At 45.0% G+C, this 72089-nt stretch overlaps 1 protein-coding gene across 1 annotated transcript; it reads left to right on the forward strand.

Moving 5' to 3' along the window:
* Window positions 1-1958: 1958 nt before the first annotated feature.
* hs3st3b1b (heparan sulfate (glucosamine) 3-O-sulfotransferase 3B1b) lies at window positions 1959-32553 on the forward strand. Its single transcript, XM_084079189.1, has 2 exons — window positions 1959-2848; window positions 30876-32553. The coding sequence occupies exons 1-2, from the start codon at window positions 2094-2096 to the stop codon at window positions 31495-31497; spliced, it is 1377 nt and encodes a 458-aa protein (XP_083935315.1). The 5' UTR covers window positions 1959-2093; the 3' UTR covers window positions 31498-32553.
* Window positions 32554-72089: the final 39536 nt, after the last annotated feature.

Consider the following 72089-nt stretch of genomic DNA (forward strand, 5'->3'; position numbering starts at 1 on the left):
CTTCTCTAGAGCAGTGTGTGTGGAGCACATGTCTAAAGTTACAATTTAATTACTTTTAAGATCTTTTTTAATACCAAATATTACGTAAGAAATAGGCACACATTGTGAAAGTATAGCCTCGCAGCGCGAGGCGTTGTGAGCTTGAATTGATTGGGCCTACAAAGGACCCCAGCGGACCCCAACGGCCATAGTGCTTTCTTGGGTTTAAAATCCTTAAGACCTGAGGCGATTCCTAAAAATGTTTTCTAAATCCTAAGTTTTTTTTTATCTAGATTTTTCAAAAACAGCCAAAGAAATCTAAAGTGACACAGATGCGTTCCAGGTCCTAACAGACCTTGTATTGAACTGTATAGCATATACTTCCCTGTGCTTGTCTTTGCAAACTGTTTATAAGGTCAATCAATCATTTTCACAATATTTATCAGTGGAACCGAGTCAAACTAAATGTAATGCCCCAACTACAATTCCAAGTGCTTTTCAGGGTTGGGGGGTCGCCAGTTCAAAATATGATATGATTATTTTTGGGGGTTTGGCTTGAAAGGTTTGGGAACTCTTCCTCTAAACTCGTAATAGATTTATTTAAATTGTTGATTCTGACTTGGTTTCATGTAGGTACTACTAGCCTTATCAATACTGTACGTTTTGGCCAATAATAGAATAGAAGAAGTAGCTATGGGCCTAAATAAGTCTCTAGTACACATGTGTGGAATAGATCTATCATCTATCCCAGGTTATTAAAGACAACTATTGATTTGACCTCCAAAAAACTTTCCCCAAATCTTTCCAACAATCTTCCAGCTCATTGGAGTGTGGTGTCCTCTACACAGAAAAACGCAGAGTTTTCCTGTACGGGTCCATTCGGTTCGCATTTTGTACACCCAGAGTTCAAATGAACACTGAGGATTTCACAAGTGCACACAGACACTGGTGGAAAGTAACTAAGTACTCCTACTTATACAATAGGTATTTTTTACTTTACTGGAGTATTTCCAATTTTCAGTACTTTTCACATCTCAGAGGAAAATATTATACTTTTACTCCACAACAATTATTAGAAAACTTTAGTTACTAGTTATTTTGTAGATTTAGATTATTATTACAAAACTTGCATTAACCACTTCAGTCCTATAGCCTGACTTCAGCTATTTGAAAATAGCCAATCTACAGGCTTGTAGATCTGCTATTTTCAACAGATTTGTATATGCATCTTAGACATATGATAACTTGTGAAACGGGACATTCTGCTTAATGAGTATACTTTTACTTTTGGTAGGCTACTTTATAAGTATATTTTGATGCCAATACTTTTGTAGCCTACTTTTATTCAAAGTAAATTTTGACTATACCGGACTTTTACTTGTAACAGAGCGTTTCTACAATGCAGTATTGATACTTTTACTCAAGTAAAAAAAATGTGAGTACACTTTTTCCACCGCTGCACACAGACACAGAGCCCAAAGCGCGTCTAATCTCAACCACGGAGTCTCCCACGGTCGACCCCTCCCACTCTCTCCTCTCATAGGTTGGCTCCTATAAACAAAGAGCCCCCTTATTTATCCGTCGCGGCGGGACATTGGCTGGCGCCCCCTGTCAGTCACGCGCGCGCGCGCACGCCCCGCCTCCCCGGTATAAGAAGCTCTGCTGAGCGGCGCTTTGGAGAAGCAGCGAGGAGACGCTTCTGTCTGGGAGCCGTTATAAATGTCTCTGTGCTGTTATAACTATGGTGCAAATCCCCGTCCAATGACTTCTTCTCATCCGTGGATTTATTACCAAACGACCTAATTCTTCAACAAGAGGTTTTATTATTTGATTTTTTTAAATAATAATAATTATTTTTATTTTTTTGTTTTGTGTTTTATTTTATTTATTTTGACATTTTTGAGCGGTGCGTAATGTGCGCAATTTGGAGCGTTGGTCCGTCGAGGTGTCATCGAAGAATTTAGTCTAAGAAGGGGGGAAAAACATTTTTTGTGGGGTGGGGGGGCATTAAATATTGTATTATATATATTTTTGGTGGGGTGGGCATTAGCCTATAAATATGCGTCGCTGGGACCTGGTTCAGCGCGACCACCTCGAGACCCAGAAGAAGGCTTATGGAATATAGCCTGGTTTGTCACAACCTGCACGCCTCCTCCTCCTCCTCCTGCTGCTCCTCCGGCGGCGGCGGCGGCGGCGGCTCCGCCAAGAGGAGAGTCCTGGTGCTCGGCACCATGCTGCTGCTGTGGGTCCTCATGCTCTACTCCTGCGTGGGACCCTGCTCCACGGTGCCCAGGAGCCTGGTGGGGGCCGGGGCGGGGACGGGGGGCTCCGTACACCGGGGCAAGGACAGCCTGGTGGCCGGGGGTATGGGGACCGTAGACCGGGGCCAGGAGACGGCCGCTGAGGACATCAGGCAGGTGGGCAAGAGGACCGAGAACAGCCGCGGGGGTTTGGACCTCATGTCCAGGCTGCTGCCGCCGGCCAGCAAGCCTCAGAGCTGGGTGGATATAGAGGGAGACTACGACGAAGCCCCGGTCCCGGTGCGGACCGCGGCCGGGTCCAGAGACTTGCTGGACAACGACGCGCTGGACACGGCGGACCGAGGGGGGGTCGTCACCGACGACGGTGCCTCGTGGGGGGACGAGGTTAGGGGTGTGAGGGGTCCCGCGGTGGAGCCCGGCGGCGCCATGTCGAGCTTCTCCAACGGCTCCGGGTCCAAGAAGCTGCCCCAGGCCATCATCATCGGGGTGAAGAAAGGAGGAACCCGGGCTCTGCTGGAGTTCCTGCGGGTTCACCCCGACATCAGGGCCGTGGGAGCGGAGCCGCACTTCTTCGATAGGAACCTGGACCTGGGACTGGAGTGGTATAGGTAAGAATATACATATTTATTATATATTCAAATAATAACATAACTGGAGTGGTAGAGGTACAAAATATAAAATAATAACAAATATTAGTTGTTCTTTTAACTCTGCGAGTGTACAAAATAACTCTCTCTGTTATTACACTCTCATGTAATAACTCTGTTATAACTCTGTTTGAGTTATTTTAATAACTCAAAAATAACTCTGAGAGTTTACAAAATGTAACAAAATGGGTCCATTTGGTTATGTTACACTCTCAGAATTTAGCAATTTTTTGGCTGTATTAATGTTTCACTTGCAATTGTGAAATTACAGTGTCAAAAACCTTAAATTATTTGGTGGGGGGAAAAAGTCTGTTTTGTGAACCTAATGGATTCGTTCGCATTGATATTCAACTCCACTAAGTGTTGACAATTATTCTTTATTTATTTATTTTCCACCATTCAAGTTTAATTCAGTAATTCATAATTTGGCTTTAAATGAACCATATCACTCGGCACTTTCAAGGAAAGCCACAAATCAATGAATGAATTAACTTTTTTGGCTACGATAGCCTATACTGTGGTCACAATGTATTATTGTGAAGTAACCCCCCTTTCAATTATTTGCACATGGACTTCATTAAAAAGCTGGACCCGAATGTCGACGTTTCGTCTGTTTAGTGTGTAAAGTTGACAAATTATCAGCAAATAAAAAAAACAGCCACGTTAAATACCATCCTTTGATGTATTTAGTTTAACAGGGCCATGCTTATTAGAGACAATATTTAATTATTTCTCTCCTGGAGTCCCAATTATAACGGCTTTTTAATTCACTGCGATGTTTCAACTTCTTTTTTAGAGTTGAGTATTGACTGTTGGGCTGAAAATCACACTCTCACTTACGGGCTAATGCTTTAATCTTTAGGCCTATAACTATGTTATTATTATCTGTTTGTGTATGTGTGTTATGGCTTTATTTGCACTGGGTTTTGCCTTTCAAGTTTGTCCATGGCGTGTGTGTTGTGCCTGGGGCTAAATCATTCACAGGTCCTGTAGACAGACATAGGCTGATAGACAGGCAGGCTGACAGACAGATAGACAGACAGGCAGGCAGGCAGGCAGGCAGGCAGGCAGATAGACAGGCTTGCTTTCACTTTTTAAATATACTTTATTTGAAATTATTCAGGGTTTACAATACATTGGCATTTACATGACATAAGCAATTACATACAAACATATAGCAAAAAGCATTTCAATTCAAAAATATATATACAGTATTATTGTTTTTTACAGTGTCAATAAGTGCCATGGCTTCAGCTTTTTATGTCTGCAGTCAAGTGTTCTTTGTGTTTTTAATTCAGTTAAAAAGTTGTTTAAAGTAAAGAGCACCTCTCCAGAGAGCCTGGTGTATGTGAGAGCTTGCTTTCAGCGACGTGTACTGATCTCTATTGGACACAGAGCAACACTGCACGTTAACGGCTTGCCTTCAGGAATCATCAACGACGTTATTTCTGTTTTAAACTAAGCCTTAAATTAAATTATATCAGATGCTATTTTGTGTTTTCATTTACACTCATTTCCCTAGATTATATCATTATCTAATCGCAGACCAAATAGGCATTTCTTTTTAATCAAGCACACGATCTAATTTTATAGGCTACACGCCATTCCACCATTAAACTACAGCTTTCAATTGTGTGGAGTGGACTCGTGCAGCCAGCAGATACTTTTAGAATTATATTAGGTCCTACTCAGTGGTGGAAAAAGTACTCAGATGTTTTACGTAAGTGAAAGTATCAATGTAGATTTGCTCTGTTACAAGTACAATTCCAATATTCAAAATGCACTTGAGTAAAAGTATAAATATATACTTAAAGTACCAAAAGTAAAAGCACTCGTTATGCAGAATGTCCCATTTCACAAGTTTTAAAATGTATAAAAATATTTTGAAAATAGCAGATCTACAAGCTCACAGTGGGTCACATCCTGATGCAGTGTGAGCTTGTAGATCGGCTAATTGTCAAATGGCCGAAATATATAGGGCTGAAAAAGTGGTTTATGTATGTTTTGTGATAATAATCTAAATTTGCTAAGTAATTGAGATGTAGAGTAGAAGTATAAAGTATATTGAACATTGGAAATCCAGTAAAGTAACTCAAAATGGTACTTAAATACAGCACTTGAGTAAATGTACTTTACACCACTGATTCTACTCCAGAGACCAGAGTTTATGAATAAAAGCTAGCGTTTTAACATAATTTGTTTAGCTCTAAACTGTTTAAAGTTTTAGACCCGACCTGTTAAGATTAAGAACCAGCTGCTTATGCTGCTCTAAAATGTTTGTCCTAATTATGTAGAAACTGCTGACAGTAATAGTAATGATTCCAACAACAATAAACAACCTATAGGGTTTTTTTTTTATGTCACAAAGGAAACTGTTGGAGGATTTGCCTTCTGTTTGTCACACTGGTCTATAAAAAGAGCTTAAGACCCACTCCAAGAATCAACAATGGTTGAAGAACAAAAACTCTTAGCAAAAGCATTTAACATCTTAAGAGGCCAGGTCAATTACCATCACCCTGGTCATTTACATCATCAAAAGAATGCTAATGTGATGAGTTGAAGGGCTAATGGTCTATAATGGCTACTGTATCCTCCTTTACAATCCACACAACTCAGTCACTCCTCCAGTTGCAAGGGAATAATCAGTGTATGGAAGAAGTACTCAGATGTTTTTACTTAAGTAAAAGTAGCAATACCGCAATGTAGAAATACTCTGTTACAAGTAAAAGGCCTGTGTTAAAATGTTACTTGAGTAAAAGTACAAAAGTATTGGTATCAAAATATACTTAAAGTGCCAAAAGTAAAAGTACTAAAATGTTTGAAAATAGCAGATCTACAAGCTCACAACGCGTCACGATGCGGTTTGTTTTGCTATTTATTATACATAAACAGCACATGGTTAATGCATGTTAACTGGTTGCCTATTTTATTTTTTAATTAGGGCTACTAGCTCTGGGGATTGTATGTATTGTACAAAACTTGCAGGCAAAGTGATCAAAGGAGTAGTTCACCCAAAACATTACTTGTTTTCTATCAATTACACACCCCATGAAGCCTTGAATTCATGGAGATTTGTTTGTTTTTGTGGCATTCCTAAAACAATATTTTGATGGCCGACAGAGTCTCCGGTACTGACCGATGACGCGGTCATCAAATGAATGGCTTAGGTATGCGTAAACAAAAAATCTCCCTGAATTCAAGGCTTCATGGGGTGTGTAACTGATAGAAAATAAGTCAGTTTTTTGGGTGAACTACTCCTTTAGTTGATAGCCTATAGTCGTTGTCTTGTTGAATTCACTACATTGGGGTTGATAAAGTTCCCTCTTGAAACGCGGGGCTGCAGACCTAATAGCTCATCTCATTCTGACAAGTTGATTTAAACAACTCCTTAGGACTGCGTGTCAGCCTGAATGAAGGGGATTTGGTGCAGTGTCTCTGAAGAGCCCTATAGGACCGTTAAATATGCAAGGCTCATGGAAGGGAAAGGGGGGCCCAGGCAGGAAAAAGTAGAGCAAAATGAAAGGAAAGAAAGAAGGCTGGAGCTGGCAGCATTGAAAATAAAGACACTGTGGCGCTTATTCAGAGGTTTCAAGCCATGAGAGTCCATGAGCTTCTTTACTTTGATACTTACCAGCACGGATTTACTTGAGGTTCTTTTCTAGTCGGGAGTTTAAAGGACTGACTATAGTGTTTATCTGAAAACCTGCGTGGTCAACTAATTCCATTCCAGTCTTATTGGAAACGATTGGGGGGAAAGTTGTGAGGGATTTAGGTCTATCTTCCACTTTGGCGCATGTGGCAGTCGGTCACCATTTGTGAGCCATGGAGAGAAACTCATGACTCACCGAATTACATTTATCTGAAGCAATGCGATTCAGTTTGACTTTTTTATGGCGTCCACTTCTGTTAATTCTGAAAAGCAAGGCTCCAAATTTGCAATAGGAGTGTGCATTTCGTAGTGCAGTCACACGCACACACATACACACACGCACGCACACATGCATGCATGCACACGCACGCATACGCGCGCACACGCGCGCCCACACACACACACACACACGTACATGCACACGCACACGCACACACCGAGGAGCCAGAATAATGCCACACAGCAAAATCCTGAGTGTTAATTTAAAGCTGAGAGCTTAAACATTTGACCCCGAAACGATCAAGTTTTAACCTCAGAAAACCTCTCTAAATTAACACTCAGTATTTCACCAGTGTAGTATGCATTTGAGTTACTATTCAGCCTAAGCTTAAGGATAATAGGCCCTATTTTCTTTTCTTATTGTTGAGCAATTTTCCAAATGATTTTTGTCAGATGTGTTCTGCTCTGCAACAGTATATCTAAACATGGGTGTTTATGCTGCACGCCAACAAAAAAAAGAAAATCTTTTGTTTGTTTGTTTGGAAGAGGTTTGAGGAATGAAAGTCCGTCCAGAATATACGTTCAGACAGTCCGTGGAAAACAGCGCTGAGAGAGGAATGTGTGCGTTTCAGTGGAACAGCTGGTGTAAGCACTCCCCACAGTGGAAGAAAGGACCTTCACAAAAAAAGTGTTGTTAAAGCGGCACTATGTAACTTTTTTCTAATGAATACAATGTAATTTTGTCCACTCTGTAGGGTAGAGTATGTTAATACAATATAACATATATAATTGGGGTGGTTGTATTTTGTCTCCCTGCTCTTCTATTGAGACATTTAGATCGTGTCAAAGGTCATGTCTCACCTAGACACAGGATCTGACCTGATGGTCAAATTTTGACCTGATGGTCAACATTCACTTTATCCCCTGAGCAAGCAGGCAGGCTCTATTAGCTCAATGGTAAAAAAAAAATCAGTACTTGCCCAGGAACCGGGTTCAAATCCGAGGCAGAGAAGTTACATAGTGCGGCTTTCAATTGAAACTTCTTTCGAATCTACAAACGCGTCTGTGAGCTTGTAGATCGGCTGTTTTTGTCCATCTGTTTTTTGCTTTTTGCTAGACACCATCGTACAACTTAGGCCTGGGAGAGGGTATAGAGAAAGATAGACAGAAACAGAGAGAGAGAGAGAGAGAGAGAGAGAGCAAGTTATGCCTAACTTATATGGCATGGTACAACAGTGTCCCGTGCCAAAAATATCCGATCTACTGTACAAAGCTTCACACTTGTAGATCAGCTATTTTTGGGGCTTTTACTGAGGGGTCTCAGCAGTTGGTTTTCGTCTATTTCTTTGCTAAGACACCATGGTACGACTTACTACACTCTCCGGTTGGTTAAGTGATTCTTCTCTTCGCTCCAGAGCTGGGAGGAGGAGGATGGACGGTCAGGGTAGAGAGAGATTGCTAATCGTTGCTTCATTCATTCGGGGTTGTTTATCTATCCAAAACTTTCCCAGTGGAGGGCTCTCTCTCTCTCTCTCTCTCTCTCTCTCTCTCTCTCTCTCTCTCTCTCTCTCTCTCTCTCTCTCTCTCTCTCTCTCTCTCTCTCTCTCTCCCCCTCCCCCCTCTAAAGATACTGGAGCCGGCTTGGGAGAGCCCTCTGGAATGTACCCGCTCCATCCAGACAGACTGTATTACATGGCAGGAGGAGAGAGATTACACTGTGCTAGCTATCCAGGGACCTGTGTTTAAAAGGCATTGACATTATATTTGGTGTGGTGGTGGGGGAGAGAATAAGAGCTTATTATGGTCGAGGGGGTCATTTATGGAGGTATTTGTTGGGAGCGCTGGAGTGTGTGTGTGTGTGTGTGTGTGTGTGTGTGTGTGTGTGTGTGTGTGTGTGTGTGTGTGTGTGTGTGTGTGTGTGTGTGTGTGTGTGTGTGTGTGTGTGTGTGTGTGTGTGTGTGTGTGTGTGTGTGTGTGCGTGCGTGCGTGCGTGCGTGCGTGCGTGCGTGCGTGCGTATGTGTTTTGCAACAACCCATCTCTCCCATGTTTCTTCATTTCCGTAAAGCCCACCTCCTCTTTCTCCTCCTCCTACTCCCCTCCCTATAGTATGCCCACCCAACCCACCCACCCACCCCTGCTCTGGCTAGCTTGCACTATCTTAACTGAGTTGGCCTAGGTTGGCCTGAGTTGGCCTGGGTTGGGGATCCGGAACCCGGAGGAATCGGGAGAAACCAGATCCAACATTTGGAACCATTTCAGGAACCCGGTTTTTATCACACTGTCAGAGCTGGCATTTTTGTGCCATTTGTACACTCTCAGAGTTACAGACCTGTTAGGGTCCATTTGGAACCCCTTTATAGAAATCGTTAAAGGGAACCGTTAAAGGAATAGTTCACCCAAAACATGACACAGCAATTACACAGCCCATGAAGCCTTGAATTCATGGAGATTATTTTGTGTGTGATGCATTCCTAAGCCAATAATTTGATGACCGGGTGTATTTCCGGTAGGAGACTCAAAGACACTCCTTTGAGTCTCCTACTGGATACGTTAGCATCTTTCAAATTGTTGGCTTATGAATGCGACAAAAACAAAAAAATTCAATGCTTCATGGGGTGTGTAATTGATATAAAATAAGTACTTTTTTGGGTGAACTACTCCTTTAAGAGGGAATCGCTAAGGAACCAGAATCGTTAAAATCCTATAGGATCCCAACCCTAGCCCCCCTTCCCTCCCTTCATATGGACACATAGCATTTAGCCTTGGAATCCCACCCCACCATGCTAAATGCATCCATAAAATCGGGGGGTATTAAGCATAAAAGGGGGAGAGATAGATAAACGAGATGGGAGACGGTGCTTCTATAACAAGACTTATTGTCCTTCCTACTCTGTTACACTTTTTGACGGCTTTTTCTTTTTATTTGCTGCCAAAGACGAACATGATTCATAGCAGCAGGGCTTCCACACCAAGAAGAGGGTCTTTTGTATAATCTGGACTAGAGGAGGTATAGACATTTCAGTGGTGAGGTCATGCATGCAACCAGGCAGAGAGTATGTAGAGAAAGATAGACAGAAACAGAGAGAGAGAGAGCAAGTTATGCCTAACTCAGGGGTCTTCAACAGGGGGTCCGGGACCCCCTCCCTGTAACTAGGGTCCGCCAAATCCTTTTTTGTGATAGGATCTTTTTTTTTTGTACAATAACATGAACCACTTCAACCCTAGCATCCCTTTTCTGAGGGAGAACATTAGCCGAAAATAGCAGATCTACAAGCTCACAACGCCTCGCGCTGCGAGGCGTTGTGAGCTTGTAGATCGGCTATTTTCGGCAAAGAGGTTTGGTGTATAGAGGGAGGAAAAAAGAGCACACCAAGTACACGTTTTGAGTGTTTTAAGTGGTTAACTGTGTGAAAATACACATTAACATGAATCCAACACAACGCTGCACAATGATGGTGTCTGTCAAACAACTCTATGAAGCTATCTATGAAATCTGTGAAAAAAGACCAAGAGGGTTTTTTGTATATCTGGACTAGAGGAGGTAGACATTTCAGTGGTGAGGTCATGCATGAACCGCGGAGAGAGAGAGAGAGAGAGAGAGAGAGAGAGAGAGAGAGAGAGAGAGAGCTATGTCATACCGAACTTATATGGCATCGTACAGCAGTGTCCCCTAGCCAAAAATATCCGATCGACAAAGCTCACAAGGTGTCACTCTTGTGACACCTTGTGAGCTTGTAGATTGCCTATTTTTGGGGGCTCTAAACTGAGGGGTCTCAGCAGTTGGTTACACAAGTGGTTCTCAACCTTTTCAGACCCCCCAGAATAATCATATTTGAGCTGGGGTCCCCCCCAAAATAATCATATTTGAGTTGAGGCATTACATTTAGTTTGACTCGGTTCCACTGATAAATATTGTGAAAATAGTCGATCTGCAAGCTCACAACCCCTTTGCGTTGCGAGGCGTTGTGAGCTTGTCGATCAGCTATTCTCAAAAAATGTAGCCTCTTTCTTATGTTATTTGACAATTTGACCAATGTTTGACCAGAAGACACCCTGCTGTGTGACTGTCTGATACGAAACAGAAATGGCGAGGTTCATTGCTCCTGGACTTTATATTGGCACCTGTTTTGCCGGTGCAGAGGCAGTGCGGCAGGCCAGCCAGGCCAGGCAGGCATATCTGGCAGCATCCAGTGACTGGGTTTAATTATCCACTCAGCACACTTTACTTTCCAAAACACTACACATCCATTTTTGAGAATAAAAGAAAAGACAAAAAAAAAAAAAAAACGTACCTGTGGTTCGTCCAGCATTCCTGTTACTGTCGGGCAGAGAAACCTCTTATCTAACTTTTTCTATGTTTCGTTCTTAAAGGGATAGTTAACCCAAAAACTTTTTTTTTTTCTATCCACCCCATGGAGACTTGAATGCATGGATTATTTTTTTTTGTCGCATTCCTAAGCCAATAATTTGATGACCAGTGGACCGGTTGGAGCAGTTCCGGTAGGAGACACAAAGGAGACTCTTTGTGTCTCCTACCGGAACCGCTGCCGGTCATGAAATTATTGGCTTAGGAATGCGACAAAAACTAATGGATAGAAATAAAGTCATTTTGTGGGTGAACTATCCCTTTTAAATGAAATGCCCTTCTTCGAATATGCTACAGTATCACACAAAAGTAGCAAAAAATATTGCGATGTGACGCGTTTTGAGCTTGTAGATCGGCTATTTTTGAATTTGAATCCTGAAAAGTAACAGTTTTGGACACATGAGGTTTTCAACCGACAGCAACGATTTCCAACATGGCTGTTTGCTTGAGCTTCTCACTGCTCTATTCAAATTGTTTTTTATCTTTGTGTTGAGCGAGCGCAAAATCGACAATGTTTCTGTCTTTTTGTAATAGTTTGCAGTGCCACGCTCTTTAAAGACGGCCAATATAATATCTCATGTCGGGAATTGAATTATTCATTTCGCGTCAACTTTTTTTTACTGGGAGTCTGAGACTCACTTAGTGGTCTCTAAGTAAACTTCAAACACGAGATGTAATTCTGTCGGAAGGGGAAGGGGAGCATTTTTATTTACTAGCAACAACTGCTTATTGGCTGCAGTTTCCGTGTCATTCTGTCATTTTGTGGTTGTGTGCCGTCACTCCGCTCAGGTCCCACATGACCCTATTGACTATGAAGGGTCTTTGATATGTAATTACTGTGCTGTGGTTTCGCTGTCGTGTCGTGGGCTCTCTGCTCTTTAAGTGTGCTGTCAAGAGGCTAGGCAGTGGGACGCTGTCATAGCACTCCTCCCCTCCCCTCCCAGAGAGTGGCTTTTTACACCAGTCAAATTCCGAGTGTCCATTTAACCTCCCTGAGACAGTGTTGCCATGTCTGCTTATTATGAGCGACTTTGATGGGGCTGTTTTTTCAAAGGATAACACAAAAAGCCATGAGGTCTTGTGTCCATTGTGGTCCTGTGTATTCAATTCATCAAGACATTTAAAGCTGCATACAATAACATACCAGAAATCATCAACGCTAGTAGCAATACACGTATATGTACGTTTATTGTTTGATGCGGGTTGCGGTTTCTTTGAGCTTGTTTGTAAAGTGTTAGTTGCTTATTTGGGCTTGTTTCCTATGTTGTTTAAACAAACTTTTTAATTAAGGACCCCCAAATGAATATGTATTTGTCCACCACGGACACCCATCTGAAAATATTTTGTGCCAGAGACTTCTGTACCAGATTTGTGTTAGAAAAATATTCAAAATGCTTTTTTTCAAGATTTGTTTGAAAATAGCCGATGCAGGTTTAAAGTTCTCATGTGGTCTATTAGTCGCTTCATTTGGGCTTGTTTTCATAGACCCAGTTGCTTATTTCTCTTTGCAAAATCTGGCAACACTGCTCCGAGAGTGTACAACTGGAACCAATTGGACCCGCAACTCACAGACTGTATACACTCTCTGAGATAAATTAACACTTTGTTTTCCAGTTGTAGACTGTGATTACATTAACACTCAGCATTTTAAAAGTGTAGGTTAACAAGTTAACTTGGAACACATCGGGGAGACCCAACTAAACGCCAGACAGTAAAAATCTGGAGTGTTCGTTCTAAATTAACACCCTGGCCCTGACTGAGCACAGATTATGACACTTTATTGGCAAGCAGAAATGTCTTCATTATGCAGCGCTGCTGCTACAGTGTGTCCTTCAAACATTAGACACTTTCAAATTGACATCTTACTACCAGCATTATCGTCTCTGTCAGGTGGAAACCTCATATGTCCTAAACTGTTACTTGTCAGGATTCAAATTCGAAAACAGCAAAAGTAGCAGATCTACAAGCTCGAAACGTGTCTCTTCGCGCCACGTTTCGAGCTTGTAGATCTGCTACTTTTGATGCTTTTGTGTGACGCTGTAGTATGATCAAGTAGGGCGTTAATTTACGAAAAAACACAAGAAGTTAGAAAATGGAGATAAAAGTTTTTTTGCCAGACAGCAACGATATACTGTACATGAACCTAGAGGACTCATGTGTCGGGGAGTGTATGGTCTTATGTTTGTGGACTACTAGATGCTTTGTCTCTCGTGCATTACTTATATTGCTCGATTGATTTACGATTTGCACATTTTTCAGTGAACATTCTATCAGCGCGTTGTTTTTCCAAGATTACGTCACCGACCAAAGTCCGTCACACAAGCGTCCTCTCCCTTGTTTATCTGTTGATTAAACGTGAACGATTGCACATGGGATATCAGTGCCTTTTACGACCAAACTATTTGCCACTGTGGATTTAAGTTAATTATTATGTAAACAATTATGTAACGTAATGGGTTTATTGGCTTTGCATTAGGCAGACTTTGTTTCTCAGCTAGGCTGGCTTTCTATTTAAGCATTCTGGTCCCTGTTTTTTTTGTGAGTGGTTTGATGATCAAAGGTGAGGCATCAGCTTCAACGCTAGGAGTACCGTCTGTCTGTGCGACTCAAAACGGCGCCATCCACCCTGAGCTGGGAGGGCTCTGCTGCCGTATCTAGCTTGTGATAAAGCGCCGTGGAGGTAAACAAACTTGAAAAGCGACATCAGCGAGAGAGAGAGAGAGAGAGAGAGGGGGCTGCGTATTAGGCCCGAGCCCCCCACATACATCACACAACAAAAGGACAAGCAGGTCATTGTTGGGGAAAAGGGGAGGCGGGAGGGCGGGGAGGGGTTGTTCTCTCCTCCTGGGAAAATCCCGTTCCGCTATCAGGCAAGAGTCGAGATGCTTCCGGAAGTGTGCTTGAAAAGTGGTTATCTATTGGCAGGGTCTGCTCCCACCCCGGTAACTCCCCCCCCCCTTCTTCCTCCCTGGTGCCAGGGCTTCAGCCATAGAGTCAGACCTGTGGCCTTGACAGGGACAGTTCTGGATGGACGCTCGTCCCTTTATCTCCTCGCCACAGGAATGCTCCCCATTTCCACTATAGGTGACCCGTCCTCTCTCTGTCGCCACTGACCTCGTCCCTCCTTCCTTCCTGCCTGCCCGCCCCCCCCCCCCCCCCCTCAAAGGGAAAAGAAAACACCTCTCTACACATTGCAGGAACCCAACTAGCATCATCCACATAGTATTGTTGGTACTGTTGACATTACATGGGCCTGATTTATAGCATGTTTTGCGCTCTGGTGTCGTGTGCCTGGTGTATCTTAAAACCTGACGTTCCCCTTTTATGAGCTTGTAGATCCGCTGTTTCCGTTCAATGGGATAATATGCAGAAACGTACAGTCTGTCGGGTAGAACAGTGGTTCTCGGTCCTTGAGGGGGTCCCCAGCTACATTTTAGATAGTTGACCAAATGGCACCGTAAAAGGTTTGTAACTCTGAGAGTGTACAAATTGTGCACTCTCAGACTTATGGGGGCCAATGCATGCCCAAATGCATACCAAATGGGGCTGCATGGGGTCCTTGAAATTAAAAGCTTTGAGAACCAACTGATGTTGAAATTGGGGAAGTAAAAGGAACACTCGATCCATAAGATGTTTTTGGGGAACGCACGGCGCGGTGCGCAGGGCTGTGACAGGCTCAGCTGCACGAGCACCAAATCACTTTCATCTCCAATCATCACGCCATGGATGAGATGGATCACATCAGACAGACAGCATACATACACAAACCAACGTCACCGGGGCCTGCGTGGGCCCCCTCTGGGGACGGGGGACGGCCCCGGGTATTGATCGGTCAGGGGCGGGGGAGGCCGGATTCGAAAGGTAATGCGTATAGAGAGATGGGTTGAAGGGGCCGGCTGGGGTCAGCCCTCGTGTCTGCTAACTGACAGGGAAGTGTGTGCTGACCATCTGCGAAGCGAGAGGAGAGAAAGCTGCTTCCAACCGACACGGGATCCCACGGGATTCATAGGTCTTTTCCTGCACAGGAAAAGGATCTCATGATGTTACAGCTTCATATACCCCGCTACTGACTTAAATATATATATATACCTGTGAGAGATGGCTTCCTTTCTTCAGGCTGTGGAATTTCGCCTTAGATATAACTCTGGATATTATTTCTAAGCAAAACACTGCAACATGTGGTAGCTGTTTTTCCCTCGTATTTATGCTACGGTTCCAGAGAGAGATGAATTATTCTGGGACTCGTTCGATCACATACATAACTTTGGGGGCCGGCTGTGTCTGTTTCCTGAGTCGCTCTTTGGCCTGGAACCTCCGCCTCTCCTCGGGGACGGAGCGCCCGACCGGCCAAGCGTACAGCTGACAGCAGGTTGACATCCTCTCCTCAAAGGCTCCTCGGCCGCAGTGGTCCACACCAGTATGACCACAAAAAAGAGAGAAAAACGTCCCCCCCCATGTTGGCTAAACTTCCACCCAGCTCCCAAATGAGCAGATTATTTTCTTTGTGGTTGGGGTCTTACTATACCCCATTGGCAACCCCCCTCACCCCCCCATTACTCCCCCAAAACCTCCGACCCTTCCCCAAAATACCTCCTTTCATGAACCTCCCCTATTTTCCATTCTCCAGCTGTGTTGCGCTTTCGGTCTGTTTTTGGTCGCCGTCGTAAGAATAGTGTCACACATGCCGTGCTCGGCTCGGCTCGCCCCCGGTCCCCTATAGGCGGGGCCCCCGCTGCAGGCCTCAGTGACCGCGAGTGGCCCCTCTTCTCAGAGGAGCCTTTGGTCAGCGGCACGAAAGGAAAGGAAGGAGAGAGAGAGAGAGAGAGGGGGCCCACGCTGCCTAAGCTGCATGGCATGGCCCCGGCCAAGAATAGGTGCAGAGGCCGGGGGTGGAGAGAGAGAGAGAGAAAGAGAGAGAGAGAAGCTTTCATCCCCCAAATTACCACCGGCTAATTGTGAAAGAGGTGACCTAGGGAGAGGGGCGTGGCCCGATAGTGTCCGCTGAGCGCTGGCGAATGAGGCAGGAACCCCCTGCTGGGTGTGATGGATGGAGGGCCACGAGGCCACGGGGCCATGACCAGGCCTCAATGTCTAACGTTCACACTCTCCTGCAGAAAAAAAAGGCTATTCGGGCGGGACAGACACAAGCACACGCACACAAGTGCACATTCGCGCGCACAATTTGTCAATTAAACCAGTGGTTCTCAACCTTTTCAGGCCGCAACCCTCCCCCCAAATAATCATAGCATAGTCAAAGATGCATTGAATGAGGGCTCCGGCAACAGTCCTGAGAGCACTTTTGTTGACAAAAGAGGAAATTCTGCCCAAACATCTTGTTATCTGATTAACTTTTTTGATCACCTTTGTTGCCATGCTTTCACCTGTCATCTGGGACCCCCCAAAATCATGTGGGGGGTCCCCCTGGGGGTCCCGACAGGTTGAAAACAGGTTGAGAACCACTGAATTAAACCACTGAAGCCTTGATTTGCAAGGGAGAATAGCCGATCTACACGCTCTACAGCTGACGTTGTGACGTGTTGTGAGCTTATAGAGCTGTTTTCAAAAAATGTCAGGCACACAAACACCCAAGCATGCACACATAAACACACATGCGCACGTACACACACACACACACACACACACACACACACACACACACACACACACACACACACACACACACACACACACACACACACACACGCGCGCACAAAGTTTAGAAACCTCAGACTTTATTGTTTGTGTTCATCTGCAGTCTGACAGGGTGAATCTCTATGTGTCTGCAACGCTGCTGTATTTCTTCATCTCCTCCTTTTGGAAAAATGGTTTATGTTTACCCACCGACCTCCCCGTCCCCCCCACCACCCCCCCCCTCGCCCCCGCCCCCAAGGATGAAGTCAGCACAGCGCAAAGCAAGGCAGACAACAAAGAAAATGGCTCACAAAGGAGTCTTATAGGAACAACTTTCAAGGGAGGAAAGGAAGGAAAGAGGCTGTGACTGCAGATAGCGAGTGTATCTCATCTCTCCTCACTATATGAAGCCCCCCTGTGTACATACCCTCCCCTCTGCGCTGCTTTTAAAACAATTAAAAACAATATTCTGGACATTTGGAATGTGCATCAGAACAGAATAAGGCGTATATACTCCCCTCCAGAATGAATGGTCATCCTTTGGCTGATTATATAAACACCTCTTTAGCACATTTTAAAACACAAAGAAAACAGCCCCTGAAGATGATGAAGCGAAGCAAACGCTCCTATAATGGTTTCATCATTAGTTGTGAATCTCGGGTCGTTCGGTTCCGTGGGGTTTCCCCGGCCACATTTCAAGGACCGGAGGGAGAGGCTGACTAATGGCTCGGTCGGTGCGGTGCATGGTGGAGAGCCTGAGCCGGGCATGGAAGGCAAGGCAGGAAAAGGTGGAGGAGAAAGTGATGACAGTAAACCTGTAAAGCCTTGACTTGTCCTTTAGGTATTAAGTCCCAGAGGTGGCCATTAGGGTGTCTGCCTCTGGGAGAGAGGGAGTGAAGGGTAAGGGAAAGAGACTAGAGAGAAGAAGTGGAAAAAGAGAGAGAAGATGGAGGGAAGAGAGAGAGAGAGAGAGAGAAATAGGAAGGTCTCGGGAGGTTTCCATTAGTCCTGGCAGTAAAAAGAGCAGAGAGCTCATTAGAAGCTGTGAGTGTGTCTCTGTGCAGTGTGCACCGTGGCTGTGAGACACTAGTCACTCACTCCACTAGAATCACTCCCACTGAGGAAGACTTCTCTCTCAGGAACACAGAGAGAGAGAGAGAGAGAGAGAGAGAGAGACTTCAGCTAACTCCTACACAACCCTGGCGAAAACCTGCCCACGAAAATCCCAATTATTGTCCACTGTCTGGGGTTGGATGATGTCTTTCTGTTGTTATATATAACTATAGCAAAGGCACAGCTGGAGAATAGACACGTCCCTTTCGGAGGCATCATTTCGAACCCCCAATGCGACTCGTCTTAACCTGTCATGTCTAGGAAAACACCAAGCTTATAGTTCAATAAGTGTGTGTATAACCCAGGGCCCTTGTTTCCCCGTTGTGAATTCGGTGGAATTGTTTGAAGCCAACATGATGAGAGAGAGGGAGAGGGAGAGAGATGGCCGGTGTGGTAGTGTTTGGAAGAGAAGGCATGTGGAAAAAAAGGTAGAGAAAGTCATGGAAAATTCCAGGTGGAAGCATATGCTGCTACTTTTGCCCCTGAAGCACCTCAATCACGGCTCCTCAATCGTATGTAAAAGATCATGTCCAAATAGTCTACGGCAGTGACACTTTGTTTATATTAGCTTGAGAACTAGCCTGCCCTGTTCTACAATGATAAACTTGTTCTCCCGCAGCAGCACTGGACACGGACAGAGAGAGAAAACACTTCCAGTCAGACATCTGCTGCTATGGGGGACAAGCCAGGGAGAGAGAGAGAAAACCTGACTTTTTACGTTGTTGAATAGTTGTACGAAAACAAACAGTCCCTGAAGTGTTCTGGCCCAGGGCTGACATATTTAGTTGGCAGGGCCCATTTCTCAAATCTCTTTTTCGAAAAGAAAAGAAAAGAAAAAAAAATCTGCTCCCTTCTTCTTTTCAATCATTTTTGTACTTTTGTACTTTTCTTTTTGCCTTGTTCCCCATCAACAGAATGACTTGTGTTCTTGGCAACAAAAGCTACAGTGGATCCTGTTTCTCTCTCCCAAACCGCGGAGCCCGCTGATAGAGAGAGAGACAGTGGAGGGTGAAAAGAGAAAACATTTGTCATCACGCTCTCCCTGGCTGTTCCATATAAAACCCTCCATCCCACCCCCCGCTCAAATGAAATAAAGAAACCCTAGAAACCGAGCTGCCTCTTCTCGCCGTCTACTACGCACGAGCGATAACTCACAGCAGGGATGGTTAACGGGCAATAACGGCAGGGGGCTCGTTTGTGCTTAGCGGTAATTATCTTGTCTTCGTGTGCGCTCGCCCCGATACCATCACAGACACTACCCAGGGCCAGCGTCTGCACGAAAGCACGGCGTACAGTATCGCTCAGGGAATCGCCGCGACCGTACCCCCGCCCCCCCCCCCCCCCCCCCCCCTCGTCCCGCACTGAAACGAGCGGTTTGATCGTCACTGCCGGCGCAATTTAGCTAATTATACGTTAAGCCGGCGAGACGGGGCTGTCTTCAGGAATTTGTAAACCATTAACCTGCACTGCTAGAGCAAGCTATAGGGGAATGATGGATAACGGGGGGAAAGTCGCACAGGAAGATGGATTCCTGCTCGTATATATAGGGCTGCATGGCACGGCGAGGAAATCCCCCTCCCTCCTTCATTCTCGCAGACACACTTTGTAGCTCACCTGCCTTCAAAAAAAGGTGCACAGGCAGTTACGGATGACAGCCAATTCAAACAGGATGCAAAGCAGCTCGCCGGCTGCCTTTGTGTGAGTGTGAGCGTGAGCGTGTTTGTGTGTGTGTGTTTGTGTGTGCGTGCGCACGTACCCACGTCTGGGGAGAGTGGGGGTGGTGACATGTATGTTCTTTCTCTAGTCTGTTTCATCTTTTATTCATCTCCGCTGTAGCTAGATCAAGGAGGCCAGGCGCCTCATGGCGCATGTCAAGTGTCAGTAAATCCGTCAGAATGGGCTGAGTCTGCCACACACGCGCACACACACACACACACACGCGCACACACACACACACGCACACATGCACACGCAAGCATGCACACACACAATGCACACACAGACACAAAGTTGAGTGAAATCCCACAGCGCGAAGCGCACGCGCACCGTTTTCATCATGTATGCGCCGACATTGTTTACAGTAGGCTGTTTTTGTTGTTGGTTCCTATTGCGGTTGGTTGCTCTGCTGCGTTGCAGCTGTCAGCCCGCGGGCCTCACAGGGGCTGCAATGCGTGTGAGGAGCCAGCCATGCACCACCGCAGCTCCATGCAGCGCTGTGATGAGTGCAGGAATGCCTGGCCGCGAGGTCAGTCACCAGCCCTATGGGCTAACACCTTCAACAAACAAACCCACAGCAAACATAGCCATTACTGGAGGATTACTAGCGCTAAACAAACGTTTGCACGATATCGCCAAGTGGCAGATTTAAGCAGGACTTCCTTTGTGTGCCGGGGGTGGTGCACGCGTTGCGTGTGTGCAAACACGCAACACATGCGTGTCTTTTGTGTGTTGGTGCCGTGTGGCATTGTGTGGCTGTCAGCGTTGCCAGATTTTGCGAGAGAAAATAGCAAACCAGGTCTATGGAAACGAGCCCAATTGAAGTGACTATAAGCCACTTGAGTGGTTTATGCAGCGGCTATTCGAGCTCATAATAATTTACAAGCTACTCTACAGAAAAGCAAGGCCAAAGTCATGGCATGACATGGCAACACTGGTGTGGTGTGGCAGCTTGCGAGCATGGCGAGAAGCTGGATCGCAAACAAAGGTGTCGGGTGATGGATCTGGGTGTCGCGTGTCAGACAAAGCGGTGAGTTGTTGTGTTAAGTGTTACCAGACAGCAGAGATAGAGAAAGAAAACCTCTCTTAACCGAAAACCCTGAAAGCCAGGGAGCCACAGAGGCACGTAGGGAGGAACAATGGAACAGGTACATTTCACCTACCCTGCTCTTTTATTTATAACTCTGTGGCATTGCTCCAGAGTTATCTGGCAACCAGTGATTCTCAAACCCTTATCATTTCAAAGCCCCCCAGTTTGATATGTGTTAATCCACGGACCCCCATTTGATACCAATTCAATTTCTGGGACCCCAGTCTACACTGTAAAATCCTCAGTGTAAATATGGACCCAAAGCGTCCACCTGGTTCCATGTATACACTTGATGAGTTACAGACCCATAAGGGTCTATTTGGTTCTATCAATCATTTAGCAGGGGACCCACTCAAGGACCCCTGGGGGGTTGTTCCGGGACCCCCACTCTGAGTACCAGGGATCTAGTGATCCAGTCCAGTCCTCGGCTGCACTCGACTCTCCCATCCTTCTCCATTCAAAGTGAGCTGTGGATGTCTTACATCTGGGACGCAGTCCCATCGCCACGCCGACAGACGGCTGCGGTGAAATGAAAGGAGAGAATGTTCCGTCAACACCCCCAGACCTCGGTGAAGTTGACCGGAGAGGTGGGGGTGGGGGGGGTATCTGGGGGTCTGTGGCCTAGCATGCAGCAGTAGCCTAAATAACGGTGTCGGTGTGTTGTTGCCGTTGTCTCGTGACACTCAGCAGGCGAGGCCGTGCGTGACATTGTGTGGAGGCGGTCGGGTTTCTAAGTTGTTTGTTCTTGTGTTACTTTCGTTGTATCTGATGTTCTCCTTGAAAACCACGCTGATGGGGCCCCGCGGGGCCCCTGAACCCAAAGGATGGAACCGTGACCACAACACCAAACCCCACTCTCTCTCTCTCTCTCTCTCTCTCTCTCTCTCTCTCTCCATTCTCTCTCTCCATTCTCTCTTTCCACTCGATTTCACTCTCCATGTCCGTGTTTCTCTCTTTCTCTCTCTGTCTCTCCGCTCTCTCTTCTTTCTGACTCTTTTTCGATCACCTCTCTCCTCTCACTCCCTCGCTCTCTCACGCACCCACACACACACACACACACACACACACACACACACACACACACACACACACACACACACACACACACACACACACACACACACACACACACACACACACACACACACACACACACACACACACACACACACACACACACACACACAGAGAGAGAGTGAATTGTAGGATAAAAATGCACTCTGCCGGGCTGGTTCCGGAGCTCCCAGTGTGTTTCCAGAGGGTATGATGGATGGATGCCTCCTGTCGGACGGCTCCCACAGTAATTGTATGTTTTATGGAGGGGTCACTTCTTTCCCAGACTGCCCTCCAGACTCCAGAGCTGATGCTCGCCGATTAAATCTAGGGTCCATGAAGTGACATTTATCAAACAAATCCACCGGTTCTATAACTCAACATTTTTTTGGATGTCCGCTCCCTCCCTATAACCATTTGCCTCCCCCGACTTTCTTATCATAATTGCGGTAGATGTAAGGCTTGGGGCATTTTATGTATTTATGTGTTTCCTAGTAAGACGGAAATCATGGGTTTGCGTTAAAATATTTGGACCTTCAGTCACAGTCCAGTAACTATGTGGTTTAAGTTTTTTTTTTCAAATGCTACTTTTATCCAGAGCACGGCTGAAAACAAAAGACGTTGTATATAAATCACTTTCCCCCATACTTTGTATAAGTTACTGTGGGATTTGTAGCAGCAATATAAAAAAGCCTTGTTTAGAAGTGATATGATATTGTTTAGCAATTGAGATATTTGGCATAGATATTGAGGTATGTCCATATCGCACAGTCCCAGAATTCACAAGTAAAGTAAAAAAAATAAGTGTTAAAATGAATGCTCATTCAAAATTTACCAACCACGATTTACTTTTCGGGCAAGTGCCTCTGATTTGTGACCTTGGTGTCAACCTCTGAGATCACCGTAGAGCTCAGATTGTCTCATGGCTATGCAAGACTATCCCCAATAATGTGTCAGGGAAAGGAACGATCCGTCCTTACTGAGAGCTCGGAAGATACATGATGATTTGTGTGCTGTCTGTCTCAAGCAGGACAGCATTGGGGTCAAAGTCTGTGATACTAGGCCAGACCTACATTATTAATCCCCCGCCCTGCCATGCAGCAGACAGACAGATAGACTCTTTAAAAAGGGGCTTCCACCCTTACAGTTTCCAGTGACACCAATAGTCGACGGTAGGCTGTTAATGTGAAACCTCAGGCCTTAAGAGGAACCCTTGGCGGACGGACAGGTGACTCCGACAGGGCTAATGGAGCTGTAGTATCATATAGGGTTCATCGCACTGCCAACATGAGTTATTTACTCACTTTGAGGCGCAAATGGTCGCAGGCGGACGCAAACAAAGCACGTAGGGTATAGGGAGACTTAACCACTTAAACCCTATATGTCCTTCTTGGACCGGGGTACGTCCCCCAGGGGTTTATACCTGACCCCCTCCTTTCTTACCTCCACACCACATGTTTTTTTGCCCAGAAAATAGCTGATCTACAAAGCGGCAAGTTGCGAATTGCAATTAATGTCTTATGTAGGCAGATGTATTCAGGACCGGATTTACCATTGGGCCCCCGACTGGGGGTTTAGTGTAGTTTATCATTTTGTGGTAGGGGGGGCCTCATCAATGACTCAAGCCCAGGGGTCTCCACAACCCTAAATCCAGCCCTGGATGTATTGACACGTGTAGCGGAACCTCTATTGTTAATCTTTTTCTACTGTATGTAGGCACATAGGTACAGTATATGCGTGTGCTGCTAGCACACACACGCTCACACACAAATATATGTGCACACATGAACGTGAACTGACTGCACACTCACACACAAACACACATATACCCTTTGACTTCTGCAGGATCTCACTTTTAAGCAGAGATCTCTGGATCTTCTCAGTGTCAGGAAGCTCTAAGTGGTTCACATACCAGCACCTAGCATCCACTCCAGAGATACTTGGGAGCTGAGCAGAGAGAGCGGATGAGAGGCCTCTAGACTGGAGTTAAATGACTGACTGACTGTGTGGCAGAGAGTCTGTCCTCCCTCTCTCTCTCCATATCAGCGGGGCTCAAGTGGCTTGTGTCATAAAGCATCCTTCTTTATTCTTTTTTTCTTAGTTTATAGCCCCAGCCATCGCTCTCTCTGTGCTTATATAGAACGTCACAGGCTCCAGGCTCGCTCCGTGGGGTGTATTTCAAAACGTCTGGCTTCTGTTCTGTGTGTGTCTCATCGCAGCTTAGAAATTACAACGTTGTAGATGTGTGCATGTGTGTGTGTGTGTGCGCGCGCCTGTCTGTCTGCGTGTGTATGTGTTTGTGTTCCATACCGTTGCTATGCAGTCTTCTCTCCCCTACTGTGAGTGGAGCAGCTTTAGAGCGCTGTACTACGGAAGCCTTGAGGATTTTTTATTCATCAAGAGATTTATTTCCCGCTGTTGAGAATTTTAAATGTGTTTCCCTTAAAAAACAATCACGCAGAGCATCCTCTCTTCTGGAGCATGTTTTGCATCATCCCTCCGGCCATAATGTGGTGCCTAGTATACGTGAAAAGAAAAACTAAAACATACCCTCCATCTGCTAGAGATAAAGAATTCAAAACGCATGCATTTTTTGGGGGTATTGACTTGACTAGAACGCCTTGATAACTTTAAACACTTAAAACTCTAGGGGTCTGTACTTGGTTCCCTCATTTCTTCCCTCTACACCAAATCTCTGCGACAAAAAGTTTATCTTTTTTTTTGCCGGATGACATGCCCAGAACAGGGAAAATAGGGTTCATGTGGTTAAAGGGTCATACCTCGGTATACTATGTCCTTATCTCTTCACAGCATATTGAACATAAACATAGACCATTTTTCTGCTTTGGAAAATGGTCGGCATTTGTCAATGGGCTATACATGGCATGCCATATATGGTCATGTAAGCCACATAAAGCATCACTTTTACACAATTACGCTTGCTTGTTGACCAGGGAGGGAATAGTTCACAACCAGCTCAACGTTTAACACTTAACGCCTCCGAGGGAAACAACCGGCTTTTAAGAGCCTTATCGGGCCAATAAGGAATAAAGATGTCCCTTTGTATTTCACTCAAATGTGAACGAAGGGCTCGGGGTAGAAGAGACGCCTTTGAAAAAAAAAGAAAGGGAGTCTTTCACAGTGTGGCCCTTCTCATTTCCTCCTCGTCTCACTTGTGAAGTGTCACTTGGCTATCAGACCTCAAGGCCCTTCTGATTGCCTCCGGGTCGTGGACCGCATTTTTTAAGATCAATAGCTACTTTAGGAATGGAAGAGATGACAGAGAGAGCGAGAGAGCATTTAGAGGCGGAAGTTTTTCACTTGAGAAAGTGTCCCTAATAGAGCACAGGCAAACTCAGCACTTTTCGCGAGTGGAAGTGAATCCCTGTTTGGCGCTCGCTCTCTCTTCATAGATTCTGAGGTCCGGAAGCAATTGCCCGGCGGTCGGTTGGCTTGTGGTTGGCTTTATACTCAGACAGCTCAACGTGCTTGCTGCTCGGTCTATAAGAGCTGTTTATGTCGGCCGGTGCCGCCTCCCCTGGGGGGGCCCCGACGTCACTACAATGTCCTCAAGTCATAGAAACCAAACAACCTGCCAAGCCACGCCCTGTCCTGTACTCTCCGATGGATACAAACTAACCCCACTCCATTTGCCTTGCACTCAAATGAGGCAACTTGAGGCACAACGTGTGCTTTGACATGCAAATGCTTTACACTAACAGGCAAGGGATCAAATCGCATTGAGGCTCTTATCCAAGAGAGAGAGAGAGACGTGCACTAAATGGCTTTTTCCTTTTTGTTCTTGGAAAAACCGACCAGTGTTTTTTTTTTGTGTGTTAGGAGCACAGAAACACAGCGGCGGCCTGTTATCATCACATCAAACGTGACAGGAGGGAGGTAGATGTGGCAGACAGAAATAACCCCCTTTCCTTCGGCTTGTGCCTTTATCTCCGATGGGGATGAGGGCCGTTTTAAAAAAAACGCCAGCCAAAGGGTCTCCCTCCTCTGTTTGATGCCGAACATGTGACGGAGGAGGAGGAAGGGTTCTGCTTCGTGTCTTATCGCCGTTTTTGGCATGCCTTTCAACTTGGCAAATATCGTCTACTGTACATGAGCAAAGCAGGGGGAGGGAGGGCAGGGGGGGGCGAGGGGTGGGAGGAGAAAACAACAGCAAAAAAGGTATCTGGGGTTTTTAATATGTTGTAAAAGCAGATCTAAAAACCAAACAGGCCAGCCTTTTCTGCTCCGCAAGGATAGAGTCAAAGACAACAACATGCTAATTAGGCCCCACGGCTGTAGGTAGGCTAGCACCGCGTGCGTCAGCCGCACTCACCCATCTCTGATTTGTTTTGGGTGGTATACAGGGCTATGGCGCGAGCGAGGCTAGTAGCGGTAGTTGTGTAAAGTAACAAAGTGCATTTACTCAAGTACTGTACTTTAGTACAATTTTGAGGTATTTTTACTCTACAGGAATATTTCCAATTTTTACTACTTTTACTTCTACTCCACTACATCTCAGAGGCAAATATTTAGTTCAAACTTTAGTAACTAGTTACTTTGTAGGTTTACAGTAACCACTTCAGCCCTATATACATTTCGGCCATTTGAAAATAGCCGATCTACAAGCTCACAATGCGTCGCGATGCGACGCATTGTGAGCTTGTAGATCTGCTATTTTCAAACGAGTTTTATACATTTGAAAACTTGTGAAATGGGACATTCTGCCTAATGAGCTCTTTCTACTTTTGGTACTTTAAGTACATTTTGATGCCAACACTTCTGTACTTTTGCTCAAGTCCTTTTTGAATCCCGGACTTTTACTTGTAACAGAGTATTTCTACACAGTGCAGTATTGATACTTTTACTTAACTAAGAAATGTGAGTACTTTTTCCACCTCTGGCTAGTAGTTTGCATGCGTCTCTCCCCTCGGTGCACGGCGAACAGTACGCAGAACAAGAGGAGGGCCTCCTCGCAAAGTCCCGCCGGCCAAAAATTCCCCGGCACACGTTCCACTTCAGAGCCCCCCCCCGCTCCCCCCACCAAAAGGGCTCCTCAACTCTGAGGATGTTAGAAGTGTTTCCACTCAGACCCCCTCGATAACAGAGCCCCCCCTGCACCCCCCACCCTCACCACTGTTGGCTCTCCACCCTGCCTCCCCCCCACCCTTTTCCTTGTGCCCCTGACCGCATGCCCTGTTCAACCCCTCAGCGCCTAAAAGGACAATGGCTCACTTTCAAAAGAATGGCGAGGGCCAAAAAGAGGAGCTCCACGGTGTCACACGGATTGGCCTGTTTGCTGACGGAACCTTTAAAAGCAGCACCTCATAAATCAAAAAAAGAGCATAATAGGCATTGTTCCTCCGAGAGCTACTTGTCCTCGCTGAAGGAGCTGAAAAAAAAACCTCACTCCTCCTCCTCCCTTCCCTTCTCTATTCTGTTTTCCCCTCTCATCCACCCCTCTCTGCCTCTATGGGACTCTTCACTGAGTGAAGGGGTGAAAGTCAAGAGGTTGAGGGTTCCTTTTTTATGAGCGTTTGTTCCACTTCCTCTTGTGAATTTGGCGCGTTTTTTAGGGGTCCATCTCTCTCTCTCTCTTTCCTCTCTCCACTCAACCATATGTTTTACGCTCCTCCAACCCCTACCCAACATTTTTTGATTTCCAAGAAGGATTCCCTGAGCTGGGATCAGCATAATCTATCTCCGTGCACATTGTAAACTCGGGCCTCCTCCTCCTCATGCATTGTGATGTTGAAATCGGATTAGATGGGACGCCATTGGCCTTGTTCTGTTTGTTGGCTCTGGACGCTTTTTTTGTGTGTGTCAGAGCGAGGAATAACGGCTTGTGGGCAGCGACACAAGAATGGCTAATAGTGAGTAGTTTTAAGGCCATGCAGCGCCTCTGGTTTATAAATATTCCCTGAAGACAGTCAAGAGCGCCTTATAAACTGGTTAACCACTTCAATCAGGCGTCCCCAATTTGGGGCCCATGTCATTATATAGGCGAACATTTTCAAAAATGGCTATTGAAAAATTACTAAATCGGCAAAAAAGAATTGGTGCTATTTTTGAAATAGGGCTTAAGGGCATAAAGACTGGATATAGAAGACATTTTGTTTGAAGATAACGTATTTTGCCGTCATATCTTCAGAAACGGTTTCGGCGGCTTTTGCGTAAAGATATGTCATGTGCGCCGAGCCTGCAAGACCTATCTCTTTTGATTTTCAATTGGCCGTTAATGAGCTCTCGGAAACCGCAGCCGCAGAAACCAACCCCCTCCCTTTCTCCGTCCCGTTTGCCTCATTCAACCCTTGCTGACGTGTCAGCAATCAAGTAGATATTATCATAATTAGATCACTGGCGCTACATTAGGAGCTACACACAAATCTGCCAACAACATTTCCATAATCCATCTCCAGCTATTACCTGAAATCACCCTCCATATTGTAAAACCCCCTTCCCCCCCTCCCTCCCTCCCTTGTCCCTCCCTCCCTCCTTCCTTCTCCATCCTCCACTCCGAAAATATACGTGTGCGCTGATGGAGAAGCCGCTGTGCTCCATGAATTAGCCATGAGTTGAGGGTGGACATGAACTAGATTTCAAACCCCAGCTTTTAGAGTTATTACTGGAGGAATGGCATGATGTGCCGGTGGACAGAACAGACAACGTGTTCTTTGCGCTCTTTTGCGGAAGCCGAAAGCAACCGCGTAACCGTGTGTCTATTCTGTCCATGTGGTCAAAGGTCTCTTAAAGGAGTAGTTCACCCAAAAGATTACTTATTTTCTATCATTTACACGCCCCATGAAGCCATGAATTCATGGATTTTGGTTTGTTTTTGTCGTTTTCCTAAGCCAATCATTAGTCTACTTTGTGTCTCCTACCAGATTCATTAGCATCTTTCCACCAGTAATCAAATTATTGGCTTAGGAATGAGAGAAAAAAAAACATGAATTCAAGACTTCATGGGGTGTACAATTGATAGAAAATAAGTATTTTTTTTGGGTGAACTACTCCTTTAACATTGTAGGATCGGTGTCTTTTTATCCTATTGTTTTATTTTGACCAATGTCAGCATGTAAACACTCTTCAGTGGGATTGCAGATGATGGGGGGAGTACTCCTTCCTCACAATGGTGCAGTAGCTTTGCTCCAGCATGAACAGAGGGGGGTACTCCAAGCAACAATGGGCTAACAGGGGTCTTATCTCTGCCAATGTGTTGTGCCCGATACACCGCTCTGCATGGGTTATCTCTACCCTGCCATTGTCCCGCTGCCTGCCTGCCACGCATTAGCCGGCATAGTCGTGTACGTTTCGACATGTATTGGCGAACGGCATCTGCGGGCGGGGTTACTGCAACCGCACGAATCCCTGTAATCCCCCCCACCAGGTCAGAGTCGGAGCCGCTCACCTTTTAACACGAGCAACACGCGTGATCCCGTTGCGTGTTGCTTGCATCAGAGCAGCTCGTTCCCCTTCAACCCTCGAAGCCTGGAGCCCGTCCAGGCTCGTAGCAGGAGGAGGGAAAGGGGATCACGGTGTCATGGTGTCGCTCAAAAAACCCGCTTATCTCCCGCGCCCGTAATCCACTCTCCTATGATTGTCCGCTGCCATATATACTCATGAAAGCCAAAACCCCGCTTTGGCAGCGGCGGTAGCGCTCGTTCGTTCTCTCTTCATTCAGAACGGGTTCCTCTCAAATGCCTCTTGATTATAGGGCTGTGTGTAAACGTATCTGTGTGACCCCACCGGCTGTACATCCCTGTCACTCCCCCCCCCTCCCCACCCCCATCTACTCCTGTCAGAAACAGATTGCATTTCCAAAAGGAAAAAAAAAAGAAAAGAAAAGTTCTTGGTCCCTGTTAAAGCTCTGCAGCTTGAACTTCTCCTTCCACTGGCAGAACGATAGCTGACTCAGTGAAACTCAGATTAGGCCGCCTGTCCGTCGCTCTGCTCCTGCTTGCCCGCCTGGCCCCCTAAGTGGTTACGGGCAAGAGCGAGAGCACAAACGGGTAGATTTCGGAGGGACTAAAGCCGCCCTGGCTAACCCGAGCCATTAGGGACCCAGACGAGTGCATCAGCGAAGTGAGGCCAGGCTCAGTGAGGTGGAAACCAGGGCATCAAGCCTGCGTTTTAGCTCATGGCCCCCTTATTCACAGGCAATGACAGAACAGAACTGCTGTTAGGTATTCTTAACCCTGGAGACCTGAGGCCGATTCTACAGATGCATTCTGAATCAGTAGTTCTCAAACTTTTTCGTAATTCTAAATTATTCAACACTTTCAAGATTTTTCAAAAATGTTCACAAATAGCAGATGTACAAGCTCACGGCATGAAGCGACGCGCTGTGAGTTGTATATCTGCTATTTTATAGCATATATATATATATAAAATAACCCAGTTTTAATGGGGTAAGCCCGACTCTTACTCTTAAGCTTCGGAAATAGCCTATCTACAAGCTCGCACAACGTGTCACAGACGGGACACATTGTGAGCTTGTACATCTGCTATTTTTGGCACGTAAACTAGGTATAATCTATAGGCATTCGTCTCTATGAATCGCATTGAAGAATAACAGAAGAATAACAGAGCAACACATCAGTGGACAGTTTAGAGAGAACCATGGTCCTGAATAAGACGTGGTAGAAATGGACCCTTTCATTTCTTAATACGGCTACATTCACCATAGATCATGTATAGAAATCCCCCAGTAAAGTGTCTTCCGCTCTGTGCAGATTATGGAATGAATAATGAAAATATCTATACGGGCCGAGCGTGGTGGGATAGGGAGTGCTTTCTGCCTGGAGTGTATGTTTTTGCTTGAGTTGAGCGTGTGTGTTTACGTTGGAGAACTGCCTGCACTAATAGGTTTTTGAGCCCTGTAATAAGGCCAAGTAGTCAGCCTCTCGATGAGTCATTGATTACGCTCCCCCGTCCGCTTGATTACATTATGCAAGGCGTACGCCAATGAGTAGAAGTAAAAGTACTGAAACTTGGAAATACTCCAGTAAAGTAAAAATGCCTCAAAATTGTGCTTAAGTACAGTACTTGAGTAAATGTGCTTTGTTACTTTCCACCTGTGTGTGTTTGTGTGTGTGTGTGTGTGTACATTTTATTGAACCGATTTCCCCCTCTTCTCCTTCTCTTTGTCTTCAGGGAGCTGATGCCCAAGACCCTGGAGGGCCAGATCACCATGGAAAAGACCCCCAGCTACTTCGTGACCCGGGAGGCTCCGGCCCGCATCTCGGCCATGTCCCGGGACACCAAGGTGATCGTGGTGGTGCGGGACCCGGTGACGCGGGCCATCTCCGACTACACGCAGACGCTGTCCAAGAAGCCCGACATCCCCTCCTTCGAGAGCCTGACCTTCAAGAACAGGACCACGGGCCTCATCGACACGTCGTGGAGCGCCATCCAGATCGGCATCTACGCCAAGCACCTGGACAACTGGCTGCAGTACTTCCCCATGGAGCAGATCCTGTTCGTGAGCGGCGAGCGGCTCATCAGCGACCCCGCTGGAGAGCTGGGCCGCGTGCAGGACTTCCTGGGGCTCAAGAGGATCATCACGGACAAACACTTCTACTTCAACCAGACCAAGGGCTTCCCCTGCCTCAAGAAGGCCGAGGGCAGCAGCAAGCCCCACTGCCTGGGCAAGACCAAAGGGCGGACCCACCCCAACATTGACCCCGAGGTGGTGCAGCGCCTACGGGACTTCTACAGGCCCTTCAACATGAAGTTCTACCAGATGACGGGGCATAACTTTGGTTGGGACGATTGATTGACACGGCGGGCGGGAGAGCCCCCCCGCGTAACGGACACGGTTCATTCGTTTTTGTCAACGTTTTTTTTTGTCGTCTTTCTGCAATTCAACGGCAAGATGTTGAGACATTGCTATATATATATATATATGTAAAATGTACAGAAATCTATTTTATAATAATTTATTTTTATTTCTAAGCAATTAATTCACTAAGCTGCCTAACCATATTTGTACATAACATCTGGCCCACATTTCTTTTGTTCTTCTTTTTTTTTTTTTACATTCCTCATTTTCATTTTGCATTGTCTCTCGCTCTCTCTCTCCTCTCCTCTCCGTCCTGTAATAGAAACTCCAGTGGAGTTTGTTGTTGGTGCTCCATAATGCAGATAATCTGTGACGACTGAAGCAAAAGGAGGAAGGTGAATAATGTAAAAGCAGCCGTTATTATTATACGGGTACAGAGCGTTCTCAGAGACTCAGAGGACACGTACACACCCCACAGCCAGGAGTACATACAGTACTTCAGCCTTCGGATTCCTACATTCATGATCACTGTGATCCGTCCTCTTCACGTCCGCCCCGCTCTGAGCTCCACGTCTCCTCCTCCGCGTAGGTTTTTTTTTAAGCTCGACGCAGTCTATTCTTCTTCCTCTTGCCCTGGAGTTGGCCCCTAAGCAGCTGATCTCATGTCCCTTTCCACTCAATAACAGGTAGATCAATAAGACCTAATTGATCCTCATTGTGTCACTCATGCTTAAAGTATACGGTGCCGCGGCCCCTTTCATTGGGCTGAGCTCCTGCTGCCCCGCTCTAATGAATAGCCCATCCATCAAAGGTTAAATCCTATTCTAGGACTAGCATAAGGTCCCATGTTAAGCATTATGCTAATGGAGTTAAGGTAACCGGAGCCATCGATCGGGGCGTATACGCTCTCTTTACTGCCCATTAAGAGGGGACCGTCGGCTCTCTGACTCGCCAGTCTCTGGTTCTGTGCTTGCGTGAGCATGTGGATCAGGGCGGGTCACCCAAAGTCGCAATCAAATTTCCGGGAGATGCCACTTGATTTGTTTGAGGAGGCACAGAGATTCTCATGCTTAATGTATATACCGAAAACAGACGATCAGCAAGCTCACAACGGGTCGCATGGCGACGCGTTGTGAGCTTGCAGATCGGCTGTTTTCAGTGAGTGTCACCATCGTACAACAAGTAAGTTGTACTGCCCTATTAAGCCAAAGTGCAGTAACTATATTTTTGGACACACCGACTTACTTGTGTATCCCAAAGGTCAGATTTCGGAGGATAAACAATTACCTCAAGAACAGACATACAATTAGTGTAAAATCACTTATAGTAACCCATTTGGCTGACCAATTGTAACACTTTTAAACCCTTTTATCAGTTCATAATGATGATTGGCGTAGTTACTGCACTTTGGCTTTGTAGGCCATTATAGACCATGGGCTTCGGCGTGTGGCTGCATGGGAGCTCAGAGGCCTATCTATCTGCATGATGTAGAGCATAAAAAAAAGAGAGATAAGATGGTAGTAAAGACAAGACAACCACGGCCCGCGCTTCACTGAAACAACACACCATCAAACAGGAGTCCGCTGTAGGCCCCCCTAGGTCTCAGATCGCAGACAGCAGATGAGATCAAAGCATGTAGGAGAGGGTTCTTTTGTGCGGAGCTCTCGGCTCTCACAGCAGGAAGGGCCTCGGGGCCCTCAGGAGGAGAACCTGCACCGGTGTGTCATATCATCTCAGACGACCTCCATTATCAGAGGTTTGAAATGAGAAATCCATACAGTTATCCTCCATATGGTCTCTATATATAGTTTGCCTTATTCACCCCCGCTGTGGTCCCAACCAACGTATCTCATCCTCTCCATCAACTGTATACAGTATACTTGTTGCCAAAAAAACAACAATTTTTGGGGGTCACTGATATCATCATGTTTCATATAGCTTGAGTCAGCTTTTTTTTTGTTTTCTTTTCCTCGTTGCTTTTGTTGTTTTGTTTTGTTTTGTTTGTTTGTCTTTGTACTTGAATTCTTGATATGCAAGAGGGAGAAAGAGAAGAGTGTAGTTATCATTCTTTGATGTACATCCCCCCCAATCTCTTTGCAGCTGGCGGCACGCTACATCAAAGGCAAAAAGGCAGGTGGCCACGCTATGCTACGCTACGCTATCTTATGCTACGCTAACGCTATAAAGCTATGCAGTGCACGCTCATCGTGGTATAGCCACTGTGCAGATGCAGGGATTCCTGGAAGGAGTTTTATTATTATGGGCTTCCAGTAGCAAGGGCTCACTGTGTTTGTGTACAGGCAGGGCCCAAAACGTGAATGTACACATCTTTATCCTTGCACGAGAAAAATAAAATAAAACAAAAATCCTTCAAATCAATTTTCAGAGGAAAAAGTATCGCTGGCTTTCAGTTATAAAGAGAGAGGTTACTTTGATGGTACTTTGCTTTTTGAATTGACAGAAATATGTTGTGCCTCTTTTCACTGTCCACTTCCATCGTTCAGTCACTTATGTCTGACTGCCTGGTTTTGCCTCAGACCAGTAAAGCCCAATACATACTCCTTTCCGACGTCTGAAGATCTTCCGGTTTCGGAAAGGCTTTACGAGCTATAGTTCAGAGAGTCAGGACTGAGGAAAAGCTCTAAGACTGCCTTTCCGAAGCTCGGAATGACGTCAATGTGTAGTTATATCGCCTCACCTTTCAGAATAAAAGTTTGGCGGTCGAAAAGGAGTATGAATTGCGCTTCACATCGCAGCAGGGGAGATGGAGGCTTGTTGTCGTACTGTACTTCTTCTCTTGACTTGTCACCTCACACAATAGCTATTATTCTGCTCGGGAGGGATGGGGACACTCCAGAATTTACGTGGGAACTAAAGCCTTGATCTCCCCTTCTCTCCTTAAAGTGCAATGTTTGATTAAAAAAAGCATTTATGATGGTCCCGAACCTCACTTACACGAGCTGTCACATTCTGTGGAAGGACAGCGGTTACAGTACATCTCTTGTGGTTTTCCCCCTGTAACTGCTAGAGTAATGCTTAATTTATGCTCCATCGCATGATGCTGTCACGCTACCGAAAATGTCCGACCTACAAGCTGACTACGCGTCGCATCTGCGTAGTCATTGTGAGCTTGTGAGTCGGCCATTTTTGACCCCCCGACACCGTCAAGCGACAAGGTATGAATCAGGCTTATAATGCAATGGAATTCTGGTCAAGTTCATGTATAAGTGAGGGGAAATACAACACTTGCACTCCATGGTTCCCATCCATCCATGCTGCTGCATCGGTTATGGTTGAGTTTTATTCAACCCCATTGTTTTGAGATCCACAAAACGTTAAGTGATGTTTGTCTTTACTTCCGCATATAATATGGTATTTAGACTTAGCAGATCTGTATGTATAAAGATGAAAACGAAAAAATTCACACGTGTAAAAATCAAGTATTTTGTGGTATGATGTACATCAAAGGAATTAATTTTACACAATGCAAAAAAACGGCAAAATGGAAACATGTTTCTAGAGGATTAAATACTGAATTCATTCATAATATTTCTTTGTATGAGGAAATAAATAAAAAAGTATATATTTTACCAAAAAAATTGTCTTGCCCCGTTGACTTTTATTCTTCCTGAGGTTGGCTGTGGTTTCTCATTCAGGTCACTCTTTAACGTCACTCTCATTTCCCAGGGTTTTACTAAAATGTGCTTCAAAGAATGAAAGCAGTTAACCCATTCAGACCGAGAACACATCTGTGTAACCACTTTACCCATTATTTTATACTTTGGCTCTTCAAAAATAGCAGATCTACAAGCTCATAGCGCGGCACCGAGTGCCGCACTATGAGCTTGTAGATCTGCTATTTTTGAAAAATCTTGACCATTTGTGCAAATATTTCAATAATTATTTTTTAAAGGGAACATTTGTAACTTTGCTTCTGGGGGTCCCTGGAACAAAACAATTTGAGATGGGGGTGCGCGGCCAAATACATATAATTTTGGGGGTCCTTGACATGAAAAAGTTTGAGAACCACTGATATTAAAGCAACATACGTTTTTCAGAAAACTGATTAGAAGACATTTGTAGAATACCCAGAAGCAAAGATTTGAGGTACAAATGTTTGCTTTAGAATATACATATGTATTCAAAGTTTTGCAAAAATGTTCAAGATTTTTCAAAAATAGCAGATCTACAAGCTCATAGTGCGGCACTCGGTGCCGCGCTATGAGCTTGTAGATCTGCTATTTTTGAATAGCCCAAATAAATCTAAATATGACACACAGATGCGTTCCCGGTCTTAATGGGTTAAAGTTATTTAGCACTGTAGACAGCCATAGCTCCGCTGTGGCGTTCTGACGTAATATATGATTTGAATCAATGTTTCTTTTCTTGAGGTGTATTTTTTAAGTATGAGAACCGTTCTGGGAAGTTAACTCATAAAAGCGAGGGTCCGAGCCCCCACTCGGCCCCCGTAAAGGGGGAGGGTCAGTGGTGGAAAAAGTACTACATTTTTGTTAATGTAAAAGTACCAATACTGCAATGTAGAAACACTCTGTTACAAGGGAAAGTCTGGTAATCAAAATTCACTTGAGTAAAAGTACAAAAGTATTGGCATCAAATACTTAAAGAACCAAAAGTTAAAGGAATCATTATGCAGACTGTCCCGTTTCACAAGGTATCGTACAGTATAAAATGTATTCAAATCATTTGAAAATAACAGATCTGCAAGCTCAAAACGCGTCGCATCGCGGCGTGCTGTGAGCTTGTAGATCTGATATTTTCAAATAGCCAAAGTTTAAATAGGGCTGAAGTGGTTCATGTATATTTTGTAATAATAATCAAAATCTGTGAAGTAAGTAAATACGTTTTCAAACAATTGTAGTGCAGCAAAAAGTAAATGTTTTGCCTCTGACATGTAGTGGAGTAGAAGTGTAAGTATTTAAATTGGAAATACTCCAGTAAAGTAAGAATAACTCGCAAGTGTAATTTTATTTTATGTAAAATTTAATGTACTTAGTTACTTTACACCTGGCAGTGTGAGGGTCTGAGCCCCACTCCTCTGTTCAGGGCCCCCGTAGGGGGAGGGGGGCCCGTCAATGATTTATAGGGCCCCCAGAGGTGGACAGACAGGGCCCCCAGAGCTGGACAGACAGGGTGCTGGAACTCCCCAGATATACCAGGCTAGAATTGACCTACTTATTTTTTTTTTTGTTCTTGAATGCCCGCCTTCAGTCAGTCCTTTGTGTCCATGTCACCGATTTCAGAATATTTAAAAAGTGCACTGAGTAGCATTTTGACGCTTGTCACTTATAAAAAAAACCTGGATTTACTTAAAAAGACCTGGATTGTGTCATTGTGACATTGTTCCCATAACGGGGTGATGGCTGCGTCTTTCTAAGGGACAATTGTTCCCATAACTTGGAGGGACATCTGTGTGTTTCAACACCATTTCCATAAATTGGAGGGACACATCATAGGTAATAGTATGGGTCCATTTGGTTCCTTTTGTACACTCTCAGAGTTACACACCCGTAAGGGGCCATTTGGAACCCCCTCAAGGAACCATGAGGGTCCATGGACCACGCTTTGAGACCCACTGGTGTAGCAGAGTGTTTCCAGTGAGCCAACATGCACAATATCAGCACCCTGACTCTGTTTGACCAGAATGGAACAGAGCCTTCATTAGTATCATTGGTAACAGCTGTGAAGGAAGTAGGAAGAGACCCAATTTCTTTCCAATATGGCTGCTGTGCATAGAGCCTACTGTTGGAAACTCACCCGTTGTACATGTTGTCACAATACTTTGTAATACGTTGTCAGAGTGCTTACAATATCCATTATCATAGTTGGAGGCCAGTCTATGACGTCAGTACTATATGACATCATGTTGATGACATCAGGGATCTCCATAAATGGGCATACAAATGCCACAGTATGGAGAAGTATACATCTCCAAACTCCATACATCTGGGAGTAAAAGGAACAGATTCAGATTTCTTTTGGATTTATCGATATTTCTGGACAACCGCTGATCTGACTGACTTCCCACTCGGCTCTGCATTCCCTCGGGTCTTCTGCGAAACACACGGCAAGTTCGAAGTCGATCTGTCAGAGGGTTCTCGAGATATGCATGGGACACACACACACATTTATTTTTTAAGCTAACATTTGTAAAATATTCTATTATATAAAAATATATTAATATTTATAAATATAAAAATATATATTCCATTTTTCAAAAATAGCAGACCTACAAGCTCGTAGCGCGGCACTCGGTGCCGCCCTATGAGTTTGTATATCTGCTATTTTTTAATAGCCAAAGTATAAAATAATGATTATAGCTCACACACACACACACACACACACACACACACACACACACACACACACACACACACACACACACACACACACACACACATTGCGTTCAGATGATTTTATGATACCTTTCATGCTACAAGGGGGAAAATCCTGCTCAGTATACCAATTAAGTTAAAATGCCAAGAAATGTTGCAATTGTTTCATTTTAAAAACTGCTATATTATTGAAAATATCCGTACTCAGTTTCGGTGAGTAGATTTATTTTAGTACTTTAAAATAAATCACTCGATCTTGGTCATTAAAACCCCCCAATTTTTTATGTGTCAGGTTAACTGAATGTTATTAGTGGGCCTGAGAGCCCAAGATTTCTAACCGCACCCTGCCTCTGTGTGTGTGTGTGTGTGTGTGTGTGTGTGTGTGTGTGTGTGTGTGTGTGTGTGTGTGTGCGCGCGCACTTGAGTGTATGTGCATTTATGTATGAGTGTGTGTGTGTGTGTGTGTGTGTGTGTGTGTGTGTGTGTGTGTGTGTGTGTGTGTGTGTGTGTGTGTGCGCGCACACGTGTGTGTACAATTACCCTGGTACATATTGGCCATCTGGAAATCCTGGAAAATGTTGGCAAACGTACGCTGGTCTACATTTTGTTCCACCGTCACTGACAAAATATCTCGTGTTGACAAATCATTTAAAAGCACTTGGTCCAGCGTGCTGCAGGTAGCATTAACCAGTGGCTGTTAATGATGCGTCTGGTTCTGAAGTGATGTATGGACCCACGCACGCTGCATGACGCCACGTCTCTCCGTTCAGGGTCACGTCAACAGACAAGCCATCAAAACCTGGACCCGTTCCTTCAGAAATAACTCAAGAAACTGAAAGGTAGCCTTGAGTTTTTGAAAAGAAAAATGACTCATTTCTGCCCTCGTTTAACTTTATTTAAAGCTTTTAAAACGTCAGTAATATGCACCTGAAACATGTGTTATGGTGAATGTCACAAGGTTACGTTGAAGGTCGACAGGATGTGCTCCCGCTGAGGTCTGAGGTCACTGTATAATCCACAGTGTTAATGTGACCGTTTAGTGTAAAAGTGGACTTATGAGGTAATATTAAAATATGATTTAACATTCACTAGAGATGAATGGATTGACTTCTAATTTAAAGGTATAGGGTAAGGGATTTTCCTTTGTTAACCTATTCAATCTGGGATCGCATCTCTGTCATTAGACATTTCATTTGTCACTTAGATTTCATTTAGATTTCTATGGCTATTCAAAAAAAAATAGCAGATCTACTTGTAGATCTGCTATAAAAATCGTAAAAATGTGTGCAAATCTTTTAATATATATATATTTTTAAAGCAAACATTTGTAAGTGAAAATTTTGCTTCCGAGGGTCCCTGGAACAAAATAAGTTTATAAATGTTCCCTTTTAGCATATCTAAGCTCATAGCGTGGCACTCGTGCCGCGCTATGAGCTTGTATATCTGCTATCTTTGAATAGCCAAAGAAATCTAAAATGACAGAGATGCATTCCCGGATTAAATGGGTTAAAATAAGTGTTAAATAGCAATACAATCCTCAGTGTTAATACTTAATGTATAACTTTGACAATGCAAAATGTCATTTGGTCACATTTGTACATTACTCAGAGTTAAATTAACACTGATGATTCACTGCAGTGTATGTACGTACACTCAAGGACGATAGGAAGCACTTCAAAACTGTAAGCCACTCTTAGGTGGTCTGTGTTTAGCTCCCACTGGCTCACAAAATGATACCACTTGATGTGGGCTGATCTCCAAGGCCGTAGAGCAAGCTACAGTCTCTCTCTCTCTCTCTATCTCTCTCTCTCTCTCTCTCTCTCTCTCTCTCTCTCTCTCTCTCTCTCTCTCTCTCTCTGCGGTTATGGAACTGGGGGGCCGTTTGTGGTCGTAGGTGACCCAGAGCTGCGTGGGAGGTTTGGTTTAGCTAGCTTACTGGTGATGGTGGTGGGTCTGTCTGACTGACTGACTGATCGGAAATGCACCCCCTTCCTTCTCCCCCTGCCTTCGCCCCCTCCATCCCTCGCCCCCCTCCCCTGTAAAAAGCGCCCATGTTGTTTTCCTCATTTGCTCTAATGAGATACACCTCCGTGGTTGGTGGTTTAAATACAGGGCGGGGGGGGGGGGCCTGTGAAACACCTCTGTGCATTAACATTAAACAGGGCCCCCCATTCACAACACATCCGAGGTGATGTGTTTACCAACCTGTCCGCTGGATGGAAACAGGGATGTTGTTGACGTTGAGTTATTATGGGTGACGTTTGTTTGTTTATTTGTTGGTTCCTGGGGAGGTTTTTTTCGGGTGGTGCTTGGTGCTCAGCACCAGCTGTGCACCTCGATCCCAGAGAATCCTCACACTGTGGTATATGGAATACCACAGTGTCAGGCACCTGGAACTAGAGGTAAACAAACTGACAGTAAGGGAGCCAACCCACCACACCACCACCTACGTAGATGCACTGCGGCACGACGGCTTAGCTAACAACGCTGTATAGCAGTGGTTCTCAACCAGTGGTCCGGGGACCACCAGTGGGCATTGAAGGGGGTTCCAGGTGGTCCCCAGCTAAATGATGGAGAGTTGGTAACCAAATGGATCCTTATTAGATCTTTAACTCTTGAGAGCGTAAAATGAAACCAAATGGACCCGTAAGGGTCCATTTGGTTTCATTTCACGCTCTCAAGAGTTAAATTATTGTTAAACATCTGCATTAATTACTTAAATACAAGAAGTCTACACAATAGAGAATGTAGAACAGTTATTCTAATCAACGTTTGCCTGTAATCTCTCCTATGGTACCAACATCAATACAGCATTGAATTGTGGACAAAATCTTAATCCAACGATAACATAATATTCCAGGATTTGGGTCTGAGAGGCTTAATCTCATCAAATGGTGGTCCGTGGCTCAAATGCCGAATAAATAATGGACCTCGATATGGAAAGGGTTGAAAACCACTGCTGTAGAGCTCAAGACCCTGATGTTAGACAGGAGAGTGTGAAGGGCAACGATTCAGGAGTCCCGAGTTGGTGTTGGCCTAGCCCTAGACCACACTCTCACATTTCACAACTGTCTGGATCTGTATTTCTGCATCTTATTTTGTAGTGTGTTCTTGTGTACCCTTCTTGTTGCTGTGGCCTGTCTTCATCATCCACCTTGTGATTATAGTTCATGTTGTTCACCTGTGTCCTGTAACTCCTGTTTGCTCCAGCCTACCCTGTGTTGTGAAGGTAATTTGCCTTCTTTTATACCAGTCTGTTTCTGTTGGTGTTTGTCATCAGTGCATGTTGCATGTGTTGTCCATGTTGCATGTGTTTGAGTACTGGACATTAAAGCCTTGTTTTCATTCTGAGATTTGGCCTGCATAGCTCTTCTTGCATTTGGGTCAAACTTACAAAAATCCTGACGATGACAACAACAGTGGTTCTCAAACTGCTTAATATTCCAGGAACCCCATAACTATGAGAGGGTATAAGGGTCTATTTAGTTCCATTGAGGGTCCCTGGATGCCACTTTGAGAACCACTGGAATGCAGAGTGCTGCAGTGCACAGGGCTGGTACACCAGTGTTAAGTTGTTTAACTCTGAGAGTATACAAATGGAACCAAATGAACCCTTACGGGTCCATCTCAGAGTTAAATTGGAGGGGGTGTATTTAAAAAATGGAAGCTCTATATTCCCATATACTGAATTTAAAAAAATTCAGGACAGTAAGTAGGCTAAATAAGTAGGGACAGAGAACTCCACAAAGATAATTTATCAGCTTCCAGTTCCAATTGTTTTGTTTCATCACTTTTAATTTCACTGTTTATGCTGTATCCTGTATGAGTTCTCTCTACTGATTGGAATCAATACAATTGATATCCTGACCTGTATTTTCTGTTTATTAAAGAGCTGGAGAGACCGGGAGTCCCCCTAACTTTTTTTGAATGAATAAAAATGTTGTCCAATCTGTATGGTAGAGTATGTTAATACAATATAGCTTATACAATTGTGGTGGTTGTATTTTGTCTCCCTGCTCTTCTATTGAGACATTTAGATCGTGTCAAAGCTCATGTCTCACCTAGACACAGGATCAGACACGAATTGTGACTTGATGGTCAAGATTCAATTTATGCCCTGAGCAAGCTGGCAGGCTCTATTAGCACTTGCGCAGGAAACCGGGTTCAAATCCGAGGTAAGAAGAGGAAAGTGACATAGTGCAGCTTTAACCCCCGAGAGTGTACAAATGGAACCAAATGTACACGCTGGATTGAACACGGTGTATTTTACTGTATAATTTGAAGGCACACAGCTTTAAATAGAAGTACCGAAGGTACAGTACTAGTACACCGGCTTTGTCTTGTATATTTCTTTGCTTTCTTCGATCTAGATTCCCAAAGTTAAAATTAACCCTGTTTTTGTTTTTCCTCTCTTTGTTTTTTTGTCCTCTGGGGTATAGATGCATCGACTCTGACACCAACTCCTGCTGGCTGTGAATGCGTGGGTTCTGGTAAGGAAAGTAAACATTATAAAAAAATAAGATAATATTTTATTGCCGGGTTATAAGTGGTAGATATCCAGTGCTGGAAAGTAAATAAGTGCATTTACTCAAGTACTGTACTCGAGTACAATTTTGAGGTATTTTTACTTTACTAATAATAATACAAATAATAATAATAATAGCCCAGATTTTGTATTTCCAATAATTATAATGCTTTTCAATAATTTTACTCTACTCCACTACATCTCAAAGGCAAATATCGTACTTTTACTCCACTATAATTATTTGAAAACTTTATTTACTAGTTAATTTGTAGATTTTGATTATTACTGCAAAACCACTTCAGACATATACATATATATATACTTTAGCAATTTGAAAATAGCCGATCTACAAGCTCAAAGGATTTGTATACATTTGAAAACTTGTGAAATGGGACCTTCTGCATAATGAGTACTTTTTATGCCAAATAGTTTGCTTTTACTCAAGTCAAATTTTGAATACCAAACTTGTAATTGTAACATACTATTTCTACAATAGGGTATTGATACTTTTACTTAAAGGTAGGGTAAGTGATATTTTTTGGTTAAACAAAAAGTGTTTTGATAAAAGATTAAAGCTCTATATTGTGATTGTAGTCATTGCTATAGAGTGTTTGTTCAGTAACAGGAGTCTCTCTGTCTCTCCAGATCTTTATTAAACAGAACAGAACATTTTCAGGTATGTAACAAAAATTCAGCCAATCAGGTGAGAGTACCCATTTATCAGCTTAATCTTTATAGTGTTCCGGTTCCAATTGTGTGTGCTCATTTCTTTGTGTCACCACTTCCAATTTCACTTGTTTAATCTGTATCCTGTCTGAGTTATCTTTCCTGATTGGATAACATTGGTATCTTGACCTGAAAATGCATTTTCTGTTTAATAAAGAGCTGGAGAGACATGGAGAATCCTGTTACCGAGCAAACACTCTAAAGTAATGAGTGTGCTATCAGAATATAGAGCTATTTATTTAACACTTATTTTAACCAAAGAAAATCTCTTACCCTAGCTTTGAGTAAAACGTGTGAGTACTTCTTCCATCACTGTAGATATGTTCCACCAACATAATCCTTGTGGCATATTCAGTCAGCAGGTTATTAACATTAAAACATTTTTGCACCTAATGTGCCGACTGAGATGGACTGAGATAATTAGCTCAGGTAATGTTTTTCCAAGCGGCGGGCCCTAGAGGGATGGTATGGTGGAATGAGTGGAAAACAGGCCACACATCTCCCAGGAGGCAGCTTTATGTATGCCAACATGCTGGCTGACTTTCCACAGGGAATGGTGAGTCACACGTCCCACAAGAAAACCATACAACAATGCCTGTCGAGCGCTGGACTTGTGTATAGCACACGCGTTATTATGAATTCTACCAACGTTATGGAATAGACCCGCCTTACCTGAGTCTGATTGGCTGGCAAAACTATGCCTGCCAGGGGCAGGCATAGTTTTACTGAGGTTAGGGTTAAGGTTAGGTTTAGGCATAGTTGCAAAAACAAGTACTGTCAATCACAGCGACTACTGGCCAATCACAGCGGGTCTCCCTACAAACGCGGTGGTATCCATAAGCACGCGTAGCACACTGGTCCGCAACTTATAGGGTCTGGTTACCACCAGGGGTCAAATGGACCCTTACAGGTCTGTAACTCTCAGAGCGTACGAATGGAACCGAACAGAGGATTTTACAGTTTAGATTGGTGTGCCAGAGATTTTAAATAGAGGTATCAATGGGGGTCTGTGGCCTAATAATGCATATCACACTGAGGGTCCTTGAAATTCAAAAGGTTGAAAATCACTGTGTGAAGCAGAGAGACCACGGCTGAAGATTTGGTAGAAACACAGTACAATTGCAACCACACAGCTGCAACCACACACTAAACTAATAGTGTACTAAAAGTGGTACTTTGGTGCATGATCATAGGACCTTGTTTTGTACTATAGCATCTTTGTGAAATGGTGCCATATAGAACCATTAGATGCCTAAATTAAGCTGACGAACCAGTACTCACATTAATTTATATTCTATTGCAGTGGTTCTCAAAGTGGGGTCCGGGGCCCACTGGTGGGCCGTGGGGATGTTGGGGTTGGGATTTTTCATACGATTGATGACAGGTTTCTGTACCTGACCCGTCCAAACAGCACGGGAGGCATGCAGTCCACGATGACAATAACACATCATCTGAAAAGCCTATAGCTCCGTGACCTTGTAGATCTGCTATTTTCAAAACAAATTGGATCATTTGGGGGAAAAAAATCATTATCTCGCCTAATATAATGACATGCCCCAAAAATAGTGCGCGCCAGGTTGAAAGTGGTTAATCACCACAAATCATTTCCTCCAAAAGATGGCCAACTTGGCTGGCGGCCACCCCGGCCCCCCCGAAAGTCTGTCAAGCCTCCCGTGTGTGTCTGCGTCTGTCTGCGGTGTCCATGAACAGGTTAATCAGGTTAGTCAGGAGTTAATGCAGGTGGCGAGGATTCAGGGAGAGAACCGGCTGGCTGGCGGCTCGCCAACACAACATACTCCACTTCAACCTGCCAAAGCGGGGCTTTTTTCCTCCCCCCCTCCATCTCTTTTTCCCCTCCTCCCTCCCTCCCTCCCTCCTACTCACCACATCCTGTTTGTCTTCCTCTGTGGTGTGTCTTTCACCGCGCTCCCCTCTCTCTCCAGCTGAGCAATTATCCAGATCCAGACTTGTAAGCGCTCAGTGATGGTTTTTGATGAGGCGCTGACTAGCAGCGTGTCCCTACCTGGGGGAGGGGGGTGTGGGGGGGGGACTGCCTGGAACCGCAGGGGGTTATTCCTCGCCCCAAGAGGGGAAAGACACGGCGCTCTGCTTCAGTGCATGTCGATAGCCCCAGCGTACGTCTGAGCCGCGTCATGCCGCCCTGCGATAAATAAACCTGCTTTGTTTGTTAGTGCAATACATTTTCCGAAGATGCTGAAGGGCATGACAGGTCGTGCGTCTGTATTGGCTTATGTTTCCTATTGGCATAAAGCATTGAACACACACACAAATTAAGAACGTGTTCAGCCCCAGTATGGTTCTGTAGAGATTCTCTACTGCAGTGGTTCTCAAAGTGGGGTCCAGGGACCCCTAGGGGTACTTGAAGGGGTTCCAGACGGCCCCCAGAAAAAAATAGGAACAATTTAAACACTTAAGCCCTGTTTTATCGTTTGGCTATTCGAAAATAGCCATTCAAAAAACTCACAACACGTCACATCACGACGGGCTGTGAGCTTGTAGATCGTCTATTTTCAAATGATATGCTTGCATATATTCAAGGCATATATTATGGGTAAGAATTGTTGAATTTATAGCTTTAGATGTGTGTGTCTGTGTGTGTTATGGTAGTGTTAGTGATCATGATACTGACCATGTCAGTATCATGATCACTCATTTGGGTGCGTTCGGAAATACAGCACTGAGCGCACTGGCCAATACAAACTAATGGGCGAGTGCGCTCCGGTGCGCAATTTCCGAACGCACCCATTATCATGTCAGTATCATGTCAGGTATAACGAGTAGTGTTCACAGTGTATGCCAGCCCATTCTTTGACTCATCTCTGCATGGTCTTGTGGACGTGAGATGTGAACTCTTTATATCATGCACACTATCCTCTGTCCCGTTCTCTGATGCCCACCCTCCCCCCAACCCTCAACCCCTCCCTTCCCAACAACACCCCCTCTTTCTTCAAGCATCTCTCTCTCTCTACCCCTCGACCCTACAATCGACGGCTCATGGCTGGTGGCTGACTGTGTCGTACGTTTGATCCTATTAGCTTCAAGCGGCTGCAGAGCAATCATGCAACGACCAAACAGGCTTGTCGCAACGGCTCGGAAACACGGCCGCGGGGCTCTCGGGTGGGTGGGCTGGTCGTCAATAATTTAGAGCCGCTGCCCCGCTCTCCGTTTACAGCAGGACTATGAAGCACTCTGCTGATGCAGAGGGACATGAGGGCTCGCTGAGAAGGCTTCATAGTTCACACGCAAGGATGTCCCCCTGCGGTTTGCCACTGTAACCTAATGTAAAATGCAATGAGTAGAATTTGAGAAGGTACATTTATCATATTCTAGCAATTAGTTAGAGTAGCCTAACGCTGCAGAATCACTTAGGATCGGCTGGTGTTCACCAAAAACCGAACAATGTGACAATTTAATTGACATGTTCAAATAACATAACGGGTGGAAACCTCATATGCTCAAAACACGTTGGTTCGTGTCGCGTTTCAAGCTTGGGGACTGCAGTCGTCACCTCACAGCTAAAAGGTCCTGGGTTCGATTCCCGCCGGGGACGCTGTGGGCGCTGGGGGCGTGTTCTCTCCTCCACGTCATCAGGCCCATACCCTAGGTGGGGTTGGCGAAAGGGCCTTTCTGTGTGGAGTTTGCATGTTCTCCCCGTGTCCCCTAGGGTAGGTACCCTCACAAAAAACATGCAGTAATCATGGTCTATACATTTTAATCATGACATATTTTGTAACTTACATCTCCTTGGCCCTGTACTGTAGTTTGGTTCTCAACTTATTCACACCTGGCCCAACAATGGATAAGTAAGTCCTCCCTCGTCTCCTCAGCCCTCGTCCTCCCATTAACTCTGGTCTCTGGCTGACAGAGACAGGACGTGCAGGGACACGCCGTGTCCCTCCAGACACATGGCCGGAGGAAACGCTCAGATTGGGAGGAAGTCTAATCATAGCTGCACAAGAAAACTGAGATTAGCTGACACACACCTGAAGAGAGAGAGAGAGAGAAAGAGAGAGAGAGAGAGAGAGAGAGAAAGAGAGAAAGGCCATCGTATCAAGTTTTTTTGCTCCGCTCGGAACAACAGTCGATCATTACACCTCACCTGTGTCGCCTTTATCCGACCGCAAGTCTCGACTCGTTCCTTTTCTAAAGCCCATATGAAGACAGGAAGGTATATACGGTACCTGATTCAGAATGTATAGAAAGGTTGATGGAAAGGTTGCAATGAGCCACTGATAAAAACATAATAGTACTCAAAACAATGAATTAGACCTACTGTATAATTTTGAAATGGTATGCTGTGCAATTATATCTTTTGCTGTATTGTGGATTCCCTGATTAGGCAGTTTCAACGTGGCATCCCTGTTTTGGCCATGTCATTATAGGTGAGAGGAAAAAAAAAGATGTATTTGAATAAAAAACAGGCCTTACGTAAAGTGGTGAAAGGTGCATGATAATTGTTTTGGCTCAGGCTTCTGTGCATAATTCTTATTTGACTTCATATATAGGCATTTACCTAATCATCAGTCCTATTATGTCATAAGCACTGCTGTTTGTATGTAATGCAGGCTCAGGTTTGCCCCGTAGCTGACATTACAGTATAGTGTGAGGGGGGATAAATAGTCTTATATATCAGGGTAAATCCTACCGTTCTGGTCGACTCCAGATGGATGGGTCTCTATTTACAAGCAAATCCAGGAAGCGAGGAACGAAACCGCCTCACACAGCTGCCTATCACATGGTGACCGAGGTGTGTGTGTGTGTGTGTGTGTGTGTGGGGGGGGGGGGGTTCTCAACCTTTTCAGGTGGCGGCCCCCGTAAATAGTCATATTTGAACTGGGGACCCCCCACCCTGACAAGCACTTGGAATTGTAGGAGTTGAGGCATTCAATTTAGTTTGATTCGATTCCACTAATAAACATTGTGAAAATAGCAGATCTAAAGTTCACAACACCTCGAGGCGTTGTGAGCTTGTAGATCTGCTATTTTCACAATGTTTGCCTTTTATTGAGAATTTGGCCAATGTTTGAGCAGTTTTTTTTTTTTTTAGGTATTAAAAAAGTCCATAAATTGTCAATTCACTGTCATCTGACGACCCCCCCACCCCCAAATCGCGTGCGGTCCCGAACCACATGTTGAGAACCCCATGCTGTACATAAGGACAGGGTAGATGGCAGGTGGGCTTCAGCCGAAATAAAGACAACACTTGACACGATCGGAAAAGGAAACCCGAGTTCGAGAGGCTAGACGGCCGAGGGGGGAAGTTGGCTCTCGAACACGCTGTGGGTGTGTATTAAGGCCTCCGGCTTTGGCCCTGGTGTTGATGCACCTGCACCAGAGAGCTGCCCCTCTGTTTGCCTGTGATCCGGGGAGGGATGTTGAGTGGTGTTTATTGTGTGCGCGGTTTGTATTTTGGGTTTGTGGGTTTGAGCGCTATAGCTGCTGTCCACATCCAGTCTGGTGGTTCAGGAGGAGGAAGTGCGTGTCGGTTATGTTTGCTGTGTGTCGTTTTTTATCCCATTAAGAACGGGAATGGGTCACTTTAGAATTGGCTATTCAAAAATAGTAGATATACAAGCTCATAGCACGGCACCGAGTGCCGCGCTTTGAGCTTGTAGATCTGCTATTTTTGAAAAAAAAAAAAATATATATATATATATACATTTTTAACTCAAATCTTTGCTGGAGTCCTATTTTCAGATGGGGGTCCGCGGCCAAATACATATAATTTTGGGGGTCCTTGACATGAAAACGTTTGAGAACCATGCTGATGTATATAGCAACATACGTTAAAAAAAAATAACTGTTAGGATTTATAAGACATTTGTAGAATCCCCAGAAGCAAAGATTTGAGTTAAAAATGTTCGCTTAAAAAAACTAATCAGAAATTAAAAAAAAAATCTTGTAGCTTGTAGATCTGCTATTTTTGAAGCCAAAGAAATCAAAAGATGACTCAGATGCGTTCCCGGTCTCAATGGGTTATTTACAAAAGTGCGGGCCATACACAATGCAGCGTTCGAGCGAATGGATACCATATGTGTTTACGTGTGAATGCAGTGTGTGTGTGTGTGTGTATGCGGATCCAACATTTATATTTATATACACATAACATGCAGATGTGTGCACACACACACACACACACACATACATGTGCTTTAGTACGCACCATAGCCTGTGTGGCTTCATGCGTTTATACTTTATAAATATATGCTACGCCCCAGCGGTATGTACTTTAATATGCATACTTTGTACGCACTTGAGCATTTACTGTGTGTGTGTGTGTGTGTGTGTGTGTGTGTGTGTGTGATTGTGTGTGTGGGTGGTGCACATTGTTCGTGCAGTGAACCGTGAGTGGATTTCTCGGTGGTACTGATGGATTAAATGAAGCAACGTACAGCTCTTGGACAGGAAACAGGGGTCTATAGGTTTGGGCTGTATGTTGTATAGCTCTGCTATACAGACAGGAGATCATCTTCACTTCTTGAGAGGAAGACTAAAGCCTGGTGTATCTGTACTTCATCGTATGGCGTCGTGGTGGCGTGCTTAAAATAGCTTGATCTACAAGCTCACAACGTTGGTGTGCCGAAAATGGCTTGATCCAAGAGCTCACAACGTGTCTGATGCGACTTGTTGTGAGCTTGTAGATCACAACACCGTCGTACGCAGTGGTGGAAGTACTCAGATATTTTACTTAAGTAAAAGTAGCAATACCACAATGTAGAAATATTCTGTTACAAGTAAAAGTGTTCAAAATGTTACTTGAGTAAAAGTAGATGTAGTGGAGTAGAAGTAAACATATTGGAAATACTCCAGTAAAGTAAAAAATACCTCAAAATTTTACTTAAGTACAGTACTTGAATAAATGTACTTTTACACCACTGGTGGTTCCGTGCCGAAAACAGCTTGATCTACAAGATCACAGCGCGTGATGCGACGTGTTGTGAGCTTGTAGATCTCAACACCGAATGAATCAAAACAGTCAACTAAACCGATTCTGAACCACCAACTGAGGGGCTTACACACATTCTCGCAGAAGAACGGACAGCTAGTGTTGCATACTGTCTCCCTTAAAATGCTCTCATTCTAATCCTCCTCTTTTGTTTGGCACTGCACACACTACAGCGGTACAGAGTCTGACCTCCATTGTGTTTACATCTAGATTGATTGACAGGCCTTTATTGATCCGCGGAGTTCACTTCTCAACGGCAGTTACAGCAGTAAGAAACACAGAGCAGATACAGAATGAAATTGCAACGAGATATGAATAATGATAAAGATACAAAAAAAAAGGGTCAGCAGATAGCACCACCCTGGGACAAGGAAAGAAGTATACTACAGAACAAAAGTTGCCTGACCCTCTGCACTTGGACTATACTGTTTATGTAAATATATACAGATACTATACAGTCAAATACAGTATATAGTATTGTTAAAAAGATGGATGTCAGAACAGCAAAGGAAAACAGTCAACACCCTTGAATAGTGTTTGTCAACGGGGGCGGTACAGCCCCCCAGGGGGTGTACAGAGATGTGGGGGGGGGGGGGCTAAGTGGAGGGGTGTTGGTTAGTTTAGTATATTCAAGAGCACATTTTCTTAATTTCATCCTAGACGTTTTGTCATTATCTCTGCAAATGAGGCGTGATTGCACAATTTTTTGGGGGTGGGATGATGATGGAAGATTGGCTAGATTTGTAACTGTTGAATGAGATTTGTACAGGTGAAAGCATGTCTATAAAGGCTACTGAAGTCTAATTTATACTCCGTCAGCCGAAAAAGAACACATCTGCAAGCCAACAACTTGTCACGATGTGACGCGTTGTTGGCTTGTAGATGTGACCTGTGACAGGGCTACTGACCATGACACTGACCATGATACTGTGTGGTCAGTATCATGGTCAGTATTAGTGTACATATCCAGGTAAGAGACCTGGATATTGGATAGGAGGCACTGGCCCAATAAAAGTTTGAGAACCGCTGCCCTAGACCAAGTTCAAAAGCAGCAGAGTTCTGGCCACGAGTGAGAGACATTAGTCTGACTGAGGACTGAGATGAACGGCCGTCTGCCTCGCCTCCCCATCGCCTCCTCATCGCCACGGTACCTAACGCCCTCTGGCAAGATCATAACCATAATAATATTGTGTAGTTTGTGATGCACAAGGTTATTTCTAATCCAATCTCATATGTGAGTATAGTCTGTGAATAGAGAAAATAAACATCTCCTCACACGATGCAACCCTGCTTCAGAATTGGTTTGTATTTTAAAAACCCCTGAACACTAGTAGAACATCGGGGAATGGAAAAAAATAGCCTAATAATACCAAAAGCAGAGTCTTACCGTGCGTGCGTGCGTGCGTGCGATTGTTGTCCGCTGTGTTTGACAAGTATGCCAACATTATTGTATGTAACAACTTTCTGCCTTACATACACTTTGTAACTGGCTGTTTTCCCATTATCTGACTGCACTGGCAGTGTTTATGTCCTTTGTACAAGGCATTCTTGTACTTCTGTTTATGTGGAAAACAAATAAATAAATATTTCATGTGTGTGTGTGTGTGTGTGTGTGTGTGTGTGTGTGTGTGTGTGTGTAAACAGGTTCCTATGTACAGTACAGTACAGTACATGAGTGTTTATATGGAAACATCACTTGTGGGTGCCAGTCTGAATGTGTCCACACTCATCTGACGGGGGCCCCCCGTGGGGAGGGAGGGTGTGGACGAGACAGTACGTGTGTGTGTGTGAATGTCTGTGTGTGTGTGTGTGTGGTCGTATGAATGCCTGTGTGTGTGTGTGTGTGTGTGTGTGTGTGTGTGTAGTGTGCATGCATGCGTGTGCTGCACACATACACGTGTGTGCTGTGTGTCTGTCTTTTGATGAGCGCGCCAGCCCCTCCCTCCCCTGCTGGGAGACACTTAAATTTGGTCAGACACCCAGAGACTGATGGTCATCAATAATGCAGATGGCGCAGAGATCCGGCAGACCTCGCTATTGGGAGGAGAGGGGAGGGGAGGGGGGAGGCGGACAATTGGCCCGTCGTCCCCCCACACTGGAAGCCCCCCCTGTCTCCGCAGACGGATGGCTTCAATTTCCTGTCTGATGAGGGGCACACACACACACACACACGCACACGCACACGCACACACACACACAAATCTCCTCCACCATCAGTGAGCTCGGCCCCAGACCCTCATGCTGCGTTCACACAGGCAGATACAAAAGAAACAAAGATACAAAGCTATACACAGCATACAGTATTTGTAGTTACTTTGTATTTGAAACCAGCTCAAAGGGATAGTGCACCCTAAATGATCAATTAGTCACCCCATGGAGACTTGAATTCATGGAGATGTATTAGTTGTTGTGGCATAAATAGGAGACGCAAAGTGTCAACTTTGAGTCTCCTACAAAGCATGTTTTTGCTGGTCATCAAATTATTGGCTTAGGAATGTGACAAAAACTAAAAATCTCCATGAATTCAAGGCTTCATGGGGTATGTAATTGATTGAAAATAAGTAATTTTTTGGGTGAACTATCCCTTTAACTTTTTGGTAGCTTTGTAGCCGTTGCAGCGGCTACAAACACCGGACGCATCTTTGCATCTTCAAGTCGCTGGCTTACATTGAAAATGAATGGTATAGCCTGTAGCTTTGTCGCTGCTTGTGTGAACCCAGCATCAGTCCATGAGCCACTCTCGAGCAAGACAAAATATATCCGACCTAAAAGCTCACAACGTCCGCGACGCATCCACGACGCGTTGTGAGCTTACAGGTCGGCTATTTTTTTGGCCCGCGGCGCATGACACCAGAGCATAAATTAGGCTCCATCATCCTGTGTATAATGTGTGATTATGAACATTACTCAAGGTACCGGGGCCGCCCTCAAACCCTGGGTGTGTGTGAAGCCGCTAGAAATGGGTCTCCGTAATGGTTAAAACATTCACTTACAGATGAGGCGATTGCTCATGCTTAGTCAATGGGGGGCCTGGCCCAGCTGTTGGCATGATAATGTGTATGAGGGAGAGAGAGAGGCGAGATTATCGTGTGTGTGTGTGTGTGTGTGTGTGTGTGTGTGTGTGTGTGTGTGTGTGTGTGTGTGTGTGTGTGTGTGTGTGTGTGTGTGTGTGTGTGTGTGTGTGTGTGTGTGTGTGTGTGTGTGTTCTTGTATTACTATTTATGTGGGATGCAAGATGTTCTCTCAAGGATATTAAAAACCAGACAATTGTAAGTTATGGAGGACATTTTCTGGTCCCCGTGAGAGAAAGGGTTGACTCATTTTCATGGGTAGGAAATATTTTAAAACTGAGATCAGGTTAGGGTCAGGGTTAGCATATAGGCGTTTAGGATTAGCCTTAAAAATGCAAAAACAAAATGGCATTTTAAATTTAAAACAAAATATCTTTTGATGTCCTCACATGGACATCAAAAGTACCTTTGATGACTTTCAAGTATTTTCACTATTTGTGACTCAAAACAATGGTTTGAGACACGATGGGGCCACGGTAATTTAGGTACAAAAGTACAGAATTGAAGCTCTCATTTGATGTATCATTCATTGAAATTGGAAAATATTTGAAGAAGATTTGATCATTTGAAACCAGAAAACCCAAAGCAGAGAAAATGCCCTGCAAACATTCCTCTGTTTTTAACACCTCTGGGGCCCAGAAAATGGGTGTGAAAATGGGAGTGACAATAGTAAATGGTGCGTTTATATAGCGCTTCTATCCGAAGCGCTTTACATTGATTGTGCCATTAACCCATTCACACACACATTCATACACCGATGGCGGAGGAAACCATGCAAGGCACCAACCTGCTCATCAGGAGCAATTAGGGTTTCAGCGTCTTGCTCAAGGACACTTCGACACTAACTCTAGGTGAGCGCCCCAGCCCGGGATCGAACTGGGAACCTTGCGGTTTTCCAGTTCACTCTACCCGGCCACTCTACCCCTGAGCCACTGCCGCCCCAATAGTAGTTAACTCCACCCCTAACCACGCCCTGGAAATCGGGCTTAAGTGGTTAATTCATAATATATTTTTGTAAGTTTCAGTCCCAAGAGTACCGTCCTAGAAATATAGTGGAGTCAAAAGTAAGCTATTTTTTTCTATTAGAAATGTAGCGGAGTAAATGTACTTAGTTACTGTTCACCACTGCTCCTGTTCGGTACAGGTGTGAAAGGATACTAGATTACTAACGTGAGATATAGAGCACCGAAGTCTGATGTAAATTACACATCCTACTGTAGGTTTGTCTACCTGGTTTGCGGTTTTCCACCCCCATTCTGAATCACTATTTTGGGTCTCGGGTAAATGTCTAATTTGTCTTTTGGTTCTTGATCTAAAAAGTTTGGGAACCACTGTTGTACATACGCCATTACATGACGACTCAACTCTCCATGACACTCATGCAGTATATTGTCAAACGTATATAAAAGCCTCTTCTGATTCACGTCTTTGAAGGAGGTGTAAAGGAACCATTTGCCTCAAGACACAAATGAATGTTTGAACCGCATGCTTCAAAAAAGAGATTAGAAAAGAAAAAAGAAAACGTGTCTGCTGAACTGTACGTGACTCGCCTTCCATCAGAAGCTGATGCAGTGGCTCGGGAGGTAGAGTATAGTGGTCGTCTGGGAATACAGAAGGTTTCCGGTTCGATACCCAGCTCCTCCTATAGCTCCGTGATGACGTGCCCTTGAGCAAAGACACTGAGAACCTCTTATCTGCTCCTTGGTGCTATAGCATGCTTCTGTGTGTGAATGTGTGTCTGAAGCACTTTAGATACACAAGGCACGATGTAAAAGCAATATAAAACCATTTAATCTGTGACATAGGCCTGTTTGAAGTCAGGTTTGTTTGTTTGGAGATCTGCAGCAGGTTCTGTCACAAAGCGCAAGAATAAAAGTGTTTGTGTGTGTGTGTGTGCGCGCGTGTGCATGTGCGTGCGTGTGTGTGTGTGTGTGTGTTTGTGGAGGCGTCGTTTCCTTTACCCATGATTGTTGTCTGCTGTGTTTGACAAGTATTGCCAACCTTATTGTATGTAACAACGTTCTGCCTTACATGCACTTTGTAACTGGCTGTTTTCCCATTATCTGACTGCACTGGCAGTGTTTATGTCCTTTGTACAAGGCATTCTTCTTCTTGTACCTCTGTTTATGTGGACATAAATATTTTGTGTGTGTGTGTGTTTGAGAGAGATGTGCTTTCTAGGTCGAGAAGAGCATAAAGGGCCATTCACACTGAGCACTATAACTATGAACATCTAGTTTTAAAAATCGTTCAAAGTCAAGTGGGTGGCAGAGTTCACACACATTATAATTTAGAAAAATATATACAATGGTGAACAATATAGTTATCGTTATAGTTCTCAGTGTGAATGGCCCTTAACCCATTAAGACCTGGAACGAATCTGTGTCACTTTTTCATTTGAGCTAAAAAGCATTATTTTACACTTTGGCTATTCAAAAATAGCAGATATACAAGCTCATAGCGCGGCACCGAGTGCCGCTCTACAAGAAAAAAAAAAAAGTGAAAATGTGTGCAAATCTTTGAATATATATATTCTTTTAAAGCAAACATTAACTCAAATCTTTGCTTCTGGGGGTCCCTGGAACAAAATAATTTGAGATGGGGGGTCCGCGGCCAAATTCATATCATTTTGAATCATTTTTGAAAATCACTGATATAGAAACATACGTTTTTCAGAAAACCGTTAGGATTTAGAAGACATTTTGCAGAATCGGAACCTCAGGCCTTAATGGTTATCCTTATAGTGCTCAGTGTGAATGACGCTTAAGGCAGAGAAAGTAAGAAAGACGTTGTGTTGTCTCGCTGTCTGGTTGGCGGTGGTGGAGGAGAGAATGTGACAACACTGTCCATATTTCAGCACATCATTTATTTAAATCTAATGGTCATCAATCAACATGAGAGCTGTAGGTCTACCTTCTGTGTGGAAGAGGAGAGAGAGAGAGAGAGAGAGAAAAAAGAAAAGACATGGAAACGTTTGGCCGTCAGACCGTAGGGATTCTTCCTTTGAGGTTTCTAAGCTGTACCCCTGTGGTTAATTTATCATACACCAGTCAACTCCTTAGTGTTAACTTCACTCAGAAGAAGTGTACGTAATGCAACCAAATCCTTGGATCCTTACAGGTCTGTTTTTTAACTTTCAAAGTTAAATGAACACTGAGGTTTTGTGTGTGTGTGTGTGTGTGTGTGTGTGTGTGTGTGTGTGTGTGTGTGTGTGTGTGTGTGTGTGTGTGTGTGTGTGTGTGTGTGTGTGTGTGTGTGTGTGTGTGTGTGTGTGTGTGTGTGTGTGTGTGTGTGTGTGTGTGATGTAGTGCTATTACCTAACCGTAACCACTGTCTCTTCCTGGAGGAAAACAGGGCCACATTTCATCCTAGTTTAGGTGATGTCAGAGAGAGAGAGGGAGAGAAAGACATAGAGAGACAGTTGGAGGGGGGGGAGGACTTCAATAGCAGTGCTCTCAATAAGTGTTGTCATATCCGCTTCTTATAAAGACTTTGGGCTTGTTTTTCTGTTAAGTTGTTTGTAAATATTGGGGGATGTGTTTTTTTGGGCTTGTTTTTTTGGGCTTGTTTTTAAGGCGTAGTTATTTGGCCTTGCTTCCAAAAAATTTTGAATTATTGTCTATGTGAATCTTTTTTCAAATATATTCCAAATAGTTAACTTTCTGGTTAAAGCAAAACATCTTCAAGATATTTTAGAAAATAGCAGGGGTACACAACGCGTCGTGAACGTGACGCGTTGTGAGCTTGTAGATCTGCTATTTTCAAATAGCCAATGTACATAGGTTTAAAGCAGGGTTCTTCAACAGGGGGTCCGGGACCCCTAGGGGGTCCTCAGAGCTACTAGAGGGGGTCCGCCAAATCTTTGTGTGATAGGATTTAGTTTTTTTTTTCATAAACCACTTGAACCCTAGAATTCCTTTTCTGAGGGGAACATTAGCCGAAAATAGCAGATCTACAAGCTCTCAACGCCTCGCGCTGCGAGGCGTTGAGAGCTTGTAGAGCGGCTATTTTTGGCAAAGAGGCTATAGGTGTAGAGGGAAAAAAAAGCAGACTAAGTAAAAAAAAAACAACTAATCAGAAAGTAAAAAAAAAAAAACTAATCAGAAACACAATTTTATAGAGTATAGGGGGTCCCTGTTTCATCTCTCTCTCAGCTAGGGGGTCCCTGGCCTGAAAACGTTGAAGACCCCTGGTTTAAAGTGCTCATGTGGCCCAATAGTCGCTTCTTTTGGACTTGTTTTTATAGACCTGGTTGCTCTCACAAAAACAGTGCTCTCAAATACATAGCCACCATGCTCCCATAGTCTGGAAACCATCTCTGTCCCATTTCCTCCATGCACCCTCTCCTCTCCTCTCCCCAATCAGGCAGGGCCCCTGATGATGATGATGATGATGAGGGGGGCCGCCCGGCCCAGAGCCCTGTTTGAGGTGGCTTTGGTTGGTGGTTGGGTGATGCCGTCTCTTTGCATGGTGGAAACTCCTATAAGTCTGGATGGTGCCTCCATGCCTTCCCAAGGCTTGGCATGGAAACAACATGTACTGTAGGCCCACTGCAGTTTGAGGGTTCCCCCCTCCACCTATAATGTACTGCCGAGGGGCTCAGGCAGACGTGGTGGTGGTCTGCACGTGTGTGTGTGTGTGTGTGTATGTGTGTGTCAGTGGTGGAAAAAGTATTTTTTTCTACTCTGTGTGGAGTTTGCATGTTCTCCCCGTGTCTCCTAGGGTAGTTAATACCCTCACAAAAACATGTAGTAATCCTGGTCACTATACTGCCTCCCCCTGGTCAGCCGGGGCGCCTGATGGAGGAGAAGGGAACTGGTTGGAATAACGTGTTCCTTCCACGCGCTATGTCCAACCAGGGAAACTCCCCCCTGTCGGGTGATAAGAAGCGGCCTGCTTTCTCCTCATGCATTGAAGGAGGCATGAGCTTCAGCTTGGGCTCTCCCTAGGCTGGCAGAGGGTAGGTAGTGCCTAGGATTACATAGGCAATTGGCACTGGGTGAAAAAATGTGGGTTACAAAATCGTGGGATAAAAATTATAAAAAAAAAAAAGAAAAAGTATTTTTTGTTTTACTTAAGTAAAAGTATCAATACTGCAATGTAGCAGTTCCCTGTTACAAATAAAAGTCCGGAATTCAAAATTGGCTTGAGTAAAAGGTCCAAATGTACTTCAAGTACCAAAAGTAAACATACTAAAATGTTTGATAATAGCAGATCTACAAGCTCACAACGTGTCGCGATGTGACGTGTTGTGAGCTTGTAGATCTGCTATTTTATACCTAGGCTATTTTCAAATAGCCTAGTTATAAAATAGGGCCAAAGTGGTTAATGTATGTTTTATCATGTAATATATGTGTATCTGTAAAGTAACTAGTAACTAAAGTTTTCAAATAATTGTAGTGGAGTAAAAGTACAATAATTGCCTCTGAGATGTTGTGGAGTAGAAGTAAAAGTGTTGAAAATTAGAAATACTCCAGTAAAGTAAAAAAATGTACTTACTGTAAGTACAGTACTTGACATGTACGCGCGCGTGCATGTGTGTGCGTCTGTGTGGCGGGACAGCGGGCAAAGGGGGGGTGGGGGGGGGGAGAATAGAGACGTCTGTCCGCGGGGCTGAGGCAATTTTTCCTGCATACATCCATACATACATACACCCCCCTCCCTCTCCCCTCCTCTCTTTTAATGACTATTACATCAATTGGCTGTACGGGGCGGCAGTTGTTTGAACGTCACTTACAGTTTTAAGGTCAGTGCATTAGTGTAATAAATTTATTCATAGCCTCCTCCTCAGCTCCGGGGGGCTTGGGGGGTTTGGGGGGGCTCGGCAAGGCCCGTCCTCTTTAATAAGCCGCCGACATCTGTCTGCGGAGATTGCCCACCGAGCATCATCTCCCCGCAAATGGGGGGCAGAGACCCCTCGCACGTGTGTGTGTGTGTGTGTGTGTGTGTATGTGTGTGTGTGTGTGTGTGTGTGTGTGTGTGTGTGTGTGTGTGTGTGTGTGTGTGTGTGTGTGTGTGTGTGTGTGTGTGTGTGTGTGTGTGTGTGTGTGTGTGTGTGTGTGTGTTTTTGTGGGTGTGTGACTGCATGTTTGTCATCATCGACTCCCCCCCCCCCCTCCCCCAGATGGTGCGCGTACACACACACACACACACACACACACACACACACACACACACACACACACACACACACACACACACACACACACACACAGAGACACATGGTAATATTTGGCGGCGTGCCATATTGGACACACTATAAATGGTAAGGTAAGAAATGAGCACATTACAGCTCAAGTCACTGGACAGCTTCCTGGCCTTAACCCATTAAAGACCTGAGGCCCATTCTACATTCTGCGTAAATCAGTATGGTTTTCAAACCTTTTCGTGCCAAGGACCCCCAAATTGATATGTATTTGGCCGCGGACCCCCACCCCCCCATCTGAAAATGTTTTGTGGCAGGGTCCCCCAGAAGCAAAGATTTGAGTTAAAAAAATATATATATTCAAAGATTTGCACAAACTTTCAAGATTGTGTAAAAAAAATCGAAATTATTCAACATTTTTCAAACACTTTGAAAAACAAAATTGCAGATGTACAAGCTCACAGCACCGCACAAAGTGACGTGCTGCGCACTTAAAAAAAAAAAAAACTCTTTTCTAAACGACTGTCCTAAATCCTAAGAGTTTTCTGAAAAACCTATAGACCAATTATTTGTTTACTAACATTGAGCCTGGACGCACAGGTGATTGTTTCACACAATCAATTCCCAACCTGTTTCGGGGTGCACTGGTTTCAGCACACCCCAACCCCCTCTTGTGTGTGTTGGCTAGTGAGACGCGTCCTAACGAGACCTGATATAATGGGTTTCGTTGCGCGCATACTGGCTGCACGCAGCCAGTATGACGTCGTCTGTTAAGGGGTCTATGCTGCTATGTACTGTATAGCTAAAATCTAAAATGACACTACAGATGCTTTCCCAGTTTTAATGGGTTAAGTCTGAGTTATACTTAATCGCACGCCGGTGTCATGTGCCGACAATAGCAGATCTATAAGCTCACAATGCACCTCGAAATCCGTAATTGTGCAACTTCCCGGCCTTATACCTGGTATATAGTGTCCACAGCTTGACAATGTGTGCACATTCTGACCGTGGTATTGAATACTAATGCTAACCTCTCACTCACCCCCCCCCTGCTTTTTTTTGCTCCGGCAGGCACATATGTAACATGTCATCAACAAGTCATAATGTAACACGCTATCACCTTATTACATGGTACATTTTCTCTCCTCCCACCTCACCCCCACCCACCCCCACCCCTCCCTCACAGCTCCACGGATTGGATTCACATTTGCATTGGAAAGCAGAGGGTTTGTGAGAGAGAAGCTTATTGGAGCCATAGAGCAGGGGTTCTCAACCTGTGCACATGATGTGTTTTTGGGGGGGGTCCCCACATGACATTGAAGTGACAATTTATGGACTTTTAAGAAACATTAAAAACACTGAATTATTTTGCTGATTACAATATAAAACTTATACATCTGCCTATCTAAAAATGTAATAACCTAAAACACAAATCTAAAATCCACTATCATTTAACCCTATAAGACCTGAAGCGATTCTAAAAATGTTTTCTAAATCCTAACATTTTTTTGAAAAAAAATCAAAAAAATATTTTTTCACAATAATAGCAGATCTACAAGCTCATAGCGCGGCACTTGGTGCCGCGCTATGAGCTTGTATATCTGCTATTTTTGAATAGCCAAAGAAATCTAAAGTGACACAGTTGTGTTGGTGATGTCTAGTATCTCAGTTCGGCATGTTGGAATGTCCAGTGTGTTTGCGTTTTCCTTCCTGAGCTAATTCCTGAAGTTGGACTTACACAGCTTCCTGGCAAAGTCCAGACACAGTTGAGTGCGCCTCTCTGCTAGGGTGCACAGTGTAAGAGTGCGTAGAGCCTCTGTGTGTCCCGAGTACCTCCAGCCAACTGTATGATTTTGCAAGCCCCGTTTCTGAACTCTTTCCAGTGTTATAGTCTGGCCGTCAGTCAAGGAACTGTGGCAGACTGGGACCGCATGCATACTCCAGCACTGGGCGGACGCACGTAGCCTGTGTAGATCGAAACCAATTCAGGATCTTGGACCCCAAATGTCTTCAGGCGACATATAGGACAAAACGCTTTCTATTGGCTGAGGTCAACATAATATAGTCCACCTGGCTGTCCCATTTCAAGTTTCAGCTTGAATGGTGACCCCCCCAGAACCTTGACTGTGTCACAGACTTCTAGTATGTTCTGGTCAACAGAGAGCGTTGGCAGGGCCAGTTTTGTCTCATGCCAGTGACACGTACAATGTCGCATTTTCTTGGTATTCCCAATTCCCAGCTTGTCACTGTGTAAGCTCAGGATGCTTAGCACATTCCCCTGCTGAGACAGGAGTCCTGCAGACCTAAATGTATCACCCATTTTGGGTTGCAGAGCCTTTTTTAAATATCCATAAAAAAAAAAATCAAAAAATCAAAAAATGTTAAAAAATATTATGACTTGCTTTCCATCAGTAACTACCAGAGAGGAGACTCCATCTCTCTGCTCAGCTCAGACACGTCGCTCGTCAGTCCACTGGAAAGGAGTCGAAAGATCGGTTGGAAAAAAAAACTTCTCGCAAACCGCCACGATTTCCGTCCAACAAAAGCACGGAGCAGCGTGTGCCGTATGGCCACTGTTTATAACTGGGGAGAGAAGCAGTCACGTTCTATTGCTAGAATTAAAACGCCCTTTTCCCCAAGTTAAACTGGCAGAACATGTCAATGACCACACCGTTACAGACACTGTAATGCCTATTAAAAGGAATCACAATATGGTTGAGTTCCAACCAAGAACCTGCTCCCTCACACCTTGCCAGAGAAGCTGTAGTAACAGGCCAACAGCGCAACACTCCAGGAATCGGTTTTCCTACACTTTTCAGGTGGAGACATGTGGTGTCTAGGTTGGGACCCAACCGTATAAAACTCCATTATGAATGAAGCACCCTATTTAAAAAAAGAACAGTGAAACAAGCTCTCGACACGTTGCATCGCATCACGTTATGAGCGCTCTGAAGTCCAGCACCAGCCACATTATTTTATATATATTTTTAAGAGGGACTACTACCATTTTAATGCCCCGCTGTAAACGAGTCCTTGTACATGATGGCCTCGGAAAAGACGGCCTAACGCGAAAACGACAATGACTTTGCAAGGACGGACTTGTAAAGGACACGGCGAATGGAAGTCTCCACGTCATTTATCGGCCGATAAAAGCGAACATGCTGACCGCCAACCGACATAACGGCTGTCGTTCGGTCGTCGTCCTCCAAGCGGTGGTGGCGGAATGCAGAAGGTGAAGGAGAGGTTGGAGAAAAGGGCTCTGAAACTCTTCCGTTTATAGAGGTGTCAGAGGGTTGGGACGGTTATACCTGTAAAGGAAAAAAGGAGAAGTCCCGCTGTAAAAGGACGAAAGGGAGGAGCGGGCGTCAGATACATCCATATTTTACGGCCCGCCACACAGAAGAGGTTTACAGGGGTGTTGAGGCTGATATATGCTTTAGTTTGCGTGTCGGTGTCATGCGGCAAAAATAGCAGATTTACAAGCTCAGAACGCGTCACAGCGTGACGCGTTCTGAGCTTGTAGATCGGCTATTCTTTCGCCGTGCGACACCGACGTGCAACTAAAGTATAACTGAGGCTTTAGTGGTGTGGTGTGGTGTGGGAGAAGGGTGTCATTGAAGGGGAAGCCTGTTGGAATGGTGTGAGAAGTGTTTAAGCCCGCAATTTCAGCACGAAAGAGAGATGAAGAGACGGAAATATGAAAAGAGACGTTTCTGTACAGAAAGGGGGGGGAGGCATGAGAGATGAGGCAGAGAGAGAGAGAGAGAGAGAGAGAGAGAGAAACCCATTTCCCCTCTCTCTCTCGCTGCCATATTCCGTCCATTAGCATGAGTGCTGCTCTCCACACTGTGGTTATACCGCTTCTCTTCGGGTTGACTTAACCCCCCTATTCTATAGCTATACGCCTGAGTGGGGCCACGGCAAAGGATGGAGGGAGGTGTATACTATAGGGGAGGTTTAGGGTTGGGGGGTGGGGGGTGGGTTTTCTGTGTGGGGTATATAGACGAAGAGGCGGCGGCGGCAAACAGCGGCGGTGTTTGGGTGGGTTGGGTTGTGTGGTAATTAGAAACATTCCCATCCCGGGGTTATCTATCCATCTCCCCTGCCAGCCCCCTTGCTTTGATACCAGCGAGTTTCACAGAGAGAAATTGCCCCTACACCCAATTAAACCTCTCCCTCTCTCTCTCTCTCTCTCTCTCTCTATCCCTCTCTCTCTCTCTCTCTCTCTCTCTCTCTCTCTCTCTCTCTCTCTCTCTCTCTCTCTCTCTCTCTCTCTCTCTCTCTCTCTCTCTCTCTCTCTCTATCCCTCTCTCTCTCTCTCTCTCTCTCTCTCTCTCTCTCTCTCTGATAAGAAGGCTATTAATGCTGCCACGGAGGCCGGCCCTCGACCCGGCTGACGAACGTCCGTTGATGAGCATTGAAAGTTTATCGACCCCTCCTCCTCCTCCTCCGTCCTCCGGCTTCTTTCTGGGCTCGAAGGGGAGAGAATTAGCTGATATATACGGCGGAGAGGGAAAGCCATGCGTTCCGGGGGCCGCCTTATCGACAGATTGCTCGCTAAAGCCATCAAGTGAATTTTAATGGAAAAGAGAAGGATTGTTTCCCAAGCCTCTTAATGTATGAAAATAGCCGCGGGGCAAATAATATGCAGGAGAGCCCGCCGTAAATTATAACAAGCCCCGCGTGTTGTGGAGTCCTAATGATGGCGTATAGCGTACAGAATGGTTGGTTTGAGGCATGGCGGTGGTGCCTTCCCCTCCAGGAGATGGCTTCTTTTTCCAAGCGTGTCCCTCGGAGCTACACTCCATATTTGCTTTAAATGATGGCTGATTTCTCTGTCTGCCATGGGGGCGGTGAGGGGGGAACGCAGATGCCTGTTTGAATGTACAGATGTGGTTCTGCATGTATGCATGTATGTATGCATACATGCACGCGCACACACACGCACACGCACACACACACACACACACACACACACACACACACACACACACACACACACATACACACACACACACACACGTACTGGATTAGCATATAGGCTACAGTACAGTAGCCTACAGGGCGGCTGTGGATCAGGAGGTAGAGCAGGTCGTCCACTGATCCGTGGGTCGGCGGTTCGAATCCCAGCTCCTCCTTTCCACATGTCGAAGTGTCCTTGGGCAAGACACTGAACCCTACACTGCCTCCAATGATTCGGTCGGCGCTAGCTTGCCGCCATTGGTGTGTGAATGTGGGAAAAGTGGGGACGCTGGCGTGGACTGTTCGCCGTTCCACCTCCCAATGTCCCCCCCTGTATGAATGAATGAACCATTGTAAAGCGCTTTGAGTAAGTTTGAGTACTTAGAAACGCCATAAAAATGCAAAAATGCAAATACATGTGTATTACGTTTCATGTTTATGTTTTAGTTTGAGTACATAAGTGGCTCTATACCGACACTGTGGACTCCATGCATATAAACCATGTTGCTAAGCAAGGGATAATGCATGGGGAGGCAGTCATTATTGAAATTTAAAGCCCGACAGGGCGATTAACCACCGAGGCGCAGCCGAGGTGGTTAATCGCCCTGAAGGGCTTTAAGCATTAATAACTAAGCTACAGGAGTGACCCGAAAAACCAGTGTCATGACATGCATTGATCACATAGACTTTCCATCCTAAAGCTTTCATTCTATTCTAAACTCTACTGTACAAAACAGAGACTCTGGGTGAATTTTGACGATTATATTCCTACTTTTCAACATCAGAGCTCTGAGCCGCAGAAAGACGATGACTCATCTTTTTTTATCCACGCTGCAAAGGGCCTTAAGATTCTTGAACGTACGAGAGATTTGACGATCTACTTGCAAGTCATGGAAACCAGATGGCCTCCATTTCCCAGGCAGTACAAAATGAATCAATGCACCCACTGTTGTTGCGTTTGATTTTAATTTGCATATTATTAGTTTTAAGTTCTTTTTTCTTCTTTTTCTTTCTCCCCACCGACAATATATGCATGTACTGTAAGCTGAGAAGTAGACGGAGGGACGGACGGAGGGACGTAGGGACGGACAGACGGAAGGACGGACGGATCGATGGGGGCAGTGGTGGAAAAAGTACTCACATTTCTTACTTAAGTAAAAGTATCAATGCTGCAATGTAGAAATACTCTGTTACAAGTAAAAGTCCGGGGGAAAAGAATTACTTGAGTAAAAGTACAAAAGTATTGGTATCAAAATGTACTTAAAGTACCAAAAGTAGAAAGTACTCATTATACAGAAAGTTTTCAAATGTGAAAAATGTATAAAATATCTAGCAGATCTACAAGCTTACAATGCGTCGCATCTCAAAATATCATATTCCAAGTAATCTAAAATTACAGTTTTAATGTGTTCATATGGAAGCGACATTGTTGTACGGCCCCAGTGGCCAATGATGCAACATCTATTTATGTCTATATGGGCTGATACACCAAGTCCTGTACTGTACTTCCTGTAGCCTATTTAGATACATTCAGAGGTAGTTATTTTCCAGGCTTTTATCTTCTCACAAGATGGAGATAAAACTGGGAACAAGACTATTTGTATCGATCCCGAAGGAAATTCCAGATATATGCAGACAGAAAGGCATCACAGCGTGGAGCTAGCTGACACTTTGATAACGTCAAACTCCTGAGAATCTGCCTGCTCTGAAACCTGATATTCTGCTCTATACTCAGCCGCACGCCGGTGTCTCGCACACCAAAAGTACCAGACCTACAAGCTCACAATGTGTCGTGTGGATGCAACGTGCTGAAGTAGCCTATAAACAGGGGCTTGGAGGCAGTGTTGATTTCGTATGACGATAAATGTTCGTCGACTACCTTTTTTCACTGACAAAAACTAAATAAAAACGAAATAAAAACAAGCTACGATGACTACAACTAAGACTAAATATATAGACAATTTCGTCAACAAATAAAAACTAGACTAAAATTGTTGTATATCCATATAATGGTTGGATATGACACCATTTATAATAAGGACACAGAGAGACCAGGTCGGGTTGCACTGTAGCTTCACTTTAGTGTAAAAAAGGACTGCAGGTAGAAGGAAGTACATTCATGACAGAGGGGGGCATGACGGTAGCTGAGCAGGGACAAACTAGGGCTGTCAATACACAACATATCCCTCCCCCTTTACTTTAAATGTTCCCTTCAATAACAAAAATAATATCATTAGCTCAGTGTTCATTCAGGAAAAGTCAACTTCAATAATAAACAGTCAGTCTCTATTGTGTGAACATACAAACTTCAATAATAACATTATACTGACGTAATAGTTGCCTGAACTAAGGAATGAGGGTAGACTACCTCAATTCCCAACCCTGGGGATTATTCTGCCCCAATGTCAAGGGTCAGCGTCTAGACTACAATGACAGTCTATCTGGAGGTCGTCTCTCTCTTTGGGGGTAAGCACGACCTGTAGGTAGCTCGGTCACTGTAGACTGTGTGGGTTCTGGTCTGGGGGAAGCGAGGCCTGAGGTAGGCTCCCGTGCAGGTCCCGGTGTGCCAGGCGCAGGTCCAGGTGTACCTGGAACAGCAGCCATGTCAGGGGGTTCTTCTGAAGACGGAGGCTGCTCCTGGTAGGCCCCCAGCTCAGGAACAAGGGATGTTGGCTGACGCGAGTCATCATGAGACTCAGAAGTGTGTAGCAGCTGATCGAGGTGTCTTCTCCAGATGCGATGATCCCTGGTTTCTACAGTATACGAGACTGGACCTGTTTTGGAAACAACGGTCACAGGCATCCACTTTATACCGTTGGTATAGTTTCGAGCAAGAACTCGGTCTCCTGCCGTGAAGCTCCGCAATTTTGCCTTAGCCCGTCTTTCCACTTGAGCCTTTTGTTTATGGTGCACAACCTCCCTTGTCTTAAGAGGTTTCAGGAGATCTAATCGAGTGCGGAGCTGTCTCTTGAACATAGCCGAGGCAGGGGACACCCCTGTCGTAGCATGAGGTGTATTTCGATACGACAACAGGAAAGCGTTGAGGCGCCTGTTGAGGGATTGCGTGCTTGGGAAGGACTTGAGAGCTTTCTTCATGGACTGGACAAATCTTTCCGCAAGCCCATTTGTAGCTGGGTGATAGGGTGCAGACTTGATGTGCTGAATACCGTTCTCTTCCATGAACGCCTTGAATTCTTCAGACACCAGTTGCGGACCGTTGTCGCTAACCAGCTGTTGTGGCAGACCCATACGACCGAAGATGGACCTTAATTCTTCAATGGTTCTCTCCGAGGAGGTGCTCTTCATGACAGCAACCTCAGGCCATTTGCTATGAGCGTCAACTACAATTAAGAACATATGGTTCTCCAGCGGTCCAGCAAAATCTATATGGACTCTTTGCCATGGTTCCTCAGGCCAGTCCCACGGATGCAAAGGAGCCAGCTGTGGGAGGTTTCTCAGTTTCTGGCAGGCAGAGCATGACTTTGCTTTTTCTTCTATAGCTGCATCCAGACCTGGCCACCAGAAATAGCTGCGTGCTATTTCTTTCATACGCACTACACCACAGTGCCCAGAGTGGAGCTCATCAAGCACCTTCTCTCTTAGTGGTGGTGGAATAATGACACGATAACCCCACAATAAGCATCCAGACTGGACTGAAAGCTCATTTCTTCTCATCAGGTAAGGCTTTAAGCTCGGGGTCATCTCTCCTTTCCTCCCACAAGCAATGATGTCCAGAACTTCAGCCAGAACTGGGTCAGTGCGAGTGTGTGTCTTCACATGAGCCGAGGTCACTGGAACGGTAGCAACTTCCTTGAAGTAGAATATCTCCGCCTGTTTTGGCTCGGCGTGGGTGACTGGCAACGGGAGTCTTGACAGCCCGTCAGCATTTCCGTGCTGATCTGCCCTCCTATATTTAATGTCATACTGGTGGGCGGACAGTAACAGGGCCCATCGCTGCATACGGCTGGCTGCAAGTGACGGAATGCCAGTACGGGGACCAAAAATAGAGGTTAGAGGCCGATGGTCAGTCAGTAGCGTGAATTTTCTGCCGTACAGGTATTGGTGAAATTTCTTCACCCCAAAAACTATAGACAGTGCTTCACGCTCAATCTGGGCATAATTGCTTTCTGCTGTACTCAATGTCCTTGATGCAAAAGCGATTGGTCTTTCATTCCCTGATGGCATTATGTGTGACACTACTGCCCCCACACCATAAGGTGAGGCGTCACATGCCAGCTGAAGTGGCAATGTGGGGTCAAAGTGGGTGAGGACCTCAGATTGAGAGAGAGCTGTTTTCACGTCCTTGAAAGCTGTCTCACATCTGTCTGTCCACTTCCATATCTTGGTCTTGTTCAGAAGCTCATGCAGAGGCTTCAGCTTGTTTGCCAGGTCAGGCACAAACTTTGAATAGTACGTAAGGAGGCCCAGGAACGATCTCAATTGACTCACATTCTTCGGGGATGGAGCCTCCACAACAGCCTTCACCTTTGATGGTGCTTTGTGGAGTCCGGTGCTGTCGATTACATGCCCCAGGTATTCGACAGAAGGTTGGAAAAATTCACACTTATCTTTCCGAACTCTCAGGCCATATTCCTCCAATCTTTGCAGTGTGATATCCAGGTTCCTCAAGTGCGACTCCTCGTCCGGTCCTGTTATCAGTAGGTCATCCAGATAGCACTGGACCCCTGGTATCCCACTGAGAATCTGGTCCATGGCTCTTTGGAAAAGCGCTGGAGCAGAGGTAATTCCAAAAGGCAGCCTACGGTACCTATACAGGCCTTTGTGCGTCACTATGGTCAACAGTTCCTGTGACTCTGGGTCCACATGCATCTGAAGATAGGCCTGACATAAATCTATCTTACTAAACCTCTGTCCTCCAGCCAAGCCTGCAAAGAGGTCATCGATAAGGGGCAATGGATACTGTTCTGCATGTAAAACAGGGTTTAAAGTCACTTTAAAGTCACCACAGATCCTTAGAGACCCATCTTTTTTCATGACTGGAACAATCGGTGTTGCCCAGTCGCTTGTGCTCACTGGTTCCAGTACCCCACTCTTCACTAATCTGGCTAATTCTGCCTCCACCTTGGGTTTGATGGCATACGGGACAGGTCTGGCTTTGAAAGCCTTTGGCATGCTTCCTGGTTTGAGTGTCAGCTTAACTGTAATGTCTTTCATGCTGCCAAGTTCTCCATCAAAAACAGGGGAATGTGTTTTCAAAATCCCCCGTAGGGGCCCTGTGTCCCCATCCCTAACTAGGAACACTTCCTGCCAATTCAGCCTAAGCTTTTCCAGCCACCGGCGGCCTAACAGCGCCGGGCGGTTCCCTCGAATGATGTACAGTGGAAGAGTCTTTTTCTGCCCGTTGTGTTCCACTGTCACATCTACAACTCCCAGCACTGGGACTGGTTCTCCTGTGTAGGTCCTTAGCTTCAACCTGGTTGCTCGCAGCTGAAGGTGCTGCAGATCCTCATTGTAAACATTTTCTGACACCATGGATACACGTGAACCAGTGTCTACTTGCATCCTTACAGCATGGTTCTCCAACAGTGGTGTGATCCAGTAGCCATCATCACTGTCCATAACAGATAAAACATGTACTGTAATCTCATCATCAGACTCACTCTGCTCATCCTGGTCGTGCTCCACCATATTCACTTGTTTCCTCTTGTTCCTTTGGAAACCACTTTTCTTGGTCTCCGTGTGTTGTTTGTTTGTCTGAGCCATTTTAGCTTTACAGGCACGTTCGATGTGACCTCTTTTCCCACAGTTTCTGCAGTCCAAATCCTTGCACCAACAGTCTGATGACTGATGTCCTGATTTTCCACAGCGGTAGCATGGATTGCCAGCTGCTGCCCTGCTTGGTGGCTCCAAAGACAATTTATGCACTTGAACTGATGCACTTAGCTGCTGTGCTTCATGGGCAGCCATCTCCATTGATGTGCTTAAATGCATGGCCCTTTCCAGGGTAAGATCAGCCTCAGTGAGCAGTCGTTTCTGGATAGCCTCACTGCGTAGACCACACACCAGTCTGTCACGTATGGTGCCATTGAGCGAACGTCCAAATTCACAATGTTCAGATAACCGTTTCAATACAACTATGAACTGCGAGACAGATTCACCCTCCTCTTGGTTTCTTTTGTGGAATCTGAATCGCTCTGCAATAATAAGTGGCTTAGGAGAGTAGTGATTTCCCAATATTGTCACTATTTCCGTATAGGACTTGTCCCCTGGCTTGTCAGGCTGGACAAGACTGCGCAGTAGGTTGAATGCTTTTCCTCCCACAATACTCAAGAATGTTGGCACCAAGACATCATCCTTTATCTTGTTAGCCAGTACAAAATACTCAAACCTCTCAGTGTATGAGCTCCACTGTTCTGTCTGTTCCTCAAATGGTCCAATATTTCCAATCAGTGCAGCCATTTTCAAACAATGTTTGATCTTCAGCAAGTAGTCGTATGCTCGTCTTCCCTGCTAGACAGTTAATCTCCGTTTTTTTTGTTTTTTTTTGTTTTGTATTTTAGTTTTTAGGTTTGGTTCCAAGTCCAACAAAATCCGTCTCTTTTTCCTGTGCTTGCGTCGTCTTTACCGCGAACATTCCTCCTTCCCCCGCAACAGAGCAGTGTTCAGTACCTTGCTGTTCATTCACCCTCCAGCAAGTAGCCAGTACCCCCGCACCGCACCGCAGCAACTCGTTAAACGCTCGTTAAACACGGACTCCGCAAAGGAAAACAAACACAACGTGAGAACGCACCACCTCGTCGCCAGTTTGTTGTATATCCATATAATGGTTGGATATGACACCATTTATAATAAGGACACAGAGAGACCAGGTCGGGTTGCACTGTAGCTTCACTTTAGTGTAAAAAAGGACTGCAGGTAGAAGGAAGTACATTCATGACAGAGGGGGGCATGACGGTAGCTGAGCAGGGACAAACTAGGGCTGTCAATACACAACAAAAATGTTAGTGAGTGACGAGTGGAGAAGAGATCCAGTAGAACTAAAAGACAAGTCATTTTATGTTTGGTTGCACTCGGGTGTTGCGCTCTGAAAATAGCAGATCTACAAGCTCACAACGCGTCACAACGCGTCGCAACGCGACGCGTTGTGAGCTTGTAGATCGGCTATTTTCAGCATGCAACCAAGTGTAAAGTCAGGCATTGCGATGCCATCAGGGCACCGCCAAAATACATTGTAGTCGACTAAATCAACTGTAGATTTAGTCGACTATAATCTTCAGATGACTACAATATGACTGAAACTAAATGGAATCTTATTCAAAAGACTTTGACTAAAGCTGAATCTAAATTTGCTGTCAAAATCAACACTGCTTGGAGGGAGGCGAGAGGACAGTGGTGTTATCTCACTCCATCAGTGTGATGATGCAACCACACTAACTCGGGTGCTGAGAGAGAGAGAGAGAGAGAGCGCATATGACAGCGACAGCTAGCTCCCGGCACCGTGCAGAGCATGATTTCCACGGGGAGCCCCATCAGCACTGAAACACTCTCACTCAACAACTGTTCTGTTCACCACGACGACGACGAGGCACTTTATACTCATGAGGTTCAGTCAGTGTCTTCAATGTCTCAGCTCCTCTCCGGCCCCGGTGATGCTGAGGAGAACAAAATGTGACCAAATGTAGCTCCGCAAATACGACAAGAGGCCAGTGGGATGTCAGTCAATCATGTACAATGTTCTCTCTCTCTCTTTCTCTTTCTTTTTCTCTCTCTCTCTCAGTTTAGTTCTCTGCCTAGCTCTCTATTTCTGCCTGCCTGTGTGTTTGTGTGTGTGTGTGTGTGTGTGTGTGTGTGTGCACACAACAACATGCTTGTGTTT

This window comes from Gymnoscopelus microlampas (assembly GCF_963454915.1).
Source record: "Gymnoscopelus microlampas genome assembly, chromosome: 14".
NCBI lineage: Eukaryota > Metazoa > Chordata > Actinopteri > Myctophiformes > Myctophidae > Gymnoscopelus > Gymnoscopelus microlampas.

Bases quoted from the DNA above. Each gene is read 5' to 3' on its own strand.
- hs3st3b1b (XM_084079189.1), top strand. From the start codon at position 2,094: ATGGAATATAGCCTGGTTTGTCACAACCTGCACGCCTCCTCCTCCTCC. The intron at 2,849-30,875 runs GTAAGAATATAC...CTTTGTCTTCAG, and splicing joins CTGGGACTGGAGTGGTATAG to GGAGCTGATGCCCAAGACCC.